This window comes from Rattus norvegicus, chromosome 18 (assembly GCF_036323735.1).
Source record: "Rattus norvegicus strain BN/NHsdMcwi chromosome 18, GRCr8, whole genome shotgun sequence".
Classification (NCBI taxonomy): Eukaryota; Metazoa; Chordata; class Mammalia; order Rodentia; family Muridae; genus Rattus; species Rattus norvegicus.
Genome location: NC_086036.1, coordinates 866,285 through 933,081, shown reverse-complemented (window position 1 = coordinate 933,081; position 66,797 = coordinate 866,285). Strand labels below are relative to the sequence as shown.

Here is a 66,797-nt window from a genome sequence, read left to right as displayed (position 1 = left end):
TTGATCTGCCTGCCCCAAGCTCTCCTTTGCTATTGGAAATATTTGGGTGATAGTTAAAGGAACTGTGAAACTCTGGCAAATTCTCTTTATAAATTACAACCTGGTTTTGTATCTGAAAGGAGTACTTCTTCATTCCCAAGGTTCAGAGGAGAACTCAAGTAGCCCTTGGCTAGACTAAAATCTGTTCCTGAGTTTGCTAAAAGGATTGAAGTTGAGTCGCTGGAGTCAACTTCATAGTCCCATTCAAGATAGCCCTGGGGCTGTAAATGCTTGCTGCTCAGTCATTTTCTTGTAAATAGCTCCACATATTATGAGTACATAGCTTTGTTTCATATTGTTGATTTTGGAATGCATCTATTGTGGTCCAGTATCCTGTCATCCTGATTATTTTTGGAGCATCTCTGGTCTGTGCTTGTAAGAAAGTAAGCAGGCAGACTCTAGGCACTTTACTATCTGTGTTTTTTGCCTTGGGGGACACTGGGATTCACCCAATCTGCTGAGTGCAACTTAAATTTTAAATGACTCTGAAACATTATTTCTCATGCCAGGCAAGTCCATCAGAAATCAAGTCAGTGAGAACAGGCTTCATGGCACCCATGTACTCCGTCTACCTGACTGTAGATATTGTTGTTGATGTCTAATAGTTCTTTCCTCTCTTTTCAGTTCTCAATTATCCATGGTTAGATTTAAACAACCATCTCCTTTCCTCCACTCACAGAATCCACAATTGGTTACCTAAGACATTCCTGAACACACACACACACACACACACACACACACACACACACACACACACGGGAAAAAAAACACAAAGAAACAAACAAAAACACTGGTTGTATCCATTAATTTTCCAAGTGCATATATTGTAGCCTCGTACCAATGCACTGGCATGTGCTATTAACTTGTATATGGAGTTGAAAAGCATGTAATAAATATCATAAGAAAGAATTGAAAAAAAACAAAGGTAGGACCTTGTGACATGACTCAGTGAGTAAAGGTCATGTGAGTTTGATATGTTTGCTATATGAGCTTGATTCCTGCCACCTATAAGAAAGCAGACATACACTATACCTGTATACATGGACTAGTTTTAGGTCAATTTGACACAAGCTAGAGTCACCTGAAAGGAGGCAAGCTCAGTTGAGAAAGTTCCTCCATGAAATCCAGATATAATGCATTTTCTTAGTTATAGATGAGGGAGGGCTCAGCCCTTTGTGGGTGGTGGTTATGAGTTCTATAAGAAAGCAGATTGAGCAAGCCCTGGGTATCAGTCAATAAGCTTTTGGTCTCGGCTTTTGTATCAGCTCCAGTCTCCATGCTCCTGCCCTGTTTGAGTTCCTTCCCTAACTCCTTTCAATAATAGAATACAACGTGGAAATGTAAGTCAAAAAAACCCTTTTCTCCCAAACTTGATTTTTGGTCATAGAACTTCATTGCAGCAATAGAAACACTAAGACACTGTGTAATAAAATCCACGGGCTTCAATCGGACATGCAGACCCAAATCAGCAGGAAGTAGCCTAAGAGACACATCACCCCCGTCCCCCTTTCACCATCAGCTTTCCCTTCCCTTGTTTCCTTCTTTATATGATAAGAAAAAGGGAGGTATGTTGGTATCAGGAATTGCCCCTAGCTGTGACACCTTTTGGCCACTGTTGCCATGGCAACAGCCATACATTCCCAGAAGACATTTTGGCTCAATTTGCACCTCCACCTGAGAATCTTTAAGTCACATTCCAAATAAAAGGCAAATTCCCTGCCCCCTAGGCCTCTTTTTCTCTTCTTTCTCTCTCCCCTTCCCTTTGTCTCCTTCCCTCATTAAAATCTCACCACATGGAACTATGTTGGTGTCCGTTTGGTGTGCTCTCTCCCCACGGGTGTGGCCAATATTCAGATATTATTAACAACACTTGTGGTTATGGAACTGAACCCAATGGGCTGGCCTCTTAGTGAGTGTAAAGCCAAAAACAACTCCTGCAGGACATTTGATCACATTGTAAGTCCCAAGAACGGTGAATTGGAAGACCCTTGTGGTGTGGCTCAGCACCTTTTAATCTGAGAGCTTACTGTTTACTGTAAACAAATGGTTGTGATGTCCTAACCCATACCTTTAACCCAAAAGTTTTTTGTAAACAGGATTAAATAAAATTAACAAAATATGTCAAGAAACAGAACAAGCAACTAATTGAGGGGAGTGAACATAAGAAAACCCAGGAAAGAGAAAGGAGGATCTTTGAGTTGAAGGGTATTTAAGAATGGAGGAGAAGGAGGAGAAGGAAAAGGAAGAGGAAGAATAGGAGTTTTTTCCTTCTTGTACATCAGTGTTCTGAATCTTCATTTGGTAAACTCAAACATTTAGGATTTTGTTTTAAAAACAACAAACACCCAGGACATATGAGTGTGGAAACATCTATTACTCACAGCAGTGAGATTGTCTGGAAAGAAATGCTATCCATAAATAAAGAATGAAGGGGCCTTTTACTGGTGAACCTATACATATCATCCACATAAAACACAACTCTCACCTTAAAGGAAATAAGAATTGATTCTTGAGCAAGATATGGATGATCATGGCACGGATATGAATTTAGATTGCTCTGAATGATATCTTCCAGTGTGGAAATAGTTTCATCAAACTTCTATAGCTCTAAAGTAGAATGAAGTCATTTCTCAAATACAGATGGAAACAGGTAAGGTAGACTGGTTACAAAAAAACAGGAAACTATCTGGGTGTTAGGTTTCAGATGCCCCTTGATGGCACTTTTAGCTTTTAGGTTGGTAGAAGTTAGCTGTCTGTTAATAAACACTAGGAAGTTTTAGATTATGGTCACAGAGATGTTCAGATACAAAGGTGGACAATGATTGGCTATTTCAGGTACAATGCTTCTTAGTTTTGTCAGCTTGGTACAATCTAGAACAGCCTGGGAAGAGAATATCAAGAAAGGGTTGTCTAGATAAGGCTGGCCTGCGTGCATATCTATGGGATATTGTCTAATATAATATTTGAGGTAGAAAGACCTGGCTACTGTGGGCAGCACTATTTCATGGGTGTACATCCTGCACTGGATGAAATCAGAGAAAGCAAGCTGAGCACTAGTTAGCATGCATGTATTCATTCTCTCTTTGATTTTGACTGTGGATAAGACTAGCTGTTTCAAGTTCTTGAAACCTTAACTCCATTGAAATGATGGACTGTAGCCTGAAATAATTGTGAGCTAAAAATCTCTCTTCCAAAACTTGCTTTTTGTCAGGGTGTTTTGTTTTGTTTTTTTCAATCACGCAGCAACAGAAATAAAATGAGAATAGATACATACTAAAGATAGCCCAAGATAATTTGGCCCTGGATCTGCTATATTCTAACTCTACAATCACAAAGGTCCAGTCAGTCAACCAGCTTTGTAGAATCCTTTTGTGGAAGGATTCCACAAAAGTGTGAAAGTGTGGCTTGTTTTTCTAGGAACTTTACTTCATACTGTTCATATAAGAAAGCACATTTCTGGAGCCATGGCTCAGTAGTAAAGAATATTTGTTGCTCTTGCAACTGAGTTCAGCTCCTAGCACCCACATAGTAACTTTATGGGGTGTCTAACTTCTTCCACATGCACCAAGTATGAACATGATATACATACACACACACATATATACATATATACATATATACATATATACATACATACATACATACATACACACATACATACATACAGGCTTTCTCAGTTTAGATGTACTTTTAAATTTTTTTACTTGTTTGTTTCTTTATCAAGACAGGTCTTAAACTCACCTGCCTCTGGCACCTGAGTGCCGGTATTAAAAGTGTGTACCACCACTGGCTGGCAGATGTACATTTTTGAGAATGCTGCACTTAGGTCATTTATCACATAACCAAAAAAAGAAAGCAGCAGAAACTAACACTTCTGGAGATACTACTAGAGATAATTAGATAATACTAAGAGAACTTAGTATTATAGTGAGCAAAGTCACCTAAAAGAATGAGTCAGAGTGATTTGGTGGCCTCAGCAACTTCCTCATAAACTTTTCTAAAGAGTTCTAGTTGGAAAAAAAAAGAACAACTTTGAAGGTGCATTAAAGATTTGAGGGTATGTGTGGTGGTGAAGGTTCTTTTTATGTAGCTCAGGCTCAAACTCCTAATACTCTTCTTTCCTTTGTTTCTAAAATGCTCAGATTATAGGCATTAGCATATTCCAGCCCAACTAAGAGTCTTTTAAAGACTTCCCTATTTTTTCTATATTCATGAGTTTGTCCCTAGAGGCACCAACCTCACTTAGCAGCTAGCAAAGTGCCCTGGATTCAGACAAATGACAGAAATCCTTGTTGAATCTTTCTAGGGGAGTTGCTTACTTACTCTTATGTGAATGGATGATAATCAGGAGCCTATCTTTCTAGTCATCTATGTTTTACTAGTAATCTCAATTTTTGGGGGAAGGCAGCATGATGTAATGAACAATGTTTAAGTGCAGGGTTTAGACAAGGCTAAGGTATGACCTCCAAATACATTTATTGACTATATACTACTAAACGTGCATTACAGGCCTCTTTTATGCTTTGCCTTGTTTTTTTCATCTGTGAGATAAAGAAATGAATGCAAGGTTCAAATAAGGCAAAAGAAGACATAATGTTTCCTTTTCAAGTCAGAGTTAAGACTATGAACATAGAATGTTCATCAAGAGCTGATTTTGAGGGAATTGTTTCTTATGAAGAGAACTTTCGGTGGCCCTTTGTTGTGACTGCTGATTGCACACATCTGGAAACTATGACAACCAGTTTGCTTTGAGTTTAACTTGGCCCCAAATACTGCTCTCTGTATGGCAGCTTTTAGCCTTTAGTTTTCCTCAACACATCATAGCTTGTCTTAAACTTAGCAGAGGAGTGACTGCCAAAGGAAATGCAAGTCTGGGGGATTGGGGATTTAGCTCAGCGGTAGAGCGCTTGCCTAGCCCTGGGTTCGGTCCCCAGCTCCGGAAAAGAAAAGAAAAGAAAAAAAAGGAAATGCAAGTCTGGAAGGACCTGAGGTCTGACCTGCTAGTACCCAATCCTGTATAGTCCCATTAGAAAGTGTCCTTGGGGTTTTTGTGAGTTTTTAAATAAAAAATACATTAGGGAATTTTAGTATGATATTTCAAATGAGAGACAGGGATGTCATGGAGGGGATAAGTTGACTTCCTCAAATCTGTAGAGATAATAAGATGTAAAGTTATAAGATGGATAAATGGAAGATGGAATAAATGCAAGAAACAGGGGAGGGAAGTGACCAAATAAGCTTCTTTTGCTTTAAAAAACCCTATACCCTAAGACCTCTGTCCACTGTCACTGGGAAAGGTAGTAAGATTTGGCCAGCTGAACATGCCAAGAAAAGCTGGCTGGGCTGAAGTTCACTGGAGAGTACTTTTACAGCATGAATGTAATTCTGGATTTGATTCCAGGAAAACCAAATAACTAAACAAAATTTCTAAACACACCATATAATCAGCATTGAATCACAATTTTAAAACAAAACAAAACACAGTTTTAGCATCAATATTAATTATGCATTAAGTCAATGGATAGTGATATCCCTTCAATGTGTCAAGTACTGTTCTGGATGCTTGGGATATGGAAGCTTTGGAACAAAAATCTTCCAGATGTTATCTGTTGTAGAGATCAAATACTGGTAAATATAAATCTTGGGGGCTGGGGAGTCAAAGAATACTAAAAATTAAAAGTCAGCTACCTGCATTTGCTAGGTAGCTTTTCTTCTTCCTTCCTTCCTTCCTTCCTTCCTTCCTTCCTTCCTTCCTTCCTTCCTTCCTTCCTTCCTTTCTCACCTAAAAAGCTTCCACTTTACTCTTGTTTCTTTGGTTCCCATTTAAGGACCCCTTTAACTTCAAAAGACAATTTTAGTTATCCATATATGCTGCATCATCGCCTCAGTCAGAGAGGGACCACAGTAAGTGAATACAAATGGTTCCCCTCTAGATGACTCTGAGACCTACTAGCATCACCAGATGAAAGTGTTCAGAAAGATTTATTACTTGCAGCACCTAAGGAGAACATTGACCTTATCTATGAAACAACAAGCCCATCAAATAAAGTGTGGGAGTTTTATTTCAGAAGCTTACACATACTCGTATATGACCCAGGGTTCCAACTGCATATGTAGCAGAGAATAGCCTTGTTGGGTACCAGTGGAAGGGGAACCCCTTGATCCTGCCAAGGTTGGACCCTCAGTGTGTGGGAATGTTAGGGGGGATGGTAAGGGGGGATGGATGGGGGAACACCCTTATTGGGGAGGGGTGGGGGAGGGGGAGGGGATAGGGGGCTTATGGACAGGAAACCAGGAAAGGGAATAACACTTGAAATGTAAATAAAGAAATACGGGGTTAAGGATTTAGCTCAGTGGTAGAGCGCTTGCCTAGGAAGCGCAAGGCCCTGGGTTCAGTCCCCAGCTCCGAAAAAAAAGAACCAAAAAAAAAAAAAAAAAAAAAAGAAATACATCCAATAAAGAAAAGAAGAAAAAAAAAAGAAAGAAAGAAAATAAAGGAGACACTGGAGGCACTTCTGAGCTAGCTTGGTGTTAGATGTCCACCACTGGGCATGTTCAATTTAGGGTCATGTATCACAGGCTTCAGAGTAAAGATGGCAGGCATGAACTTTTAATACATTTGTATTTAGGATTTTAAGAGAAAAGGTTACTTTTAGGTGACCTTGACTATTTCCTTAAATGTTTCTCCTATAAATTTTCAAGTGTAGCTAAAAAGGAAGATTTCTCTTTTGTAAATATAGTTTGCCCCTAAACATACCTTTCTGCTTAGTGGTTGTTTCTACCTGAATGTGGGGTTCTGTACAACCTGAAGTGAATAATAAGCAGTGAGAGTAAACGCATTGCTAGGATTTTTAAAATACATACCATGATACTTCACCCTCATCTGTTGAAGTCAAAAGCCTACTGAATGAAATTACAACAAATACTTTTTTTTTTTTATTAACTTGAGTATTTCTTATATACATTTCGAGTGTTATTCCCTTTCCCGGTATCCGGGCAAACATCCCCCAACCCCCTCCCCTTCCTTATGGGTGTTCCCCTCCCAACCCTCCCCCCACTGCCGCCCTCCCCCCACCAGTCTAGTTCACTGGGGGTTCAGTCTTAGCAGGACCCAGGGCTTCCCCTTCCACTGGTGCTCTTACTAGGATATTCATTGCTACCTATGAGGTCAGAGTCCAGGGTCAGTCCATGTATAGTCTTTTAGTTAGTGGCTTAGTCCATGGAAGCTCTGGTTGCTTGGCATTGTTGTACATATGGGGTCTCGAGCCCCTTCAAGCTCTTCCAGTTCTTTCTCTGATTCCTTCAACGGGGGTTCTATTCTCAGTTCAGTGGTTTGCTGCTGGTATTCGCCTCTGTATTTGCTGTATTCTGGCTACAACAAATACTTCAAACCCAGATACTAGAAGTGAATTATACTGGATATTACATGTCATATTTGAACCTCCAGGAAATTTTACTATGGTTCAATAGGAGACAAACTTCCTCAAATTTTACACCTAAGTGCTTCTATCTTACCTGTTTTCTAATTATGTCTAGTAGAACACGTGGTGTGCCATTTAATGGTCTTCCTTCTTATTTGAATTTAATACCAAGTGGTCAAACTCAAACTTGATTACCCTACATTTGTCCTTTTAATTAATATGGAAAAGGAGCAGAGGCTTTTCAAATAAATATACACAGGCACTGAAGGTGCAAACCTATGGTTTGGAAAGAACGGCATTTTTCAAAGAATTGTAGAGACAACAATAGCTACAGCAAGTTTCTTGCCAGCAGGTATTAACTCGTGGAGATTGAATGACAAACTGAGCAAACTGGGTTATAATGTAAATAAGATCTCATCAATTGCTTGGAGCTCTGTGGCCCAGGTAGTAGGCACATAGGGGCTGGCGCAGGCGCACTAGCAAGGGCACCTCACACACGTGCTATGTCAGGGCACCGTTGAGGACCCAACTGTGGTGGAAGATGGCGTCCACCTTCAGGAAGTCAAATGTGGCCTCCACCAGCTACAAGAAAAAGGTGGGTCCTAAGCCTGAACTCACCGAAGATCAAAAGCAAGAAGTTCGGGAAGCGTTTGACCTCTTCGATTCTGATGGGAGTGGGACCATCGATGTGAAGGAGCTGAAGGTGGCCATGAGAGCACTCGGCTTTGAACCCAGGAAGGAAGAGATGAAGAAAATGATTTCAGAAGTGGACAAAGAGGCCACAGGAAAGATCAGTTTCAATGACTTCTTGGCTGTGATGACTCAGAAGATGGCCGAGAAAGATACCAAAGAGGAAATCCTGAAGGCTTTCAGGTTGTTTGATGATGATGAAACAGGGAAAATTTCATTCAAAAATCTCAAGCGCGTGGCCAACGAGTTGGGGGAAAGCCTCACAGACGAGGAGCTGCAGGAAATGATCGATGAAGCTGATCGTGATGGTGATGGAGAAGTGAACGAAGAAGAGTTTCTTAAGATCATGAAAAAGACCAACCTTTATTAAGTGACTGGCTGGGGTCCCTGCTTCTGTTTTTGTGAAAGTATAACAGAGCAGCTGTGGTCTGTTCCTTCTTCCTGCCTCCTGTGCTTGATTAGCTTCTAAGCCTCCAGATCAATTATAAATTTTGAAGATACTTACTATGTGAGTTCTGTTGTTTAATTCTCAAGAACAAATCTCAAAGATCTTCGAGGCTGGAGTCCACTCACTGCTTGCCATTCATTAAACTGAACAGAGGACAGCTTTCTGGGTCAAACAAAACTGTGGTTCTCTGGTCACTTTAGTGATTTTAAATAACATGCATATACCAGCGATTCCTTCATTTCAAGTTAGTGTACTAGCATGGTAAATTAGAATTTACCAGAAGGTTCACTGTAGCTTTTCACCTAAGTGAATACTGCTCTGAAGGATAATAATGTGGCTACTTAAGAACTATTTAAATTAAGGAAAGATATTCCTCAATAAAACCTTGCTTGCGCTTCAAAAAGGAGTGTAGGTTTGTTGAGTGTAATGACACAGCTATAATCCCAGCACTTGGGATGCAATGTGCAAAGCTAGCCTAGGCTTACATAGCTCCAGGTCATCTGGAGAGTATAGAGTAAGATCCTGTCTCAAAAACAAAAACAAAAACAATAAAAAAGGGTACTGGGGAGATAGCCCACTTGGGAGAGCTCCTGTTGTGCAAGCTTCAAAATCTGAGTTTGAATTTCCAAACTCTGGTATCCTGGGTATCCTAAACTCAAGGTAAAGTCCAGTAGTATCCCTTGGAGATAGGCAGATCAGATCAGACAGATTTCTAGAGCTCCTAGAGTATCCAGTTTTAGCTTTAGGTTCAGGGAGAGACCTGTCTCAGTATAGTGAACCAAGTGTATTGTCACAACCCTTTAATTCTAGCAATAGGGGGGCAGATGCTAGTGGATCTGTGATTTCGAGGATAGTCTGGTTCCAGTAGTGAGTTTCAGGCTAGCCAGGGTTTGGGGTTAGATCCGTTCTCAAAAGAAAGGTGGTGAGCACATACACACATGTATGCTGGTACACACATCCACACAAACATATATATTACACACACAGAACTGAGACTTTAGCTCAGTACTAGGTTACTTGCCTAGCAACTTTAAGGCCTTTGTACAAGAAAAGGGCTTGCCTTTGCGAGGTGGTTAACTGCAATAATGACTGTTTTCTATCTTGACTGCATGTCAATGTGTCTTTAACGAGTCTAAATTATCTACTGAGGGGTATGGAGAGAGGACATGAAGACATAGCACAGGATAAAAAAGTAATTTAATTGTTGCCTAAGAAAAGTCTAACTTTTTAAAGAAATTAAGCTTAGTAGTTCCTTGGTTGAGACAGGGTTCCTATGTTCTAGACTGGGCACATACTCAATATGTAGCCAAAGATGACCTTGAATTTCTAATCTTCCTGCCTCTCCCAAGTGTTAGGATTGTAGGAGTTCATCACTACCACACACAGTTTATGCAGTGTTAGGCATGGAAGTCAGTCCTCCTTCATGCTAGGCAAACACCCTCCCAATTGAGCCACAAACCCTTGGGCTTGTTGAGACAGTTTCATTTGTATCCTAGGCTAGCCTCAACTCCTGCCTCAGTCATCCTAGTACTAGGAACACATGTTCAACACCATGTTCACCTGGATTTCTTAAATGAATATTTAAAAATGCATAATCTTCATTCAGTTTTGTTCTTCACATATCTGATATATGGTGCTGAGGACATGGCTTAGTGGGTACATTGCTTTTTGCTCAATTATGAGGAATTGTCTGAATGCCTAGAACCCACATACGAAGGAGCAAGTATGCCTCTCTAGCTGTAGTGCTACGCGTTGGGGAAGAGACGGGAAAGGCAGACTTCAAGCTCACTGGCTAACCAATGCCACCAATTAGTAAGTTCCAGATTCAATGAGAGACCCTGTCTCAAGTAAGTATGATAGAAACAGAGATGCTCTAGACACCCTGCCCATCACATGCATGCATACAGACACACCACACACGCACAAGTACATTTAAAGCTACTCATTCTTAGAAAAAGCAATGGCAGTTTTAGTTATTAAACTATGTACACGTGTCATTAGTTTTTAGCTACCAGCTGCTAATTATTAGAGCCATTGGTTTGTTCTCTTGTGATACGTGGTTAATGTTAAAGTGTCTAGGTAATAATGCTCATTTTACAAATCCCAATAAGCTATTTCACTGTGACATGAGTGTGTGTTCATACTACTTGCAACGTTGCATGTGCTCTGAATCCAAAGTGTTAGTGTCTGCAGCCTGGGTGAGTTATTTTCGCAGCTACTTCATCAAAGCCTTTCTGATGGTAATCTTCAGGTAGTACTGTTGCTATGACAAGTCAGTCCCTATTATGAGAATTAAGTCCAGAAAATCAGTTGCCTTCTTGAATGATAGCCACCATCAGCCAGAAAAACAAGTGAGAAAATTTCCAGAATTGAACATTTAATGAGTAACTTTACGTGAAGATTTCATTTTGGTTTACTTATGACCACAACATTTACCTTTCTCTTATTGGTATTTGCCATTAGCTTTCAAAACTTCCATCTCAGCAGAAGCACATTATCTGAATTTTCTGCAATTTGAGATTTGTAACTATCCAAGGCCAGCATCTTCTTTCATTTTAGAACAAGTAAGGTTTAATTTACAACACCCATATACATAAATAAAATACTTTTAAAGAGAGGATAGAAGGAGAAAACAAGCCGAGTACCACCAACATTTCTCTTTCTCTGCTTCCTGACCATGGACAAAAAGTGATGAGTTGCTTTATTCTCCTGCTACCATGCTTTCCCCATCATAGACAGCAACTTCAATGAGTCGAAAACAAATACTTCCTTAAGTTGCTTTTGTTAGGTGTGAGAAAAGTAAAATGAGAACTGAGAATTTTTGTCATGAAAACAGAATGCTCTGGAGGCACACGAACTCCAAAGAATTAAGACCTGTGCCACTGGGTTCCATGAGAAAAAATATAAGGGATGGGGGTTCCAGGAAGATTCCTCAGGTGTCAGAGGGATAGCCCAGTGGTTAAGAGAGCTACTGCAGAGGAAAAGAGTTCAGTACCCAGGACCCATACTGGACAGCTTATTGCCTGAAATCCTTGAAACTCTATGGGGTCTAATATCCTCTTCTGATTTCCCTGGACATCCACACACATATATGGCAAGCATACATACACACAACAAAAACAAATCTTACCAAAGAAGACTTCTCAACAGTTAAACCTTAGTGATAAATGACCATATTGTCTCAAGGATTGTGTTCCTATTATTCAGTCAGGGTATAGCGGCATGGATTAAAGTCTTTTTCCCAGATGCCACAGATGTTTAATCTATTAATGTCTATTAGGTATCTCCACTCCAGGATGTGTTTCCAGGATGTAACGTGAAGTGAAATATTTAGGCAGAGAATCTACAGAGTCACAACTATTATTATTATTAATTACTGTTATTACTTTACTAGTGTATATGTATGCAGGTACACATGTGCTGTGATGTGCATGTGGAAGTCAGAGAAAACTTTCAGGAGTTGATTCTTCCCTTCTACCACAGTATCTGGGATCAAACTCAGGTTTGCTAGACAAGCACATTTACCCATTGAGCCCTTAGCCCAGCATGCTTCACTTTGATATTAATAACTACTACAGATTAATTTTCTTACATAAGAACATTTTATCACTACTGTTGATGACAACAACCTTAGGATTATTTCTGCATCTGTCTTATATTGGACCTTATCTGATATGTTTATAATTAAAGGTAGTATTATTAAGTGATATATGTGATAATAACAACTAAAATTAACTTATTTTGTACCAAAGAACTTAATACAGTACATAAACAATGGAACTTAGCATAGCTCTTGGAACAGCATATATGCTCTATTAGGTAACAACTCAAATCGTCTGCATACTCCAATATATCTATTACCATATCTATTACCAAAAAAAGAAATGAAGTCGATGGAAAGATTAAGCACCTTGTTCAAAATTATGTAGCTAGTAAATGCTAAAGGAAGGACTGTAACCCCATTTACTCTAGCTCTAGACTTTTCATTTTACTCATTTGCTAGCCTGTGTAGGCAGAAAATGCCTTGCCTCTTAAGTCACAGACTTAATAATGCTGTTGAATTTAGAACAGTTTTTGAACTCCCTATGTGGATACAACCTAAAAAGTTCCACAAATTTATTCTGAACATTATGAGAAGACAAATCTTTTTCTATTCAAACTAGGCTTAATTAAAAAAGAAAAAACAAACTCAAGTTGTTTGTGGTCAACTCAGATGAAGAGCTTGAGAAGTGAGATATTGTTACTTGTGGTATGATACACTAAGTGTCTTTGAACTGGTGAGTCTAATTTCTTTCAATAGTCTGTAAACTACCTATGAAAGTATTTCTAATTTATTTTATGTATGTGAGTACACTGTTGCTGTCTTCAGACACCCCGGAAGAGGGCATTGGATCCCATTACAGATGGTTGCGAGCCACCTTGTGGTTACTGGGAATTGAACTCAGGACCTCTGGAAGAGCACTCTGTGTTCTCAACTGCTGAGCCATCTTTCCAGCCCTGAAGGTACTTTTAAAAGAGCAGCTCCAGAAAGGTAGTACTGACCACAGCATCTTTAGGATAAGTTTTTGTTCACCAAGGCAACCTAGTGTTTTGAAGGAATGAACGTTCACTTAATGTTCATAATTGGTGATGCTCTCCTTCTGTCTATCTATATTTTGGAGAGGGCAGTTTGGGATTTTGGTTTTGAGAGAGGATTTCATCTAACTCAGGCTAGCCTCTAATTCAGGAGTGGCTTTGAATTCCTCATTGTTTTGTACCATACTCCAAAGTGCTGCGCGTGAAAATGTATACCACCATGCTCAGTGCTAATGTCATTTTCCAAGTTCCTTACAAATGTAGCATTTGCTGTGTAGAAGAACTGCAACTGCATTTGTAAAGAAGTTGCAAGGGCAAACAGAAGCCAAGCCAGTAAGAGATTACCCTGAATTAAATGCTCAGTATAAACACTTGATTAGAAAAGCAGCAGACTTTGCCATCACAGGCACAACATTGAACTACTGTGTAGTGAGGAAGACCTATGCTGAATTACCCACTCTCATTTTTCTGCCTAATATGTTTTTTATTACTCATTTTATTTGTTTACATTTCAAATGTTATCCCCCTTCCCACTCTCGACTCCACAAACCTCCCTTCCCCCTCCCCTTTGCTTCTGACTGGGTGCTCATCCACCCACTCCTGCATCACCTCTCTAGCATCCCCCCTTTTATGGTGCATCTAGACTCCACAGGACCAAGCATATCCCCTCCTACTGATGCCAGATGAGGCAGTCCTCAGCGATATATGTAGCCATGGACTGGCCCAAGTATACTCTTTGGATGGTAGTTTAGTCCCTGGGAGCTCTAATGGGTCCAGTGGTTGATACTGTTGTCCTTCCTATGGGCTTGTAATCCCCTTCAGCTCCTTCCCCTTACTCTTCCACTGGGGTCCAGGGGCTCAGTCCAGTGGTTGGCTGTGAGTATCTGTATCTGTCTTAGTCAGATGTTGGCAGAACCTCTGAGAGGACAGCCATACCAGGCTCCTGTCTACAAGCATATCTTGGCATCAGCAATAGTGTCAGGATTAGGTGTTTGCAGATGGAATGGTTCACACACAGTGGGGCAGTCTCTGGATAGTGTTTCCTTCAGTATCTGCTCCAATCTTTGCCTCTGCATTTCCTTTAGACAGGTACAATTCTGGGTTAAACATTTTTAAGATGAGTGGGTGGCCCCATCACTCCACTGGGGACCATGTATATCTACTGGATGTGGTCTCTTCAGGTTCTATCTCCGTGCTGTTGGATATTTCAGCAAATGTTAGCTCCATTGGGTCCAGAGAATCTTCCATCTCTGGCATCTGGGACTTTCTAGTGGTTCCCAAAGTTTCCACCTCCCACTGCTACTTATTTTTATTTGTTCTCCTGGCCCTCTGAACTTCTCTCCTGTCTCTTATCATTCCTGGTCCTGCACCCCCTTTTCCCCTCCCCCATACTTTTCTACTCAGGTCCCTTCCTCCTTCTGCCTCCTGTGATTATTTTGTTCCCCCTTCTAAGAAGGACTGAAGCATCCACACATTGGCCTTCCTTCTTATTAAGCTTCATGTCAGTGATTTGTATCATGGGTATTCTGAGTTTTTGGCTAATATTTACTTATCAGTGAGTACAAACCATTTTGTTATTGGTTTACCTCACTCAGAATGATATTTTCTAGTTCCATCCATTTGCCTGTGAATTTCATGAAGTCATTGTTTTTAATAGCTGAGTAAGTAAGTACTCCATAAGTGCACCACATTTTCTTAATTCATACCTCTGTTGAAAGACACCTGGGATCTTTCAAGTTTCTGGATATTATAAATAAGGCTGCTATGAACATAGTGGAGCATGTGTCCTTGTTAAATGATAGAGCATCTTTTAGGTCTATGCCTAAGAGTGATATAGCTGGGTCTTCAAGGTAGAACTATTTCCAATCTTTAGAGGAACTACCAGATTGATTTCAAAAGTGGTTGTACCAGTTTGTAATCCCACCAGCAAAGAAGGAATGTTTCTCTTTCCACACATCCTTGCCAGCATCTGCTGTCACCTGAGTTTTTGATCTTAGCCATTCTGATTGGTATGAGGTGGAATCTCAGGGTTATTTTGATTTTCATTTCTCTGATGACTAAGGATGTTGAACATTTCTTTAGATACTTGGCAGTCATTTGATATTCCTCAGTTGAGAATTCTTTGTTTAGCTCTGTACCCCATTTTTAATAGGATCATTTAGTTCTCTGGAATCTAACTTCTTCCGTTCCTTGTATATATTAGATAATAGCTCTCTATCAGGTGTAGGATTGGTAAAGATCTTTCCCAATGGTTGCCATTTTGTCCCATTGTCAGTGTCCTTTGCCTTACAGAAGCTTTGCAATTTTATGAGGTCCCATTTGTCAATTCTTTTTTTTTTTTTTTTTTTGGTTCTTTTTTTCGGAGCTGGGGATCGAACCCAGGGCCTTGCGCTTCCTAGGTAAGCGCTCTACCACTGACCTAAATCCCCAGCCCCCCATTTGTCAATTCTTGATCTTAAAGCATAAGCAATTGGTGTTGTGTTCAGGAAATTTATTCTGAACTTATGCATTTGAGGCTCTTCCCCATTTTTTCTTCTATTAGTTTCAGTGTATCTGGTTTTATGTGGAGGTCTTTGATTCCATGGGACTTGAGCTTTGTTCAAGGAGATAAGAATGGGTCAATTTTCTTTCTTCTACATGCTGACCACCTGTTGAACCAGCACCATTTGTTGAAAATGCTGTCTTTTTTCCATTGGATGGTTTTAGCTCTTTTATCAAAGATCAAGTGACCATAGGTGTGTGGGGTCATTTCTGTGTCTTCAATTCTATTTTATTGATCTGCCTGCTTGTCTCTGTACCAATACCATACATTTTTTTTAATCATGATTACTCTGTAATACAGCTTGAGGTAAGGGATGGTGATTCCCCCCAAAATTCTTTTATTGTTGAGAATAGTTTTTCTATCTTGTTTTTGTTTCATTCCAAATGAATTTGCAAATTGCTTTTTCTAACTCTATGAAGAATTGAGGAATTTCGATGGGGATTGTATTGAATCTGTAGATTACTTTTGGCAAGATGGCCATTTGTACTGTATTAATCCTGCCAATCCATGACTGACCTTTCCAGCTTCTGAGATCTTCTTCAATTTCTTTCTCCAGAGGCTTGAAGTTCTTGTTATATAGATCACTTGCTTGGTTAGAGTCACTCTGAGGTATTTTATATTATTTGTGAAGGCTGTCATTTTCCTAATTTCTTTCTCAGCCTGTTTATCCTTTGAGTAGAGGAAGGTCACTGATTTGTTTGAGTTAATTTTATATCCAGCTTCTTTGCTGAAGTTGTTTATCAGGTTTAGGAGTTCTGTGGTGGAATTTTTGGAGTCACTTAAGTACACTATCATATCATCTGCAAATAGTGATATTTTAACTTCCCCATTTCCAATTTGTATCCTTTGACCTCCTTTTGTTGCCTAATTGTTCTAGCTAGAATTTTGAGTACTATGTTGAATGAATAGGGAGAGAATGGACAGCCCTGTCTTGTTCCTGATTTTAGTGGGATTTCTTCAAGTTTCTCTCCATTTAGTTTGATGTTGGCTACTGGCTATTGATTTTTTCTATGTTTATGTATAGGCCTTTAATTCTTGATCTTTCCTAGACTTTTATCATGAAGGTGTGTTGAATATTTTCAAGTGCTTTCTCAGCCTCTAATGAGATGATCATGTGGTTTTTTTTCTCTAAGTTTGTTTATGTAGTAGATTATGTTGATGTATTTCCATATATGGTACCATCCTTGCATTCCTGGGATGAAGCCTACTTGATCATGATGAATGATCACATTTATGTGTTCTTGGATTTGATTTGTGAGAATTTTATTTAGTCCTTTTTCATTGATTTTCATGTTGGAAATTGGTCTAATTCTCTCTCTTTTTAGGGCCGTTGTGTGGTTTAGATATAAGCATAATTGTGGCTTCAACGATCAAATTGGGTAGTGTTCCTTCTGTTTCTATTTTGTGGAATAGTTTGAAGAGTATTGGTATTAGGTATTCCTTGAGGGGCTGATAGAATTCTGCACTAAACCTACTGGTCCTGGGTATTTTGGTTGGGAGACTTTTAATGATTGCTTCTATTTCTTTAGGGATTATGGGACTGTTTAGATGGTTTATCTGATCCTGATTTAACTTTGGTTCCTGGTATATGTCTAGAAAATTGTCCATTTCTTTCAGATTTTCTAGTTTTGTTGAATTGGGACTTTGTAGTAGGATGTGATAATTTTTTGAATTTCCTCAGTTTCTGCTTTTATGTCTCCCTTTTCATTTCTAAATTTGTTAATTTGGATACTTTCTCTGTGTCCTTCTATTTTGTTGATTTTCTCAAAGAACCAGCTCCTGGTTTTGTTGATTCTTTGTATAGTTCTTTTTGTTTCTATTTGGTTGATTTTGATGAAAATGAAGGCACAACACATCCAAAGTTATGGGACACAGTGGAAGCAGTGCTAGGAGGAAAACTCATAGCTCTAAATGCCTCCAAAAAGAAATTGGACTAGCTGGGGCCTGAACCTCTCTGATCCTGGCCCACAGCTCCCTGTTCCCAAATCCCGTGGGAGAGAGAGTTGAACACCCAGAAGTGTGGGCAGTCCTGAAACTGCAGGGCAGGACAGACTGCCACTTCTGCCCTCCTTTGCCCACATCCCTGGCCCAAGAGGAACCTGCATAGTGCCTCCGGACAAAGGAATATAGGAGCAGTCAAGCTGCAGGAGTCCTGCAGTCCAGATCTGCACCCGGATCTGAACGGAACTGGTAAAACAGCTCCCTGCATCCAAATCCCCTGGAGGAGGGGGGGAAGCTAGACCATAAGAGGGGCAGACACTCCTGAAAACTCTGCTCACATTCTCGACTCAAGAGTAAAACGCCTAGTGCCATCTGGGTCCCCTGCGCACAGGGATCTAGGAGCAGTAGGGGCAGGACCCTTCTGGTTCCTGCCCACATGGAGTGCTAAAAGCCAGCTGACAGGAATTACTACATGCCTGAGAGCAGAACACTCTGTCCAATAACTGGCTGAAAGAAAAGAGGAAAAAAGGCCTACAGCAGTGCTGACACACAGGCCCACAGGAAGGTCAGGCCATCATCAGAAACAGCAAGACAAGCTAACACCAGAGACAACCTGATAACAAAAGGCAAGTGCAGGAACCCAAGCAACAGAAACCAAGACTACTTGGCATCATCAGAGTCCAATTCTCCCACCAGAACAAACACTGGATATGCAAACACACCAAAAGCAAGATCTAGATTTATAAATCCCATTCTATTATGATGATGGAGGACTTTAAGAAGGTTATAAATAACTTCCTTAAGGAAATACAAGACAACGCAAATAAACAACTAGACGCCCTTAAGGAGGAACACACAAAAATCCCTTAAAGAACTACTAGAAAAAACCAAACAGGAGAAGGAAATGAACAAAATCATCCAGGAGTTAAAAATGGAAATAAAAACAATAAAGAAAGCACAAAGGGAGACAACCTTGGAGATAGAATACCTAGGGAAGAGATCAGGAGTCATAGATGTGAGCATCACCAACAGAACAAGAGATAGAAGAGAGAATCTCAGGAACAGAAGATTACATAGAAATCATCGACACAACTGTTAAAGATAATGGAAAATGGAAAAAGTTACTGGTCCAAAACATACAGGAAATCCAGGACACAATGAGAAGGTCAAACTTAAGGATAATAGGTATAGAAGAGAGTGAAGACTCCCAAATTAAAGGGCCAGTAAATATCTTCAACAAAATCATAGAAGAAAACTTCCCTAACCTAAAGAAAGAGATGCCCATAAACATAGAAGAAGCCTATATAACTCCAAATAGATTGGAACAGAAAGGAAATTCCTTCTGTTACATAATAGTCAAGACACCAAATGCACAAAACAAAGAAAGAATATTAAAAGCAGTAAGGGAAAAAGGTCAAGTAACATATAAAGGCAGACATATCAGAATTACACCAGACTTCTCACCAGAAACTATGAAAGCCAGAAGATCCTGGACAGATGTCATAAAGGCCCTAAGAGAACACAAATGCCAGCCTAGGCTAATATATGCAGCAAAACTCTCAATTGCCATAGATGGAGAAACCAAGATATTCCATGACAAAATCAAATTTAAACAATATCTTTCTACAAATCCAGCCCTACAAAGGATAATAAATGGCAAAGCCAAATACAAGGAGGCAAGCTGCACCCTAGAAAAAGCAAGAAACAAATCGTTTTGCAATAAAACCAAAGAGAAGCACACAAGCATAATCTCACCTACAAATATGAAAATAATAGGAAGCAACAGTCAATATTCCTTAATATCTCTCAACAGCAATGGACTCAACTCCTCAATAAACAGATTAACATACTGGATACATAATGAGGACCCAGCATTTTGCTGCTTACAGGAAACAAGAGACACCTCAGAGACAAGGACAGACACTACCTCAGAGTAAAAGGCTGGAAAACAACTTTCCAAGCAAATGGTCTGAAGAAGAAGGCTGAAGTAGCCATTCTAATATAGAATAAAATCGATTTTCAACTAAAAGTCATCAAAAAAGATAAGGAAGGACACTTCATATTCATCAAAGGAAAAATCGACCAAGACGTACCCTCAATCCTAAATATCTATGCTCCAAATACAAGGGCACCTACATAAGTGAAAGAAACCTTACTAAAGCTCAAAACACACATTGCACCTCACACAATAATAGTAGGAGATTTCAACATCCCACTCTCATCAATGGACAGATCATGGAAACAGAAATTAAACAGAGACATAGACAGACTAAGAGAAGTCATGAACCAAATGGACTTAACAGATATTTATAGAACATTCTATCCTAAAAGAAAAGGATATACCTTCTTCTTACCACCTCATGGTACTTTCTCCAAAACTGACCATATAATCGGTCATAAAACAGGCCTCAAGAGATACGGAAAGATAGAAATAATCCCATGCATCCTATCCAACCGCCACTGGCTAAAGCTGGTCTTCAATAACAATAAGGGAAGAATGCCCACATATACGTGGAAGGTGAACAGTGCTCTACTCAATGATAACCTGGTCAAGGAGGAAATGAAGAAAGAAATTAAAGACTTCTTAGAATTTAATGAAAATGAAGGTACAACATACCTAAACCTATGGGACACAATGAAAGTTGTGCTAAGAGGAAATCTCAAAGCTCTGAGTGCCTGCAGAAAGAAACAGGAGAGAGCATATATCAGCAACTTGAGAGCACACTTAAAAGCTCTAGAACCAAAAGAAGCAAATACACCCAGGAGGAGTAGAAGGCAGGAAATAATCAAACTCAGAGCTGAAATCAACCAAGTAGAAACAAAAAGGACCATACAAAGAATCAACAGAACCAAAAGTTGGTTCTTTGAGAAAATCAACAAGATAGATAAACCCTTAGCCAGACTAACGAGAGGAAACAGAGAGTTTGTCCAAATTAACAAAATCAGAAATGAAAAGGGAGACATAACTACAGAATCAGAGGAAATTCAAAAAATCATCAGATCCTACTTACAAAAGCCTATATTCAACAAAACTTGAAAATCTGCAGGAAATGGACAATTCCCTAGACAGATACCAGGTACCAAAGTTAAATCAGGAACAGATAAACCATTTAAACAATCCCATAACTCCTAAAGAAGTAGAAGCAGTCATTAAAGGTCTCCCAACCAAAAAGAGCCCAGGGCTAGATGGGTTCAGTGCAGAATCTATCAGACCTTCATAGAAGACTTCATACCAATACTATCCAAACTATTCCACAAAATTGAAACAGACGGAGCGCTACCAAATTCCTTCTATGAAGCCACAATTACTCTTATACCTAAACCACACAAAGACCCAACAAAGAAAGAGAACTTCAGACCAATTTCCCTTACGAATATCGATGCAAAAATAAAATAAAATTCTGGCAAACCGAATCCAAGAGCACATCAAAACAATCATCCACCATGATCAAGTAGGCTTCATCCCAGGCATGCTGGGATGGTTTAACATACGGAAAACTATCAACGTAATCCACTATTTAAACAAATTGAAAGATAAAACCACATGACCATTTCATTAGATTCTGAGAAAGCATTTGACAAAATTTAACACCCCTTCATGATAAAAGTCCTGGAAAGAATAGGAATTCAAGGCCCATACCTAAACATAGTAAACACAATATACAGCAAACCAGTAGCTAATATTAAACTAAATGGAGAGAAACTTGAAGCAATCCCACTAAAATCAGGGATGAGACAAGGCCGCCCACTCTCTCCCACCTTATTAAATATAGTTCTTGAATTTCTAGCCAGAGCAATCAGAAAACAAAAGGAGATCAAAGGGATACAGATTGGAAAGGAAGAAGTAAAAATATCACTATTTGCAGATAATATGACAGTATATTTATTTAAGTGATCCCAAAAGTTCCACCAGAGAACTACTAAAGCTGATAAGCACCTTCAGCAAACTGGCTGGGTATAAAATTAACTCAAATAAATCAGTAGCCTTCTTCTACACAAAAGAGAAACAAGCTGAGAAAGAAATTAGGGAAACGACACCCTTCATAATAGTCCCAAACAATATAAAATACCTCGGTGTGACTTTAACCAAGCAAGTAAAAGATCTGTATGATAAGAACTTTAAGCCTCTGAAGAAAGAAATTGAAGAAGACCTCAGAAGATGGAAAGATCTCCCATGCTCATGGATTGGCAGGATTAATATAGTAAAAATGGCCATTTTACCAAAAGCGATCTACAGATTCAATGCAATCCCCATCAAAATACCAATCTAATTCTTCAGAGAGTTAGACAGAACAATTTGCAAATTCATTTGGAATAACAAAAAACCCAGGATAGCTAAAACTATCCTCAACAATAAAAGAACTTCTGGGGGAATCACTATCCCTGAACTCAAGCAGTATTACAACGCAATAGTGATAAAAAACTGCATGGTATTGGTACAGAGACAGACAGATAGACCAGTGGAATAGAATTGAAGACCCAGAAATGAACCCACACACCTATGGTCACTTGATTTTTGACAAAGGAGCCAAAACCATCAAATGGAAAAAAGATAGCATTTTCAGCAAATTGTTCTTGTTCAACTGGAGCATGTAGAAGAAAAAAACTGGTCAGCATATAGAAGAATGCATATCGATCCATGCTTATCACCCTGTAGAAAGCTTAAATCCAAGTGGATCAAGGACCTGCACATCAAACCAGACACACTCAAACTAATACTAGAAAAATTGCGGAAGCATCTCGAACACATGGGCACTGGAGAAAATTTCCTGAAGAAAACACCAATGGCTTATGCTCTAAGATCAATAATCGACAAATGGGATCTCATAAAACTGCAAAGCTTCTGTAAGGCAAAGGACACTGTTGTTAGGACAAAACAGCAACCAACAGATCAGGAAAAGATCTTTCCAATCCTACAATAGATAGAGGGTGTATATCCAAAATATACAAAGAACTTAAGAAGTTAGACCTCAGAGAGACAAATAACTGCATTAAAAATGGGGTTCAGAGCTAAACAAAGAATTCACAGCTGAGGAATGCCGAATGGCTGAGAAACACCTAAAGAAATGTTCAGCATCTTTAATCATAAGGGAAATGTGTAGTGAGCCATATTGGCTTTGGGCCTAGCCGCTTTTTGAACTGCCTGGCTCAAAGTGACTAGGTAACTCTGGGCTGTTTGGCCACAGATATTCACCCCTAAGATGACTGCCATAAGTCTTAAGATTGTTAGACAAAGCCTCTCCCATGAATTTACGGCACAGGAAGATAACATTCAAGGGATGCCTCAGCTCAAGCAGATACCAGTTATCTCCTCAGTCAACACCCAGTGTCTCCACCACCTGACCTCATCGCCTGACTTCTTTGCCTCCAGCTATCACTGCCTATACCCTCATCTCCCACTCCTTCATGTTTCATAAAGGTCACTCCCCCTACCTGAAAGCCTTAAAAGCTGTAACGTTCATCCCAATAAACGAGACCTTGACAACAGAATCTTGCTTGGTCTCCTTCTCTCACCCCCCATTTAGGCCCAAGGGTAGCGCCCCTTCGGGACCCTGAATAACTGGGTCCCCGCTGACGGGGACAAGTGGCGCCCAAACAGGGACCCCGAAGTACGGCCAACTACCGGACGACGGAGACAGGAGATCCGCGGAGAGATTGAGGACTCTTCAGGCTGCATCGCTCGTGCATCGCTGGAGAGGGAGGTAAGACCGGTCGAATGAGTGTCGTCCCATCGCCATGGGGAAGGTATGGATTTAGGAGGCTTATTTCATAGGAGAGATCAAGCGCTCACTCAGGGAGAGAGGATTAAGAGTTAAGAAAAAGGATTTAATCAAGTTTTTTTGTTTTATTGATGAAAGGTGTCCCTGGTTAATTTTAAGCAGTGTGGGGCTAGCTTAAGTAAAACTTGTAATAAAAAAGGGACAAGGTAATGGTAAAGTTTTTTTGCATATGCATTCTTTTAGAGTTATATTTTAGTCTTTGGACCCTGATTAGAGATAGTTTATACCCTAGACATGAGAGAGGATGGGTTTGGGAAAAACAGTCCTCCCGGACTCTCCACGGATGCTTTGGAGAAAGAGAAAAACTTTCAGAGCTCTGCTAGGAACAAAAGAAAGGCAGGAGACGTCCTGCCTCTCTGCTGGCTCCTATTGGAGAAATGCTTATTTCTGGTTCTGGGTTCCATAGGTAGGATATATAGGTCCCTTCAGTGGGACACCATCTAGTTTTTCCCTCTTTGTCTAGTGTCTGTCCTTGGTGCACCAAGCTGTCCATGTCTGTCAGTTTATGTCTGTGGTTTTTGTTTCTCGTTGTTTAAATGTTTTATGTTTCATGTTCAAAAGAAAAATGGTAACTTGATTTGGTTTTAATTCATTTCAAAAGAAAGGGAACAAATGAATAAAAAAGAGTTTCAATCGGCCTTTGGAGCCCTGTACCTGTAGCTAGGAGCCTAAGTCAGCTGGAGAAGCTGCCCGGGAGCTGAGCGTCTGCAGGAGCTGATCTTAAAGGCGCCAACAGCTAGCTCCTCAGCTTCTATGGTATGGGAGCTGATAGCTGTTTCTCTTAGAAAAATCCCTGACTTATTATTAGACTTAGCAGGTGACAAGGTGCTTCTCTTAAAATCACTGCTAGAAAAGTAAAAATGGTGCTTGGTATAAATATTAAAGACATGTGTAGACACTTCAATTTTGTTTCTGACTGGTTCTAAATGTATAAATATGCTCTACATGCCTTGGTTATGGACTATTGGCTTTTAAGTTATTGGATATGGTTTAAAAAATATAACATTGGCAACAGAAAGTTGACATAAAACTGGTAATTTGGATAAAGTCATTCTAGACAACATGTGGCATGAGCCAACCTAGGGAAACAAGTCTAAATTGAGATAATATTTTTATGGAACTCTTATTCTAGAAACCAGGCTTCTAAAAGATTTTAGGGCAATGTCTCTTTGTTGAGGTATTAGAGACTGCATCATTGTGCGTTCATATGTAGGAATTGGCAGTCAAACTTAGTAGCATGAAGGACAGACTCGGTGTCTTGGAGATTGGATTTTGGAGACTAGTTTGTTGGAGGTTGAGTTTTGCTTTCCAAAGTTGTGGTTTGCCCTGGAGTTACCTGTATTTTGATGCTAATTCCACTGCCCCAAGGGCAGCTGCCTAGTCACATACTCAGAACTCAGGTGACCTCCCAAAGTTGTGGCTGTGCTCTGGTGTTAAGGAGAACTTAAAGATTGTGATTAAGGATTGCCAGTGTTACATTGACTAACTCAAACTTATTTGTAATTAAGAAAAAATCAAACAGGTAGAGATTGTTACAGGATTTACAAAGGATTGATGAGGTTTTGGAACTTGTGAGAGCATTACAGCCAGTTTGCTTACTCCAACTGCCATTTCAAGATAGATTTAGAGGATCGTTTTTATGCAATTTATTTACGTCCTGGCAATTGTGAGTTTTCATTTCGTGAGCTTGCTTATAATTTTAGAGAGCCCATAAAGTGATATCATTAAAAATTTTACAAAAGAATGGCTAATAGCCTTATATTATGTAATTTTGTCGCTTCTTCAATGTAAGAAGTTAGAACCTTAAATCTTTCAGTGTATATGGAAATTTTTACTACAAACCTTTGCTCTCAAAATGAGCTTTTATATTTGGGGAGTGGCTATTGCTCCAGAAAAGATTCAATATTAATTTTTAACATTTAAAACTAATTTTAAGCTTCTAAAGATGTGTTAATTGTCAAAGTACCTCACCTTAGCAGAAGACTTAACTTTGCTATCCTCATTGGAGATAAAGCTTTTGTCGTATTAGTACAGAATTGTAGGCTAGAGTCATGGAAGTATTTTTAAAAAGAAACCTGGTAAAACATATCTTATTCCAAATAACAGTTAATTGGTTATTACAAAATACTGATATTTGGCCTATTACATATACAAATTTCAGGCAAAATTGATAATTTTATTCTTTGCATGCTTTTGTACTTCCTATAAATTTGTGCATGCAACCCATAGAAAATGCGCTTACTGTATTTATAGGTGGTTCATCTAATGAAAAGGCTACATGTATGATTGGATCACTTGTTTATTCTCTTGAGTTTCCCCTGCTTCAGCACAGATTATTAATTAACTGTAGCCAGTTTTTAAAATGTTAAAAAAAAATCAAGCTTTCAATTCATATACTGATAGCCAATGTGTGGCTTATGGTTTACAGTTGATTAAAAAGTTTCCTTTTTTAGATACTACTAGCCCTCAAATTATACAATTACTTTTTTTTTCTTTTTTATTATTTACCTGTTAAAAAACCGAATTGTGAAATTTCAGGACAAACATATAGAATTGGAAATAATCATTCTGAGTGTGGTAATAGAGCCCTAAAGACAAACATCTGACCCAGAAAGACAAACATTGCATGCTTTTTCTCATTGTAACTCATTTGACTCTTTAGATATGTGTGTTTCGTTTGGAATATCCACAGAGGTCTGAGGGTATGTGTGTGTGTGTGTATGTGTGTGTGTGTGTGTGTGTGTTTTAGGAGATAGGAGATAGAATGTAATGATATAAAAGAGGAAGTGTATGTGTGTCTGTGTGTGTGAGTGTGTGTGTGTCTGTGTGTGTGTGTGTGTGTGTGTGTGTGTCTATCTTTTAAGAGATAGGAGATAGAATGTAGTGATATAAAAGGGGAAGTGTGTGTGTGTGTGTGTGTGTGTGTGTGTGTGTGTGTGTGTGTGTATCTTTTAAGAGATAGGAGATAGAATGTAGTGATATAAAAGGGGAAAGGTGACTAATAGTCTAGGAAGGGGTTAACAGGCTGGGAGATGGGAGGCTATCCAGGAGGGATAAATACCACTAAAGGCCTTCGAAAAGTGTCATGTGGAAATCTGCCACTGTGAGAACTTCTGAATGCATGTGCACACATATATAAAAAGATATAATGGGGTTCCTCCGTGACAATGTCCTACTTTATTTCATCCTTTAGCTTGCCTTTCTAATTGTTGTTGTTGTTGTTGTTGTTGTTGACCCAAGTGTATATTTCTGTCTGGAAATTGTAGTCATATACATATAAAAGTGATTTTTTTAATAAAAAGGTTGCTGGTTTATTTTTAACTATACTCCATAGCTATAAATACAAGCCTTCACCTTTGGGAAGAAATAGAACCACATCGGGTTCTTTTCTTCTAAGAGTCCATCCTATGCATTATGCATGTATGTGTGCACTACTTACTTACTTGTGTGTTGTGTGCATATGTGTAAGTCCAGGGGTATGGGAGCCATGGCGTGAATGTGATGGTTAGAGGACAACTTTTTGGGGTTCCTCAGTTCAATCCCCACAGTGAGCTCCAGGAATTGAACTCGGGTCTTCAGGCTTGCAAGGTTGAGCACTTTCCTCAGTCTAACCACCATACTGGTCCCAGATTAGACTTCATTTACCTCATTTTTATTGACAATATTTTGAAGAGGAACAGATTGGGATTAGAGTTATTGAATGTTTGTGTAAAATAATTGAGAGATAGTATATTTTGCCGTCTGTAAGATTTTCGTAAGGAATCTAATACAACTCAACTCCTTTTTTTTTTTAATGCCTAAGTATTTTTATTTATTTATTTTTTTATTAACTTGAGTATTTCTTTTTTTTTGCATTTCTTTTTTTTTCTTTTTCTTTTTCTTTTTTTTTATTAACTTGAGTATTTCTTATATACATTTCGAGTGTTATTCCCTTTCCCGGTTTCCGAGCAAACATCCCCCTCCCCCTCCCCTTCCTTATGGGTGTTCCCCTCCCAACCCTCCCCCCATTGCCGCCCTCCCCCCATAGTCTAGTTCACTGGGGTTCAGTCTTAGCAGGACCCAGGGCTTCCCCTTCCACTGGTGCTCTTACTAGGATATTCATTGCTACCTATGAGGTCAGAGTCCAGGGTCAGTCCATGTATAGTCTTTAGGTAGTGGCTTAGTCCCTGGAAGCTCTGGTTGCTTGGCATTGTTGTACATATGGGGTCTTGAGCCCCTTCAAGCTCTTCCAGTTCTTTCTCTGATTCCTTCAACGGGGGTCCTATTCTCAGTTCAGTGGTTTGCTGCTGGCATTCGCCTCTGTATTTGCTGTATTCTGGCTGTGTCTCTCAGGAGCGATCTACATCCAGCTCCTGTCGGTCTGCACTTCTTTGCTTCATCCATCTTGTCTAATTGGGTGGCTGTATATGTATGGGCCACATGTGGGGCAGGCTCTGAATGGGTGTTCCTTCAGTCTCTGTTTTAATCTTTGCCTCTCTCTTCCCTGCCAAGGGTATTCTTTTTCCTCATTTAAAGAAGGAGTGAAGCATTCACATTTTGATCATCCGTCTTGAGTTTCATTTGTTCTAGGCATCTAGGGTAATTCAAGCATTTGGGCTAATAGCCACTTATCAATGAGTGCATACCATGTATGTCTTTCTGTGATTGGGTTAGCTCACTCAGTATGATATTTTCCAGTTCCAACCATTTGCCTACGAATTTCATAAACTCGTTGTTTTTGATAGCTGAATAATATTCCATTGTGTAGATGTACCACATTTTCTGTATCCATACCTCTGTTGAAGGGCATCTGGGTTCTTTCCAGCTTCTGGCTATTATAAATAAGGCTGCGATGAACATAGTGGAGCACGTGTCTTTTTTATATGTTGGGGCATCTTTTGGGTATATGCCCAAGAGAGGTATAGCTGGATCCTCAGGCAGTTCAATGTCCAATTTTCTGAGGATCCTCCAGAATGATTTCCAGAATGGTTTTACCAGTATGCAATCCCACCAACAATGGAGAAGTGTTCCTCTTTCTCCACATCCTCGCCAGCATCTGCTGTCCCCTGAGTTTTTGAACTTAGCCATTCTCACTGGTGTGAGGTGAAATCTCAGGGTTGTTTTGATTTGCATTTCCCTTATGACTAAAGATGTTGAACATTTCTTTAGGTGTTTCTCAGCCATTCGGCATTCCTCAGCTGTGAATTCTTTGTTTAGCTCTGAACCCCATTTTTTAATAGGGTTATTTGTTTCCCTGCGGTCTAACTTCTTGAGTTCTTTGTATATTTTGGATATAAGGCCTCTATCTGTTGTAGGATTGGTAAAGATCTTTTCCCAATCTGTTGGTTGCCGTTTTGTCCTAACCACAGTGTCCTTTGCCTTACAGAAGCTTTGCAGTTTTATGAGATCCCATTTGTCGATTCTTGATCTTAGAGCATAAGCCATTGGTGTTTTGTTCAGGAAATTTTTTCCAGTGCCCATGTGTTCCAGATGCTTCCCTAGTTTTTCTTCTATTAGTTTGAGTGTGTCTGGTTTGATGTGGAGGTCCTTGATCCACTTGGACTTAAGCTTTGTACAGGGTGATAAGGATGGATCGATCTGCATTCTTCTACATGTTGACCTCCAGTTGAACCAGCACCATTTGCTGAAAATGCTATCTTTTTTCCATTGGATGGTTTTGGCTCCTTTGTCAAAAATCAAGTGACCATAGGTGTGTGGGTTCATTTCTGGGTCTTCAATTCTATTCCATTGGTCTATCTGTCTGTCTCTGTACCAATACCATGCAGTTTTTATCACTATTGCTCTGTAATACTGCTTGAGTTCAGGGATAGTGATTCCCCCTGAAGTCCTTTTATTGTTGAGGATAGCTTTAGCTATCCTGGGTTTTTTGTTATTCCAGATGAATTTGCAAATTGTTCTGTCTAACTCTTTGAAGAATTGGATTGGTATTTTGATGGGGATTGCATTGAATCTGTAGATTGCTTTTGGTAAAATGGCCATTTTTACTATATTAATCCTGCCAATCCATGAGCATGGGAGATCTTTCCAACTTCTGAGGTCTTCTTCAATTTCTTTCCTCAGTGTCTTGAAGTTCTTATTGTACAGATCTTTTACTTGCTTGGTTAAAGTCACACCGAGGTACTTTATTTTATTTGGGTCTATTATGAAGGGTGTCGTTTCCCTAATTTCTTTGTCAGCTTGTTTCTCTTTTGTATAGAGGAAGGCAACTGATTTATTTGAGTTAATTTTATACCCAGCCACTTTGCTGAAGTTGTTTATCAGCTTTAGTAGTTCTCTGGTGGAACTTTTGGGATCACTTAAATATACCATCATGTCATCTGCAAATAGTGATATTTTGACCTCTTCTTTTCCGATCTGTATCCCCTTGATCTCCTTTTGTTGTCTGATTGCTCTGGCTAGAACTTCAAGAACTATATTGAATAAGTAGGGAGAGAGTGGGCAGCCTTGTCTAGTCCCTGATTTTAGTGGGATTGCTTCAAGTTTCTCTCCATTTAGTTTAATGTTAGCAACTGGTTTGCTGTATATGGCTTTTACTATGTTTAGGTATGGGCCTTGAATTCCTATTCTTTCCAGGACTTTTATCATGAAGGGGTGTTGAATTTTGTCAAATGCTTTCTCAGCATCTAATGAAATGATCATGTGGTTCTGTTCTTTCAGTTTGTTTATATAATGGATCACGTTGATGGTTTTCCGTATATTAAACCATCCCTGCATGGCTGGGATGAAGCCTACTTGGTCGTGGTGGATGATTGTTTTGTTGTGCTCTTGGATTCGGTTTGCCAGAATTTTGTTGAGTATTTTTGCGTCGATATTCATAAGGGAAATTGGTCTGAAGTTCTCTTTCTTTGTTGTGTCTTTGTGTGGTTTAGGTATAAGAGTAATTGTGGCTTCGTAGAAGGTATTCGGTAGTGATCCATCTGTTTCAATTTTGTGGAATAGTTTGGATAATATTGGTATGACGTCTTCTATGAAGATTTGATAGAATTCTGCACTAAAGCCGTCTGGACCTGGGCTCTTTTTGGTTGGGAGACCTTTAATGACTGCTTCTATTTCCTTAGGAGTTATGGGGTTGTTTAACTGGTTTATCTGTTCCTGATTTAACTTTGGTACCTGGTATGTGTTTAGGAAATTGTCCATTTCCTGAAGATTTTCAAGTTTTGTTGAATATAGGTTTTTATAGTAAGATCTGATTATTTTTTGAATTTCCTCTGAATCTGTTGTTATGTCTCCCTTTTCATTTCTGATTTTGTTAATTTGGACGCACTCTCTGTGTCCTCTCGTTAGTCTGGCTAAGGGTTTATCTATCTTCTTGATTTTCTCAAAGAACCAACTTTTGGTTCTGTTGTTTCTTTGTATGGTCCTTTTTGTTTCTACTTGGTTGATTTCAGCTCTGAGTTTGATTATTTCCTGCCTTCTACTCCTCCTGGGTGTATTTGCTTCTTTTTGTTCTAGAGCTTTTAGGTGTGTTGTCAAGCTGCTGACATATGCTCTTTCCTGTTTCTTTCTGCAGGCACTCAGCGCTATGAGTTTTCCTCTTAGCACAGCTTTCATTGTGTCCCATAAGTTTGTGTATGTTGTACCTTCATTTTCATTAAATTCTAAAAAGTTTTTAATTTCTTTCTTTATTTCTTCCTTGACCAGGTTATCATTGAGTAGAGCATTGTTCAATTTCCACGTATATGTGGGCATTCTTCCTTGATTGTTATTGAAGACCAGTTTTAGGCCGTGGTGGTCCGATAGCACGCATGGGATTATTTCTATCGTTCAGTAGCTGTTGAGGCCCGTTTCTTGACCAATTATTATGGTCAATTTTGGAGAAAGTACCATGAGGAGCTGAGAAGAAGGTATATCCTTTTGCTTTAGGATAGAATGTTCTGTAAATATCTGTTAAGTCCATTTGGCTCATGACTTCTCTTAGTCTGTCTACATCTCTGTTTAATTTCTGTTTCCATGATCTGTCCATTGATGAGAGTGGGGTGTTGAAATCTCCCACTATTATTGTTTGAGGTGCAATTTGTGTTTTGAGCTTTAGTAAGGTTTCTTTTACATATGTAGGTGCCCTTGTATTTGGGGCATAGATATTTAGATTTGAGAGTTCATCTTGGTGGATTTTTCCTTTGATGAATATGAAGTGTCCTTCCTTATCTTTTTTGATGACTTTTAGTTGAAAATTGATTTTATTTGATATTAGAATGGCTACTCTAGCTTGCTTCTTCTGACCATTTGCTTGGAAAATTTTTTTCCAGCCTTTCACTCTGAGGTAATGTCTGTCTTTGTCTCTGAGGTGTGTTTCCTGTAGGCAGCAGAATGCAGGGTCCTCGTTGCATATCCAGTTTGTTAATCTATGTCTTTTTATTGGGGAGTTGAGGCCATTGATGTTGAGAGATATTAAGGAATAGTGATTATTGCTTCCCGTTATATTCATATTTGGATGTGAGGTTATGTTTGTGTGCTTTCATTCTCTTTGTTTTGTTGCCAAGACGATTAGTTTCTTGCTTCTTCTAGGGTATAGCTTGCCTCCTTATGTTGGGCTTTACCATTTATTATCCTTTGTAGTGCTGGATTTGTAGAAAGATATTATGTAAATTTGGTTTTGTCATGGAATATCTTGGTTTCTCCATCTATGTTAATTGAGAGTTTTGCAGGATACAGTAACCTGGGCTGGCTTTTGTGTTCTCTTAGGGTCTGTATGACATCAGTCCAGGATCTTCTGGCCTTCATAGTTTCTGGCGAATAGTCTGGTGTGATTCTGATAGGCCTCCCTTTATATGTTACTTGACCTTTTTCCCTTACTGCTTTTAATATTCTTTCTTTATTTTGTGCATTTGGTGTTTTGACTATTATGTGACGGGAGGTGTTTCTTTTCTGTTCCAATCTATTTGGAGTTCTGTAGGCTTCTTGTATGCCTATGGGTATCTCTTTTTTTAGGTTAGGGAAGTTTTCTTCTATGATTTTGTTGAAGATATTTACTGGTCCTTTGAGCTGGGAGTCTTCACTCTCTTCTATACCTATTATCCTTAGGTTTGATCTTCTCATTGAGTCCTGGATTTCCTGTATGTTTTGGACCAGTAGCTTTTTCCGCTTTACATTATCTTTGACAGTTGAGTCAATGATTTCTATGGAATCTTCTGCTCCTGAGATTCTCTTTTCCATCTCCTGTATTCTGTTGGTGAGGCTTGTATCTACAGCTTCTTGTCTCTTCTTTTGGTTTTCTATATCCAGGGTTGTTTCCATGTGTTCTTTCTTGATTGCTTCCATTTTCATTTTTAGTTCCTTCAACTGTTTGATTGTGTTTTCCTGGAATTCTTTCAGGGATTTTTGCGATTCCTCTCTGTAGGCTTCTACTTGTTTATTAATGTTTTCCTGTGTTTCCCTAAGGGAGTTCTTCATGTCTTTCTTGAAGTCCTCCAGCATCATGATCAAATATGATTTTGTAACTATATCTTGCTTTTCTGGTGTGTTTGGATATTCCATGTTTGTTTTGGTAGGAGAATTGGGCTCCAATGATGCCATGTAGTCTTGGTTTCTGTTGCTTGGGTTCCTGTGCTTGCCTCTCGCCATCAGACTATCTCTAGTGTTACTTTGTTCTGCTATTTCTGACAGTGGCTAGCCTGTCCTATAAGCCTGTGTTTCAGGAGTGCTGTAGACCTGTTTTCCTCTCTTTCAGTCAGTTATGGGGACAGAGTGTTCTGCTTTCGGGCGTGTAGTTTTTCCTCCCTATAGGTCTTCAGCTGTTCCTGTGGGCCTGTGTCTTGAGTTCACCAGGCAGCTTTCTTGCAGCAGAAAGGTTGGTCTTACCTGTGGTCCCGAGGCTCCAGTTCGCTCGTGGGGTGCTGCCCATGGGCTCTCTGCGGTGGCAGCAACCAGGAAGATATGCGCCGCCCCTTCTGGTAGCTTCAGTGCACCAAGGTTCCAGATGGCCTTTGGTGTTTTCCTCTGGCGTCCGAGATGTGTATGCAGAGTGCAGTCTCTTCTGGTTTCCCAGGCGTGTCTGCCTCCCTGAGGGTTTAGCTCTCCCTCCCACGGGATTTGGGTGCAGAGAACTGTTTATCCGGTCTGTTTCCTTCAGGTTCCGGCGGTGTCTCAGGCAGGGGTCCTGCCGCTCCTAGGCCCTCCCCCACGGGAGCCCAGAGGCCTTATACAGTTTCCTCTTGGGCCAGGGATGTGGGCAGGGGTGGGCAGAGTTGGTGGTCTCTTCTGCTCTGCAGCCTTAGGAGTGCCCACTTGACCAGGCGGTGAGGTCTCTTTCCCACAGGGTCTGGGAGCAGAGAGCTGCTGCAGGCCGGGATCCGCGGGTGTGGGACTTCCGGTAAACACAGGACGTGCCCGGTCCTAGAGGAATTCTGCCTCTGTGTCCCAATTTCACCAGGCAGCTTTCTTGCAGCAGACAAGTTGGTCTTACCTGTGGTCCCGAGGCTCAAGTTTGCTCACGGGGTGCTGCCCACGGGCTCTCTGCGGCGGCAGCAACCAGGAAGGATACAATTACTTAATGCTATATTAGAGGCAGGTTTTCTACTTGAAATCAGTGAGTGATGATTTCAGTGTGAATGTCTGACAACTCACTGTCCTTTCAGTGCTCTGACTCAGACAACTAAACAAAACCATAGACCCAGCTCTTTGAAAATGGTAATGGAGTTGATGACACACCCTCTTGAAAAGAGGAAGACTCCATTTGCTTATTTTCAACTCCCAGCCTCACCCTCCCGGCTCAGGGATTTCTAGTGTGACTGAATCTAGACAATATTTATAGGATTTAGCATCTCTAATTAATGCTTATGTTTAGGTAAATAAAGCTGGTGAGGGGCTGGAGAGATGGCTTAGTGGTTAAGAGCACCAAGTACTGTTCCTTTATAGGCCATTTAAGAACTCAAACTGGATTGCCTGGACACCTTACTTAGCAAGGGAGGACAATGATACCAGGCAGATTATAGGCCTTACATAGGAACAGTTAGTCAAAAAATCTCATTCTTTATATATTCAAACAATTATGCTGGAGACATAATTTGGTATAAAAGTCAATTTATAAATACAAGTGCTCAGTGTCCTCAATTTAATCCTCAAGGACTTATCTTAATAAATAATATCTTAACAATATCTTAATAAATAAAAAGGGGGAGTTATCCCTGTATGCTAAATAAAACTCTTTTTATTTCAACTTTAAAGTTTGGATGCCAAGGAACTCTGAGTGTTTATGGCACCCTACAACTAGGCATACTTCTGCCTAGATGAAATAGAAAGATCCACATGTTGGCTTGATCCTGTCCAGATATTTTTATGGGGTGAAGGGAATCTTTGTGTTTTTTCTACAGGATGCTATAGGAATGTGCCAGCTGCCCGAGTGGCTGGTGAGCCATGCTGATCCTGGGAGCATGAAGATTCAGCTCTTGTGGTTCAGGTCCCTGGAGTCATTGCTGTGCCCTTGGAGGAAGATGGAAGATTCCCCCCTCATCTTTTGTCATCACAGAGATTTTGGCGTTGCTGCAGTCATTGTGTCCCGTCCCACCGCGGCCTGCGCTCCGACCCTCTGTGCACTGCTGCTTTCTGGAGAAGACTGGACTCCAGCTGTTACCCCTGCCCCCCTCATTCCCCTGGTGACTCTTGCTGCCTTGACTCGTGTTGTCATTTTGCAGTCTGTAGCTTCACAGGAATGCTATCTGTGTGAAGCTGCTGTGGACTGGGGAATTCTGCCCTGGTTCTGCAGATCTCAGACATGGTTCCATTGCCTGCTGCTTGTTCCAGAGAAGAATGACCGATCCTGAACTGTCCTGGGAAAGACCTTGGCACTTTCGCTGCTATTGTAGCAGCCATTACTGCTGCAGCCATTGTGTCTGCAGTGTCTGGAGTTACCCTCCCCCAATCTATTGTTAGGCAAGCACAGTGGGTGAACTTTCTGGAGTAGTTGCTAACAATTGGGAATTCTAAATTTTATTACAGGAGAGGCTTGACTAGGCCCTTGGTGGTATGGCCATAGCAGCTGAGGAGAACCAGATGAGGTGCCCACTACTTACTGGGAGAGGCTCAATTTTCACAATCTCTTATATTAATGCCATCTGGCCCCTACTCTTTCGCCCCTGGGCTCAAGTAAGAGGAATGAGAAGATGATCCAATGTAGTTATCCTCAGGGACGGGCAACTTCCTCTGACCCTTGACCAATCTAAGACAGGAACCTTGGGGGCGACAAGGTGATCCTATGACGGATAAGGCTGGGGTTTGAGAGGTCGATCCTAAGACAGAGGTGGCTACACCCCGTTTAAATGTACGGGCCTGTCAAATGCTCCTCTGCCCAGTTTCTCCCCCAATAAACACACACGTATGGCCCAGAACAGTGTGTTACAGCATGAGTTCATTCCTAGCCATTGGGGTGCAGTCCTAACTGCAAGAGTGGCTTGCCATGGCCGAGCTGGGCACTCTGTGAGGCATGTCTGATCTCTCTCAGACCACTACTTCCACCTAATGGTCTTTTAAAAAATAAAAGAATAACGGGGGAAATGTAGTGAGCCATATTGGATTTGGGCCTAGCTGCTTTTTGAACTGCCTGGCTCAAAGTGACTAGGTAACTCTGGGCTGTTTGGCCACAGATATTCACCCCTAAGATGACTGCCATAAGTCTTAAGATTGTTAGACAAAGCCTCTCCCATGAATTTATGGCACAGGAAGATAACATTCAAGGGATGCCTCAGCTCAAGCAGATACCAGTTATCTCCTCAGTCAACACCCAGTGTCTCCACCACCTGACCTCATCGCCTGACTTCTTTGCCTCCAGCTATCACTGCCTATACCCTCATCTCCCACTCCTTCATGTTTCACAAAGGTCACTCCCCCTACCTGAAAGCCTTAAAAGCTGTAACGTTCATCCCAATAAACGAGACCTTGACAACAGAATCTTGCTTGGTCTCCTTCTTCTCTCACCCCCCATTTAGGCCCAAGGGTAGCGCCCCTTCGGGACCCTGAATAACTGGGTCTCCACTGGCGGGGACAGAAATGCAAATCAAAACAACCCTGAGATTTCACCTCACACCAGTGAGAATGGATAAGATCAAAAACTCAGTTGACAGCAAATGCTGGTGAGGATGTGGAGAAAGAGGAACACTCCTCCATTGTTGGTGAGATGGCAGACTGGTACAAGTATTTTGGAAATCAGTCTGGAGGTTCCTCAGAAAATTGGACATTGAACTACCTGAGGACCCAGCTATACCTCTCTTGGGGATATACCCAAAAGATGTCCAAACATATAACAAAGACACGTGCTCCACTATGTTCATAGCAGCCTTATTTATAATAGCCAGAAGCTGGAAAGAACTCAGATGCCCTTCAACAGAGGAATGGATACAGAAAATGTGGAACATCTACACAATGGAATATTACTCAGCTATCAAAAACAATGACTTTATGAAATTCATATGCAAATGGATGGAACTGGAAAATATCCTGAGTGAGGTAACCCAATCACAGAAAAACACACATGGTATGCATTCATTGATAAGTGGCTATTAGCCCAAGTGCTTGAATTACCCTAGATGCACAGAACACATGAAACTCAAGAAGGATGATCAAAATGCGAATGCTTCACTCCTTCTTTAAAAGGGGAACAAGAATATCCTTGGGAAGGAATATGGAGTCAAAATTTAGAACGGAGGCAGAAGGAACACCCATTCAGAGCCTGCCCCACATGTGGCCCATACATATACAGCCTCCCAATTAGATAAGATGGATGAAGCAAAGAAGTGCAGGCCGACAGGAACCGGATGTAGATCTCTCCTGAGAGACACAGCCAGAATACAGCAAATACATAGGCGAATGCCAGCAGCAAACCACTGAACTGTGAACGGGACCCCCATTGAAGGAATATTAGAAAGGACTGAAAGAGCTTGAAGGGGCTTGAGATCCCATATGAACAACAATGACAACCAACCAGTGCTTCCAGGACTAAGCCACTACCCAAAGACTATACATGGACTGACCGTGGGCTCCAACCTCATACGTATCAATGAATAGACTAGTAAGAGCACCAGTGGAAGGGGAAGCTCTTAGCCCTGCCAAGACTGAACTCCCAGTGAATGTGATTGTTGTGGGGATGGTGGTAATGCAGGGAGGATGGGGAGGGGAATACCCATACAGAAGTGGAGGGGGAGGGGTTAGGGGGATGTTGCCCCAGAAACTGGGAAGGGAAATAACAAGTGAAATGTAAATAAGAAATACTCAAGTTAATAAAGATAAAAATATGAAAATTATGTATAAATGGAAAAAAAAAAGGGAAGAAGAATACCCTTGGGAATGGATAGGGAGGCAAAGTTTAGAACAGAGACTGAAGGAACACCCATTCAGAGCCTGCCCCATATGTGGCCCATACATATACAGCCACCAAACTAGATAAGATGGATGAAGGAAAGAAGTGCAGGCTGACAGGAATTGGATGTAGATCTCTCCTGAGAGCCACAGCCAGAATATGTCAAATATATTGGCGAATGCCAGCAGCCCACCACGGAACTGAGAACGGGATCCCCTTTGAAGGATTCAGAGAATGGACTGAAAGAGCTTGAAGGGGGCTTCATACCCCACATGAACAACAATGCCAACCAACCAGAGCTTCCAGGGACTAAGCCACTACCCAAAGACTATACATGGACTGACCCTGAGCTCCAACTTATAGGTAGCAATGAATAGCCTAGCAAGGGTACCAGTGGAAGGGGAAGCCCTTGGTCCTGCCCAGACTGAACCCCCCTAGTGAACGTGATTGTTGGGCAGAGGGCAGTAATGGGCGGAGGATGGGGAAAGGAACACCCATATAGAAGTGGGGTTGGAGGGGTTAGGGGGATCTTGACCTAGAAACCAGGAAAGGGAATAACAATTGAAATGTAAATAAGAAATACCCAATTTAATAAAGAAGTGGAAAATACAGAAAAATAAGTCGTCTTCTCCTCCTCCTCTTCTTATTCTTCTTCTTCTGTTAATCTATAGAAGATTATGAATTCAGATGAGAAAGAAACATGAGATCTTCAGCATCTTTGATAAAACTCAGGACAAGCTAAGAGAGGTCTTAGGGTTTTAGTGCTGTGAACAGACACAATGACCAAGGAAAATCTTATAAAGGACAACATTTACGTGAGGCTGGCGTACAAGTTCAGAGATTTAGTCCAGTATCATCAAGTAGGGTACATGGCAGCATCCAGGCAGGCATCGTACAGGAGGAGCTGAGAGTTCAACATCTTTATCTGAAGGTTGCTAGCAGAATACCGGTTTCCAGGCAGCTAGGATAAGTGTCTTAAAGCCCACACCACAGTGACACACTTGCTCCAACCAGGCTACACCTTTTAATAGTGCTACTCCCTGGGCTGAGCATATACAAACCATCACAACAGAGTCCATGGTCTCAACTGTTAGGAGACTGAAGCAGAAAGATGACAAATTCAATGTCCAAAAGTTTTGAGGCTGCAGGATGGAATGAAGCAAAGTTGGCCTGGACTTTTCCAGATTACAGAATATGAATATTATGTATTATTTTCTTCTAATATTTCAAAGTTATCCATACAACATCTACCAATGCACATCACTGAACCAGGTACCAAGGAAAATCCCAGACAAGTAATAACATATAGCAATACTATAGGATTCCTCACAACTCATATGCTGAAAGCAAACATCATGCTCTGACCCTATGCTTTTAAGAAGTGGAACAGATTGTATTGGAAGCCTCACCTTTCTACATAGTTAAACTGTTCATTTCCTAGAGTAATTTTTTGGTAAATCACATAAAATACATCAATTTTATAATGTGATATCTAACAGATGACTAGAGTGTAAAGTAATATACTTCATATTCGCTTTAAATGTTTAGGGCTAGAGACAAGAATCTCAGAATAGAAAAGTATTCTAAAAGACTTTCAGGACTTTAAGAAATCTTTGAAGTCATGATGAACAGTCACCCTGCAAAAGATTTCCTTATAAAGCCCTTTTCCATTTCTTTTTTTCAGAATAGACTTTCAGAATAGTTTGCAAAGCAAATAGAATTAAGAAAAATAGGGGGCATCCTAACTGGGGCAGACAAGGTAGTCCTCTGCTACATATGTGCCAGGGGCCGGGGACCAGCCCATGTATGCTCTTTGGTAGTGAGCTTAGTCTCTGGAATCTCTGAGGGGTCCAGGTTAGTTGATACTATCGTACTTTGTATGGAGTTACCATCCCCTTCAGGTTTCAAACATTCCCACAACTTTTCCATAGGAGTTCCCAACTTTGGTACTATGTTTGGCTGGTCATATCTGCATCTGTCTCAGTCAGCTGGTACTAGAGCTTCCAAGAGGACAGCCATCCTAAGCTCTTGTCTGCAAGCACATCATGGCACCAATAATAGTGTCAGGGTTTGGTGCCTGCTCAAGCGATGGTTTCCAAGTTGGGCCAGTCACCGGATGGCATTTCTTTCAATCTGCTCCATTTTTGTCCCTGCATTTCTTTTAGACAGAAATAATTCTGGGTCAAAAAACGTGAGGGTGTATGGGTAGCTTCATCCCTCCACTGGGGGTCCTGTCTACTAGAGGTGATCTCTTTAGGTCTCTTCTTTCCACTGTTGGGAATTTCAGCTAAAGTCACCCCCTTTGAGTTCTGGGAGCCTCTCACATCCCTGGTCTCTGGGACTTTCTAGAGCCCCATGCCTCCAACTCCCATTAACTGCAGCTGCATATTATCATTCATTCTCCTGGACCTTGGAGCTTCTCTCCTGTCTCCCTTCATACATGACCCTGCCCCCCTTCCCCTCCCCAACCCCTCTCCCACTGAAGTCCCTCCTTCCCTCTTCCTCCAGTGATTATTTTCTCCCCACTTCTAAGTGGGATTGAAGCATTCTTCCTTGGGCTGCCCTCCTTGTTAAATTAAACTTTATACAGCCTCTGAGCTGTATCATGGTTATTCTGTAATTTTTGGCTAATACCTACTTATTAGTGAGTATATATCATGCATGTCCCTTTGGGTCTGCTTTACCTCACTCAGTGTGATATTTTCAAGTTTGATCCATTTGCCTGCAAAATTCATAATGTTCTTATTTTTAATAGCTGAATACTAGTCTATTATTTAATTGAACCACAATTTCTGTTTACATTTTTCTTCTGAGAACATCTAGATGATGTCCAGTATCTGGGTATTACTAAGAAGGCTGCTATGTACATAATGGAGCATGCATCTTTGTGGTATGGTAGATCATTTTTGGGTATATGTCTAGGAGCAGTATAGTTTCAAGTAGAACCATTTCCAATTTTCTGAGGCAATGTTAGATTGACTTCCAGAGTGATTGTACCCATTTGTAATCTTACCAGCAATGGATGAATGTTCCTCTTTCTCCACATCCTAACCAACATGTGCTGTCACCTGAGTTTTTGATCTTAGCCATTCTGAGTGGTGTAAGGTGGAATCTCAGGGTTGTTTTGATTTGCATTTCACTGATGACTAAAGCTGTCAAACATTTCTTTAGAGGAGTCTCAGCCATTTGAGATTCCCCTGTTGAAAATTCTCTATTTAGATCTGTACCCCATTTTTAAATTTGGTTATTTGGTATTTTGGAGTGTTCCTTCTTAAATTCTTTATATATCTTGGATATTAGCCCTCTATCTGATGAAGATTAGGGAAGAAATATTTTTCAAATCTGTAGGTTGCTGTTTGGTCCTACTGACAATGCTCTTTGTTTTAAAGAGACTTTTCAGCTTCATAAGGCCCCATTTTTCAATTCATTACTGCAATCTGTTACATTTGATGTGACCAAAGGCTTGGTACTGGTGATCTCTGGCCAGAGTATACTTAAACCAGTGGGATGCATCTTTTGGTAAGAGAAGTGAAGAGAAAATTATGATAAAAAGCTGTAACAAATAGGATAAACTATATTTCTACAAATGCAAACATTCAGAGGATCTTAGAAGGAAAATTCCAAATCAAGGAAGGCAACTACACCCAAGAAAACACAAGAAATTAATCATCTTAAAACAAACCCAAAGGAAGAGAATCACTCAAACATAATACAACCTCTAACAGCAAAAATAACAGAAAACAACAATCTGGCCTTTAATATCTCAACATCAATGGATAAATTCCCCAATAAAAAGACACTGAATACAAGAAACATACCTCAGCAACAAAGACAGAATACCCCAGAGTAAAGCGTGCACGCATGCGCGCACACACACACACACACACACACACACACACACACGAAAAAACCAAGAATAACTACAACAAAAAAACTTTCCAAGCAAAAAAGTCCAGAGAAACAAGATGAAGTTGACATTCTAATACCCAATATATTAGACTTTCAACCAAAATTAATCAAAAGAGATGGGAAAGGACATTTCATACTCATCAATGGAAAAATCTACCAGGATGAAGTTCCAGTTCTGAATATCTTTGCCACAAATAAAAGTAACCCCAAATTTATAAATGAAATTCTCCTAAAGCTCAATAAACACACTAAACTTTTCACACAACAACAGTGGGAGACTTAAATACTACACTTTCCCCTTATGGATATGTCATTGAAACAGAAACTAAACAGAGATAGGAATAGAGCATTAATTAGTAGGATCCCACCACATAAGGAATTTTCACCAGCATTTTGGCAATAATGACTCTGACAAAAGGAAAAATTTGAAAAACAGTAAAGTTGTCTCTTTATGCTTATTTTGCAGATAAGTTGTCAATATACATACAAACATTATACACACACATATCTACATATATATGTATATATAATCTGTGTGTATGCATATATACTGTTGAAAATAGTTAAACTATAAAATGTGCACAGGATTCTTATTTGGAGACAATATTAAAAGTCAAAAATAGAACTCCTGTGGTATGATAAACCAGAGTGGCTATGCCTCACCTACACTTCCCAGGGTGGCCCTCATGTTGCTACTCTGATGCTCAAAGGTATCCAGTGATTTGAAGAATATTGATGCAGCAGTTAATCTAAAGCTGAGCCATGTGACTAAACAGTAGGAAATTTTAGAAGAAACTAGAAAAAAAGCTGGTCCAAGTTTAGGCTTTTATAGGAAACTACATATATGTGCATTGCCATCATGGACTGGTTCCAACAGGTTAAGCTGGTCTGCAGCAAGAAGCTGTAGCTGGCTGGGATCACAGCTCTGCTTCTGGTTTCCAAATGTAATGTTTTCTCTGAGTATTGAAGACTTTGTTTATATCACAGACGGAGAAACAGAGACTCTGATTTTGAAAAAGTTGAATTTGGAGATGGGGCTGGCCTTTGCCCACCTACTTAAGATGAGCTTCAAATGCCGGGGAGGTCGATGTTGAACAACACACTTTAGCCAAGTATCTGATGGAGCTGATACTCATCAACTATGACATCACTTTTCTCAGGCTGCAGCTGCTGTTTCCTGCCTGTCTCGGAGAGTGCTGAGCCAAGGAAAATCGAATTTAAAGCAGCAGTATTACACAGGATACATGGAGAATGAAACACTGGAAGTCATGCAGCCCATGGCCAAGAACATTGTGAAAGTCAATGAAAACCTCACCAAGTTCATCACTGTCAAGTATGCCAGCAGCAGACTCCTGAAGATCAGAATCCCTCACTTGAACTCCAAAAACCATCAAAGATCTGGCTTCCCCTTGAATTGGCAGGCTCTAGGTAGCAGGGCTTCTATCCTGCACTTCTTAGATTTTGTACGTACTTTATCTAGTTTACATCACAAAACCTCTTCTCAGACCAATTTTCTAACTCTGTATTTGAGACAAAATAGTTATTGACTTTTTAAGGTAAAAAAAGTGAAAAAATAATTAAATCTACTTGAAAAGTCATTTGTTCTGAATTTACATACAATCCATGACAAGAGCCTCGTAGGAAAATCCAGACTGTTAATTGCCTTTTGTGTGAGTACCTAGCTTGCGTGAGTGGAAGTCAGAGGACAACATCAGGCATCCTCTTCTACTGCCTCTGCATCTTTGCTTGTGACATGGTCTTGAACTAATCTTGGAGCTTGTTTTTCACTTAGATTGACTGGCCAGCAAGTCCCAGCAAGTACTAGTAATCTTCCAGCACTGTCCCCACTTTCAGCAATGATGTTACAGGTATGTTTTGGCTACATGTAGCTTTACATATGGGTACTGGAGATATGGCCTCATTTCTGATGCTTTTCCATTGAGCCACTTTCCCATTTTTATAGGTACATTAGACACAATTATTTTAAAAATACGTAAAAATGAAGACTGTTCACATATTAGAAAGACATTTCAATTCAATGTTTAAATTAAAAGCAGGAAAAGTTATTAACTGACTTTACTAATAGTGAAACTACAGATTAAGCACATGCAAGGTTAAGTAAACCTTATTAAATAATTTCACTAAAACATTTATTTTCAAGAATAATGTGAGGAACACATTGTATTATTCAGATGCACCTATGAATGTGCCACTGACAAACCCTCCTCTGGACTGTGCAGTTTCTAAAGCATTCTACACAGACTATTTTATACCAGGCTCTTCATGTCAGTTGTGTACAACAGTATTCTGCTGTATCAGACTTTGACATTGTATGCTACAAAGGACAATTCTATCTACATTTATAAGGTTTTGACTGTGTGTTTTGATATATTGGCCAATGTAGACTACAGGTTTCTTCTAATCAAGGTTCTTGATGTGGTGTGTTCTTTTATGTGTGTGATGTGCTTGACTGTGTGAATGAGTGTTCATGTGTGGGTACATATTTGTACTTGCACATAGAGGTTGATAACAAGAGCCTAGTAGGAAAATCCAGACTATTGCCCTTTGCATGTTGGGTGTCTTCCTTAACATTCTCCACTTTATTTTTTGAGAACTCTCTTATTGAGCCTGAACTGACTCAAGTAGCCTAGCTAACCAGCAACCCTCAGGAATTCTTTTGTCTTTAACTGCCTAGCACTGAGATTATAAGCATGTGCCATCATGTGCTTTTACATGTGTGCTGAGGATTTAAACCCAGGATCTCATGCTTCTGTGGCAGGGACTATACAAACTAAGCCATCTTTTCATTCCCATAGTGGTTTCTCAGAACTGAACTGAGACAAGTATAGATAATTCCATATGTTTTACATTGATACAAGTTAAATTCATTATGCCCTCATGTTTGCTAAAAAGATCTAGAGCTTTCCTTTAGTCTATATTTAGAGATAAGTTTCTACTGTGTCTCTATTTCTTTACGAGAACCAGAACATGGTAAAGCTTACTTACAACCATATTTTTTTAGTTAATGAAATTAAAACTTATTCAAAAAGGAGAAGGTCTTCTGACGTAGTTTACACACAGTGCACCCTTTCATGGTATCTAAGAGAACCCTGAGTACTGTAGGATTTTCCACATTGTTTACATACATATGGTTTCTCTCCAGTGTGAATTCTTTCATGGCATCGTAGGGAACTATGATCAGTGAAGGCTTTAGCACAGAATTTACATACATATGGTTTCTCTCCCCTGTGGATTCTTTCATGGCGTTGAAGAGAACTGTGATAAGTGAAGGCTGTCCCACACAGCTTACACACATAGGGTTTCTCTGCAGTGTGAATATTTTCATGGCAACGAAGAGAACTGTGATACATAAAGGCTTTCCCACACTGTTTACATACATAGGGTTTCTCCCCAGTGTGAGTCCTTTCATGGCAATGGAGGGAACTATGAAATGTGAAGGCTTTCCCACATACTTTGCATAGACAAGGTTTTAATCCACTATGGATTCGCTCATGTTTTTTCAGTGCGCTGCTCAACACAAAGGCTTTCCCACATTGCTTACAGCCATAGGCCTTCTCTCCCCTGTGAATCTGTTCATGGTATCGAAGAGCATTGTGATGCATGAAGGCTTTCCCACACTGCTTACATGCATAGGGCTTTTCTCCACTATGGATTCTTTCATGACATTTCAAAGAGCCTTGACGACTGAATGCTTTCCCGCACAGCTTACATACATAAGGTTTCTCTCCATTATGAATCCTTTCATGACACTGAAGAGAACTGCAATCAATGAAGGCTTTCTTGCATACCTTGCATTCATAGGGTTTCACTCCAGTATGAATTCGCTCATGTCTTCGCAAGGCACTAGAACAAGTGAATGTCTTCCCACATTGCTTGTATACATAGGGTTTCCCTAAACTATGAATTGTCTCATGGCACTGAAGGGAACTGTGCTCACTGAGGGATATCCCACATTGATTACATATGTATTTTATTCCATTGTGAGTTTGTTCATGACTTTCAACCTTCCTCAAAGAAGGAAAGACTTTCAGAAATTGCTTGCATTCATAGGGTTTCTCTCCACTATGGGTCCTTTCATGGCGGCGAAGGCCACTAGAATAAGTGAAGGTTTTGCCACATTGCTTACATATATAAAGCTGTTCTCCAGTGTGAGCTCTTTTATGTGTCAAGAAAGAACTGGAAGAGTGAAAGACTTTACCACATACTTTACATATATATGGCCCATCTCCATTATGTGTTATTATGTGCTGTTGAATACCAGCAAGAGTCAAAGAGTCTTTCCCACTCTGCTTTAACACATAGGGCTTTTCTGTAGCATGCATTCTTTCATGCCCTTGAACAAAATTGTGTCTGCTAAAACCATCTTCAGTTTGTTTATATTTATAAGTTTTCTCTTCAGTGTGAGTCTTCACATGTTTCAGAAAACTTTGGGGAGAACTAAAGAATTTCCCACACTCCTTACATGTGCCTGGTTTCTCTGCATATTCTTGACTCTCACATAGTTTGTATTCAGTCTGAATTGAAATGGGAAAATTTTTCCATAAATTTTCAGAGTCATCTTCAAGGATACAGTCTTCTTGCTTTTTTGCTAGAATGTAGATTAGAAAAATCACTTTGAGTTATTACAATAGAAAAATATTAGATGCTAAGGTTTCTGGTATAACATGATCATGGCTGGTTTATTCATAAAAATTTCTGTTATTATATAAATCAAGGAGCTTCATTCATCAGCAAAAATACTGTTTTCTCATGGACTACCCTTACCTATGGCAGCCAGGTTCCTGCAGGTTTCCTGCATCACATCTCTGTACAGTCTTTTTTGGGAAGAATTTAGCAAAGCCCACTCCTCTGCGGTGAAGTTCACAGCTACATCCTTAAAGGATATAGAGTCCTAAAAAATAACACAGTATTTTCAGGAGGAAGAGTGAGACTCACCAATGGAAAGCTAGACTCAATGCATATGATGTTTACAGAATGCTGCGTTGTTTAAATGTTCAATCCAGTTAATGTTCATCAGAGTTCTGGTTAATACTCTTTAACAATGTAATTCTAATGCTAGGCTTCAACTTCATTATAAAGCAAAAGCAGATGCCTGTTATACTGTGGGACAATTCCAGTAAAGTTTGTACTGGTTTTGTTGCACCTGTCAAAAAAAAATCCTACTAGGCTAGGCATAGCAGCCTGCGCCTTTTCCTGTGCCTTTTATCCCAGCATTAGGGAGGCAGAGGCAGGCAAATTTGCTTGAGTTTAAGGCCAGTCTTACATAGTAAGTTCCTGGCCAAATAAGAATGCATAGTGAGGCTCTGTCTTTAAAAACAAAACAAAGCAAAACAAAATAAAACAAAACAAAACAGCCCTTACTAGTCAGTATCCATAACAGAGTTAGCACCAGCTATCTGGAGATTAATCTTAAAAATGCTTGGAAAAGTGCTTGACTATTAATCAAGAGATCCTGAGTTATACATCCCCCCATATAAAATTGCTGGGCATGATGGCACACACTTATAATCCCAGTACTGGGGAGATGAAGACAGGTGGATTCTTGGTGCATAGTTGTTAGCCAGTCTAGGACAATTAGTAAGCCTCAGGCAAAAAGCCTGATGGACAAGATTCCCAAGGGAAGGCACTCAAGGTATCATTCTGATTTTCACATGTATGCATGCATATGTACAAATGTGTAGTTATACTTGTTCAAACATATGCAAGCATGTTCATGCATAAAACAAACAAACAAACAAAAACCCTTCCCCTGGGGTCTGGAATCTGGAAATTAGATGGATTTCACCAGCATGCTTGTGGAGAGTTGCTCTAGTTTATAATAGCAATACAGTACTTGTTTAACTCACATTGTCTCTCTAAATGTCTGCAAGCTTCTGACATGCTTATCAGAAGGATCCTACTTGATCAGAATGAAAATATGATCTAGAAGATTAGTCTCCAATAACCTGGTCTGATAGATAATATAGAACAAAGACTTCATCTCCCAACTTCTTAGAAAACAGTGCACATCATTCATAGAAAACTTCAGAAAGCTTGTACTTGGTATCTTACAGGCAATCTTAAATATTTTCAAAGACCTATGAAGGATAGACTACTATGATAATGCAAAAAGATTTTACTTTTCCCTCAAAAATGCTAAGGGAAATATAAGGGGAATGACATTGTTAAAAGGGGATTGGATATATTGAGGTAATATAATTATTTAATATATCTTTATCCAGTTGACTTCTAACCCAAAAGATCTCTACATATAAATAAAGAGGCTACCCCATAAAGAATGTCTCACATAAATATAAATGAGCTGAACATTTTTCAAACAAAGAGTACTAGGTAAAAAATGTTTAAACAAAATAGCAGTATGTGACTTCATTACCCCACTATCACAAATACCCAGAAAAAGACAGACAGACAGACAGACAGACAGACAGACAGACAGATCAACTGAGATCTTCAGAGTTAAACTGCACCATAGATCAAATGCACCTAACAGACATTTACAGGAACTCTATCAAACAAGTGCAGAACACACACTCTTCTCAGCATCAGATGAAAGTTTCTTCCAAATACATCACCTATTAGGCATTAGCAAATCAAAAAACACACAAAAAAGGCAACTAACAAACCAATCGAACAACCTTTCCAAAAAAACAAACAAACAAAAGACTCTGAAATGCTTTCTGGCATTATACAAGAGCAAAAATAGTCAACTTGAAAAATAATTAATTTGGAAAAATTCTTAAGAAATCCAAGTCCAGGTAGACAGCTTAGTTGGTAACCTGCTTGTCACCTAAATATAAAGAACTAATTTCTGATCCCTAGTACTCACATAAAAAGTTGGCCATTGTGGCACACACCAGTGCTGGGTACTTATAAGACCTGTACTGTGAAACCATTAGAGGAAAGCAAAAATGAAGCCAAACTACTTTGTAGAATGAACATACAATAGTAAAAATAAATGAAAGGAAATCTTTACTTGGAAACATGCATAGTTGTTTTTCCCTTCCCATGAATAGAAATCAAATTATATACTGAAATGGAAAAGATAAAATTCGAGCACTTTTACAAGTCATAGTCAAGTATGTGTAAGGTTTCCTTAAAATGCAGATTCATAAGTACAATGCCACACAGACAAAATCAAGAATTAAAAATCCCATAACTTGCCTTAGATACAAGACAGTTTTTGATAATATTAAACACCATGTCATCATAAAAGCTCAGAGTTTAGTAGGCACACGAGAATCATACATTAACATAGTAAAGGCTTGTTTGACAGACACATACTAGTAATAACATTCTAAGTGTGGGGGGAAACTGAATACATTTTTGGGGGAGAGAAAAAGTGTAATCAGAATATATTGTGTGAAAAAATGTTTTCAATAAAAAAGGAAAAATAAGAAAGACATTAAACGAGACACTAGAAGAGGAAAGAAAAGACTACCATGATTATGGATTAGGAGAATCAATATCGCTAAAACAATTCAGTCATAATTCAGATTCAATGAAATTTCCATTAAATCATCACATTTTACACGCAACTAGAAATAATTCTTAAAATTGCCATGAAAGCTCAAGAGACCCAGGGGAATCCAAGATATCCTCAGAGCACTGCATGTTTCATTTTACCTGATTTCAAAACACACTGCAGGTCTATAATGAAAATAAACAAAACAGAACAGAATGAAGCAAAACCCGACAGAGTAGAATCATAAATACAGATGTACAGTCCAATGAAAAAGAGAAAATAAAAATAAACTGACAGGTTTGGCCAACTGATTTTTAGCAAAGGTGCCAAAAATACACACCAGAGAAAGAACAGAATAACCAATAAATTACAGTGTTAATCCTGGATTTCTACATGGAGATGTCTGAAACTAGACTCTGACCCTAGAGAAAAATCAACTCACAAATTGTTCACTGTTGCCTGAAAATGATTGGCTGAACAGAAGACAAATCACTCTTAAGCACTATTAAGCTTGTACCTTAATACTGTTGACTTACCATTCCAAGAAAAGCCTTTCTCTTCTAGCTACCGTTTGACATGTTTCACACTTTTCATCCTGGGCCTCCTCCCTATTTGTAATAATTTTTTCATATAAAGTCATACCTCAGCATTAAAAAAGTTGAATCCTTACAAACAGTCCAACTACATCACAGAAGGTCATACTCCTTGCACTCCGAAGTTTCTCACAGGGACTGGTGGATCACCTAGTTCAGTGAGTTTGGCTAAGTGGTGGAGGACCTGGGAACCAAGGGATTTCAAGTGACAATCAACTGCAACAACAACAAAGGCATTTGGATGGAGAACAAATTCCTGGATTTCAGAAGCTGTTTCTAATGGACCAGAGACAGGAAAATCAGGTTCTACTAGGCAAAACAAAAACAAAAAAACAAAAAACAAAAACAAAACAAAAAAACAAAGCTACTATGTACCGCCCCCGCGCTGTCCTCTGCCGCTATCTAGGAGTCCTCCGCGCAGCTGCAGTCTTCGCTGCGGTTCCCAGGACTGAGGGACCCGCCTGCGTACCCCGCGTCCCCGATGCTCACCATGGCTGAGCTCCGGACTTCAAGCATCCTTACACGCGGCTCCAGGGTGGAGCAGTTCTACAGCCTCTTATAATCCAGCGACTCCAAGCTCCCTCAGCAGACAGAGAGAGCAGTGACAAGAGCGTTGCCCAAAAGAAAGATGGCGAGTGAGGAACTTCCGCTCCGTTCCTCTGGCCTCCGGAGACCTGAATTCTGCTACTGAGTTTGTCGGTCATGAGAAAACTGAAGCTGAAGTTAGGGACTCCATTACCTGATAGAACAGAGTCGCAACTGTGGCGGCACCAGAAAGAAAGATGGTGGTAAAGCTCTTCCGCATTGCCTGACCCGTTTTGATTTGATCACTCATCTTATGACTATTGGGGGTCGCGCCGGGGGTGGGGTGGGGGTGTCAGTTTCACACTGCAGGGTAGAATAATCCTGCACTCCCTGAGCTGACCATACAGTTTAGGACTATGGCACCAGAAAGAAAAATGGTGAGGAACATCCTACTGGTGCTCTTGACCCATACACAGAGCCCTTTGTGACATGATAAAGAATCCCTACCTAACTAGTTGGAACCAAACAAGCACTCCAGACTTAGGCATTCCCAGTACTGTCTAGTTTAAAACAAACAGACAAACAAATAAATTACAAGTTTTCTTTTCCTAGCCCCAGCTCCTAAAAATGACTGAGACCATTTTTATTATTTTTTATTACCTTATTTATTTGCATTTCAAATGTCCCACTTCTCGGTCTCCCTCCACGAACCCCGTCCCCCACATCATCCCCTCTCCCCTTCACCTCTAAGAGTGTGATTCCCCACCTACCCATCTGTGTCTCAGCCCCCTAGCATTCCTCTTCTCTGGGTCATCAAGCTACCACAGGACCAAGTCCATCTCTTCCCAGACAAGGCAGTCTTCTGTTACTTTTTTTTTTGGGGGGGGGGCGGATGGGGGTGGCGTTGGACCAGTCCTTTGGTTGGTGGCTTAGTCCCTGGAAGCTCTGAGGGCTCTGATTATGTTTTTCCTATGGGGTTACAATCCCCTTTCAGCTCCTTCAGTCCTCCCCCTCACTCTTCCTTGGGGTCCCTGGGATCAGTCCAAAGATTGGCGTAAATAATTGCAACTGTCTCAGTCAGCTGCTAGTATGTAGGGCAGCCATGCTAGGGTCTTGTCTGCAAGCACATCTTGGCATCAGCAATAACGTCTGGGTTTGGTGTCTGGATCCCAAGTTTGGATGGTCTCTGGATGGCCTTTCCTTCAGTCTCTGCTCCATTTCCCCCCTGCATTTCCTTTACACAGGAACAATTCTGGGTTAAAACTTTTGAGATGGGTGGGTGGCCCCATCTCACCTATGGAGGTTTCTTAGGGCTTGTATTTCTGCACAAAGCAACATGACAAGATGCAAGTTGCTGTTCATCATCAAAGAAAGTCAAGACAGGAACTCACACAGGATAGGAACTTAGAGGCAACAGCTGATGCAAAGGCCATGGAAGAGTGCTGCTTACTGGCTTGCTTCTCCTGACTTGCTCAGTTTGCTTTCTAATAGAATCAAGGACTCTTAGATCAGGGATGGCACCACCCACAATCAGCTGGGCCCTCCCCTCTTGATTACTAATTGAGAAAATGCCTTACAGCTGAATCTCATAGGGGCACTTCCTCAAGGGAGACTCCTTTCTCTGTGATAACTCCAGCTTGTCAAAAACCACAAAACCAGTCAGTATAGAAGTTAAGAGTATCTGATACTAAAGTCAGACATATATACAACAGTAAAACCATAGACCAATTTCCCAGATTAACACAGATGATAATCTTTAACAAAACCCAAATTCAACAGTATATTAAATAGACCATGAATGACCAAATTACTTTGATATTTAATTCTATAATGGAAGGATCTTTCAGCATACAGAATTCAATAAGTGTTAAAAAGTTAAACAGAATCAAGAGAAAAAAGGATGAAATCATTAAGTACAGAAAATTCTTTGAATAATTCAACATCTAATCATGATAAAAGTCCAGAAGAAATGTGACACATGCAGAAGCAGATGGACCTCTGTGAGTTACAGGCCAGACAGGGCTACAGAGTGAGACTAGATCACAAAAACCAAGAGTCTTGAGGAAACAATGACTTCAAAGATCGGATATTGACATAAAAAAGCTTACATATGAAAAACCTACAGAATCTACCCGGAGAGAGCAGGTCTCCCAGGAGTGCTGAAACACCTAAGGTCATAAGTGAGACTGTCTCTACTGCCACAATACCGGGCCCAAGTGGGACCCACCCGAGGCCCACAGGACCAAGGAACTGCAGAGTAGCCTGGGACATGATCCTTCTGGTTTCCATCCGTGCCATAAACTATCCATACCCCAATCCTGCCTGTAGGGAGCTGGTCTCTAAGGAGTGTTGACTCACAAAAGACCATGGACACACAAAAGACTACAGGCTCACAGCCTCATAGTAGGGACAAGCACAAGTCAGAGACAGCAAGAGCAGCTAACACTAGAGATAAACAGATGGCAAGAGGCAAGCACCAGAACATAAGCAACAGAAATCAAGGCTGTATGGAATCAAAAATATTCAGTTCACCCACCACAGCAAGCCCTGCATACCCCAACAAACCTGAAAAGCAAGATTCTGATTTAAAATCACATCTCATGATGATGATGGAAGACTTTAAGAAGGACATAAATAACTCCCTTAAAGAAATACAGGACAACACAGGTAGAGAGGTAGAGGTATTTAAAGAGGAAACATATAAGTTCCTTAAAGAGATACAGTAAAACACAACTAAGCAGGTGAAGGAATTGAACAAAACCATCCAGGATCTAAAAATAGAAATAGAAACAATAAAGAAATCACAAAGGGAGAAAATGCTGGAGATAGAAAACCTCAGAAAGAGACCAGGAATCATAGATGCAAGCTCACCAACAGAATACTAGAGACAGAAGAGAGAAGATACCATAGAAAACATTGACACAGCAGTCAAAGAAAATGCAAACACAAAAAGCTCCTAACCCAAAACATCCAGAAAATCCAGGACACAATGAGAAGACCAAACCTAAGAATAATAAGTCTAGAAGAGAGCTAAGATTCCCAACTCAAAGGGACTGTAATCATCTTCAACAAAATTATAGAAGAAAACTTCCCTAACATAAAGAAAAAGATGACTATAAACATACAAGAAACTTACAGAACACCATATAGATTGGACCAGAAAAGAAATTCCTCCTGTCACATAATAATCAAAGTAAAACAATAAACGCACAGAACAAAGAACATTAAAAGCTGTAGGAGAAAAAGGCCAAGTAACACACAATGCAGACCTATCAGAATTATACCAGACTTCTCAATAGAAACTATAAAAGCCAGAAGATCCTGGGCAGATGTCATACAGACCCCAAGAGAACACAAATGCCAGCGGAGGCTACTATATTGAGCAAAAACTTTCAATTATTATGGATAGTGAAACCAAGATATCCCATGACAAAAACAAATTTACACAATATCTTCCTACAAATCCAACCCTATAAATAATAGATAATGATAATAGATAATAGATGGAAAACTCCAACACAAGAAGGAAAACTATACCTTAGAAAAAGCAGAAATTAATCTTCTTTCAACAAATCCAAAAGAAGATAGCCAAATAAATGTAGTTTCACCTCTAACAATAAAAATGACAGGAAGCAACAATCACTTTTCCTTAATATTTCTTAACATCAATGTACTCAATTCCCCAATACAAAGACATAAATGAACAGACTGAATATATACACAGGTCCCAGCATTTTACTGCATACAGGAAACACACCTCAGTGAAAACGACAAACACTACCTCAGAGTGAAAGGCTAGAAAAAAAAATTCCAAGCAAATGGTACCAAGAAACAAGCTGGAGTAGTCATTTGAATATTGAATAAAATCGACTTTCAACCAAAAATTTTAAAAAAGATGACAAAGGACACTTCATACTCACCAAAGGAAAAATCTAGCAAAATGAACTCTCAATTCTGAACATATATGCCCAAAATGCTAGGGCACCCACATTCATAAAAGAAACTGTGCTAAAACTCAAAGCACACATTGAACCTCATACAATAATAGTGGGAGACTTTAACACCCACTCTCCTCAATGAACAGATCATGGAAACAGAAACTAAACAGAGACAGAGTGAAATGAAGTAAGTTATGAACCAAATGGATTTAACAGATATCTACAGAACATTTCACCCTAAGACTAAGGAATACACCACCTTCTCAGCACCTCATGGTATCTTCTCCAAAATTGACCATATAATAGATCACAAAACAAGCCTCAAATGGTACAAGAGGATTGAAATAATCCTATGCATCCTATCAGGTCACCATGGACTAAGGCTGATATTCAATAACAACGAAAACAACAGAAAGTCCACATACACATGGAAGCTGAACAACTCTACTCAATAACTTGGTCAGGGAAGAAATAATGAAAGACTTTTTAGAATTTAACAAAATCAAATGCACAACATACCCAAATGTATGGGTCACAATGAAAGCAGTGCTAAGAAGAAAATAATCGCTCTGAGTACCTCCACAAAAAAATTGGAGCATAGAATAGCAGCTTAAAACATCTGAAAGCTCTAGAACAAAAAGAAGTATATACACCCATGAGGAGTAGACAGCAGGAAATAATCAAACTCAGAACTGAAATCAACCAAGTAGAAACAAAGAGAACTATACAGAGAATTAACAAAACCAGGAGCTGGTTCTTTTAGAAAAATCAACAAGATAGATAAACCCTTAGCCAGATTAACCAGAGGGCACAGAGACCATATTCAAATTAACAAAATCAGAAATGAAGAGAGAGACATAATAACAGAAATTGAAGAAAGTAAAAAAAAATTATCAGATCCTACTATGAAAGGCTACACTCAATGGAACTGGAAAATCAGGGTGAAATTGATACTTTCTAGACAGATACAAGGTACTAAAATTAAATCATGATTGGATAAACCATTTAAACAGTCCCAATACCTCTAACAAAATAGAAGCAGTCATTAGAAGTCTCCCAACCAAAAAAAGCTCAGGGTCACATAGTTTTAGTGCAAAATTCTATCAGACCTTCAAAGAAGACATAATACCAATACTTCTCAAGTTATTCCAAAATAGAAACAGAAAGAACAGTATCCAATACTTTCTGTGAAGCCCCAGTTACACTGATACCTAACCAAAAAAAAGACCCAACGAAGAAAAAAAAAACCTTCAGACCAATTTCCCTTATAAATATCAGTGCAAAAATACTCAATAAAATTCTTGCAAATGAAATCAAAGAACTCATCAAAGCAATCATTCACCATGATCAAGTAGGCTCATCCCAGGAATTCAGAGATGGTTCAATATACAGAAATCCACCAATGTAATCCACTATATGAACACTCTCAAAGAAAAAGAAACACATGATCATCTCATTTGATGCTGAAAAAGCCTTTGAAAAAAATACAACACCCTTCCATGTTAAAAGTATTGGAGAAAGATCAGGAATTCAAGGTCCATACCTAAATATAGTAAAAGCAATATACAACAAAACAATAGCCAACATCAAACTAAGTTGAGAGAAACTCAAAGCAATCCCATTAAAATCAAAGACAAGACAAGGCTGTCCACTCTCTGCCTACCTATTCAATATAGTACTTTAAGTTCTAGCCAGAGCAATTAGACAACAAAAGAAGATCAAAGGGATATAAATTGGGAAGGAGGAAGTCAAGGTATCACTCTTTTCAGATGATATGATAGTATATATAAGTAACCACAAAAATTCTACCAGGGAGCTCCTTCAGCACAGTGGCTGGATATAAAATTAAATCAAACAAATCAGTAGCCTTCTTCTACTCAAATGATAAAAGGGCTGAGAAAGAAATTAGGAAATGACACCATTCACAATAGTCACTAATAATATAAAATATTTTTTGTGACTCTAACTAAGCAAGTAAAAGATCTGTATGACAAGAACTTCAAGTGTGTGAAGAAAGAAATCGAAGATCTCAGAAGATAGAAAGATCACCCATGTTCATAGATCAGCAGGATTAACATAGTAAAAATGGCCATCTTGCCGAAAGCAATCTACGGACTCAATGCAATGCCCCAGCAAAATTTCAACTCAATTCTTCAGAGATAGAGAGAGCAATTCTCAAATTCATTCAGAACAACAAAAAACCCAGGATACCAAAAACTATTCTCAACAATAAAAGAACTTTGAGTGGAATCACCATCCCCGACTCAAGCTCTACTACAAATCAATAGTGATAAAAAACTGCATGGTATTGGTACAGAGATAGACAGGTAGATCAATGGAATAAAATTGAAATCCCAGAAATGAATCCACACACCTATGGTCATTTGATCTTTGGCAAAGAAGCTAAAAACCATCCCATGGGAAAAAGACACCATTTTCAATAAATGATGCTGGTGTAAGTGGTGGTCAGCATGTAGAAGGAAGCAAATTGATCCATTTTTATCTTCTTGTACAAAGCTCAACTTCAAGTGGATTAAAGACCTCTACATAGAACCAGATACACTGATCTATTAGAAGAAAAATTGGGAAAGAGCCTCCAACACATTTGCACAGGGGAAAATTTCCTGAACAGAACTCCAATAGCCCAGGTTCCAAGATGAACTATTGCCAAATGGAATCTAATAAAATTGAAATGCTTCTGTAAGGTAAAGGACACTGTCATCAGGAAAAAAACGGCAATCTACAGATTGGGGGAAATAGAGTACAGAGCTAAACAAAGAATTCTCAACTGAGGAATACTGAATGGCTGAGAAGCACTTAAAGAAATGCTCAACATCCTACATCCAGTAGAAAGCTAATATAAAATATATACAAAGAACTCAAGAAGTTAGACTGCAGAGAATCAAATAATCCTATTAAAATGGGGTATAGAGCTAAACAAAGAATTCTCAACTGAGAAATATCGAATGGCCATGAAGCAACTAAAGAAATGTTCAATGTTCTTAGTCATCAGGGAAATGAAATAAAAACAACTCTGAGATTCCACCTCACAGCAGTCAGAATGGCTAAGATCAAAAACTCAGGTGACAGCAGGTGTTGGTGAGGATGTGGAATTCCTCCATTGTTGGTGGAATTAAGATTGTACAACCACTGTGGAAATCAGTCTGAAGGTTTCTCAGAAAATTGGACATAGTATTACCTGAGGACCCAGCTATACCACTCCTGTGCATATACCCAAAAGATGCTCCAACATACAACAAGGACACATACTCCATTATGTTCATACCAGCCTTATTTATAATTTCCAGAAGTTAGAAAGAACCCAGATGTCCTTCAACAGAGGAATGGATACAGAAAATGCAATACATTTATACAATGGAGTACTACTCATCTATTAAAAACAATGACTTCATGAAATTCTTTAGGCAAATAGATGGAACTAGAAAATATCCTGAGTGAGGTAACCCAGTCACAAAAGAACACATATGGTATGCACTCACTGATAAGTGGATATTAGCCCAAAACATAGGAGTACCAAAGATGGAATTCATACACCACAGGAAGCTCATAAAGAAAGAAGACCAAAGTGTGGATACTTCAGACATTCTTAGAAGAGGGAACAAAAATTCTCACAGGAGCAAAATACAAAGTGTGGAACAGAGACTGAAGGAAAGGCTATCCAGAGACTGCCCACCTGGGAGATTCATCTCATATACAGACCCCAAACCCAGACTATATTGTTGATGCCAAGAAATGCATGCTGACAGGAGCCTGATATAGCTGTTTCCTCAGAGGCCCTGCCAGAGCCTGACAAATCCTGAGGTGTATGTTTGCAGCCAACCATTGATCTGAGAATGGCATCCCCAGTGGTGGAGTTAGAGAGGACTGAAGGAGCTGAAGTGTTTTGCAACCTCATAAGAAGACCAACAATATCAACCAACCAGACCTTCTAGAGCTCCCAGGGACTAAATTACCATTCAAAAAGAACACAGGGATGAACCTATGGCTCAACTACATATGTAGCAGACAATGGCCTTATTGGACATCAATGGGAGGAGAGGCCCTTGGTCCTGTAAAGGATTGATGCCCGAGTATAGGGAAATGTCAGGGAGTCAAAATGGGAGTGAGTGGGTGGGAGGGGCTGCATCCTCATAGAAGCAAGGGTAGGGAGACTTGGAAAGGGAGGAACTGTGAAGGGGGATAACATTTGAAATGTAAATACATAAACTATCCAATAAAAATAATAAAAGTTAAAATAAATAAAAACAAAAAACTGAGTCTAGATACATAAAAAAAATCCTGTCTTCTTCATGAAATGAACAGAGGCTGAAGGAATGCCCATTCAGAGCCTGCCCCACATGTGGCCCATACATATACAGCCACCAAACTAGATAAGATGGATGAAGCAAAGAAGTGCAGTCTGATAGGAACCGGATATAGATCCCTCCTGAGAGACACAGCCAGAATATGGCAAATACATAGGCGAATGCCAGCAGCAAACCACTGAACTGAGAACGGGACACCTGTTGAAGGAATCAGAGAAAGGACTGAAAGAGCTTGAAGGGACTCCATACCCCATATGAACAACAATGCCAACCAACCAGAGCTTCCAGGGACTAAGCCACTACCCAAAGACTATACATGGACTGACCCTGGGCTCCAACAGCATACGTAGCAATGAATAGCCTAGTAAGGGCACCAGTGGAAGGGGAAGCCCTTGGTCCTGCCAAGACTGAACCCCCAGTGAACAGGATTGTTGGGGGGAGGGCAGTAATGGGAGGAGGATGGGGAGGGGAACACCCATATAGAAGGGAAGGGGGAGGGGCTAGGGGGATGTTTGCTAGGAAACCGGGAAAGGTAATAACAATTGAAATGTAAATAAGAAATAACAAACTTAATAAAGATGGAGAAAAGGAAAAAAAAAGAAAATTTAGATCTGAATATTGCTTTATAGGTGCGTTGTGTTATCCAGAACTTGCTGTGGTGGGAGAACTGGGTTCTTATGTTGCCAAATTGTTTTCTCTTGCTTATGTTCTTATGCTTGCCTCTCACCATCTGTTATCTCTGGTGTTATCTGGCCTCCCTGTTTCTGACTGGAGTATGTTCTTCCTGTGATTCTGTAATCCTGTGGTCCTGGATGTGTCAGAATACCTGGGGAGTTGAGTTGCAACTGGTGTGTGGGCTGTGTGGGTTTGGATCCAGAACCGAAGCTCTTTTCCTGGCACAGGTGGAAACTGGAAGGCCTTATTATTATTTTTTTACTTTTTTACTTTACACACTGCTCACTGTCTCTTCCCTGTCAGTCTCTCAAACAATCCTTCTCTTGTGCCACCCTCCTTTCTCCTCTGAGCGAATGGAGGCCACCTAGTTATCTTCACATGTCTCTGTGATACTAGGCACTTTCTCTCCCACTGAGTCCGGGCAAGGCAGTCCAACTAGAAGAACATATTCCACATGCAGGCATCAGCTTTTGAGCTAGCCACTGCTCCAGTTGTTTGGGGCCCACACAAAGACCATGCTGCCCATCTGCTACCTATGTACATGGAGGTTTAGGGCCAGCCTGTGTATGTTCTTTGTTTGGTGTTTCAGTCTCTGAGAGCCCAAAAGTTCATGTTAGTTGATTCTGTTGTTCTTCATGTGAAGTTCCTACCCCTTAGGGATTGCCATCCTTCTTCTTCCATAAGAGTCTCCAAGCTCCATCCAATGTTTAACTGTGAGTGTCTATATCTATCTAAGTCGGATGCTGGGTAGATCCTCTCATAGCCTGTGCTAGACTCATGTTTATAAGCATAACAGAGTATCATTAATAGTGTCAGGGATTGTTGCTTGTTCATGGGATGGGTCTCAAATTTGGCGGTTATTGGATGGCCATTCCCCCAGTCTCCATTCTGTCCCCTGTTCCTTCATTTTTTTGTAGATGGGAAAAATTTTGGGTTGGATGTTTTGTGGTTGGGTTGATATCCTTATTGCTCCACTGGGCTTCCTGTCTAGCCAGAATAGGCACCCTCTCCAGGCTCCATAACCTCAATGCTGTGAGTCACAGGTAAGGACACCCCTCTTGATTCTTGTGTGCCTCCCCGATACCAGGTCTCTGTCCCTTCCTGAAGTTTCCCCCTTCCTTACCAACTCTATCAGTTGATATTTCCATTTATTATCATGGCCCATGCCCCTCCCTATACCAGACCCTGAAGCATCCTTTTCCTTCCTATCTCTTTTCCCACCTGGTTCCTTCCATCCATCTGCCTTCCATAGACTCAAACATCCTTTCTTGTGCCCTTCCTGCCTAGCCTTCTTGGGTTTGTGGAATGTAGCACAGAGATCCTGTATTTTATAGGCTGCATCTGAGAGGGGAGAGGTCATGTTTAGGCTTTTTTCCACTGAGCCTTTCTGGATTTTAGAACTGTTTTAGAATCCTAGGCATATGAGACCCATATACCTTAAGACACCAACTCCTAGGTCTTCTATAAGGAAAGTAAAACAAAACATCAGTAAGTTTATAGATACTTTTCCGTTGTCTCTTTTAGAGCACTGTATTGGATACTTTAATGTGATTTAGTTAAAGAAATTACATACATTTTATTTCTTTGTATATGCTTAAATTTTGTAGATTTATATATGGGAGTGTTTTGCGGCTTTGTATTTTCTATGTACCATGTGTTAGAATCAAGTGCTGAATCTCCTGGAATTGGAGTTATAGACATTGTGAGCTGCCATCTGTGTGCTAGCAATCAAAACTGAGTCCTCAACAAAAAAAGGTAGAGCTCTTAGCTGTCAAGCCATTTCTCCATAATATTTATGTTATTTATGTTAAATATGACAAAATTTTATAAGATATTTTATAAGAAATTTTATAAGATATATTGTCAACTTTAATGCAAAAAATCATTAAGAAATATTAGACCAATATGACCTGTGCTTACTAATGGATCAAACAAAGTAATTTTGAACTGGAACTAAGACCCTGCTCTCCCATACTCACCTTGCACATATGTTGTGTGTGCATTGATACACATGTGAAGGACAGAGACTGACATTGTCTTCCTCTCACTTTCCTGGTCCCACGCATGTGGGGGTGGGTCAGAGGACAATGTCACTTGATAGTTCTGCCACATTGTGGGTTCTGGGGACTGAACTCAGGCCATCAGGCCTCCCTGTGAGTTTCACCCCATGGTCCCTCAGTTTTGGAGACATGTTCACTCACCCAAATCTCTGGTGTGTTTGATTTATTCTCTTGGAGCACACTGATTCTCAAACTTTCAGGCAAGTAAGCTTTGGGGATCCCCTTATCCCCACATCAGCAGTCAGGTTTTCAGGGCAAGTGTTTTACCAACCACCCAGTCCCTTATTCTTATTTCCTATCTTTAAGCCCCACTAGGTTATGAATGGGAATCAATGACACAGCAGTAGATTTTCTGTAGTCCACATATTACTTGATCATTTTGTAGTTCTAAAGGGTATTAGTATTTAAATTGTAGCTTCATATAAATAATAGAAGAATAAATTATAAATTATAGTTTCAAAATATTCTTTTGTTTATTGAATGTTTTTTTAAAAACACTGAATGTCCAATTGTAGTTATTCATTCTGCCATTCCATTTATTCTCCACAGATAACTTAGATATATATCTACTGTGTTGAATACACATTCTACTATCTCTCCAGATCTTCCATTCTTAAACCTTTATGTTTCTCTGCCCAGTCAAGCATCCTTACATTCTATAAATTAAATAGTAAATGAAATGAACCATGCTCTTTGGAACCCTAGTTTCATTTTCTTAATGATTTTTGAATATCAAGCAAGGGAGCTATGATGCCATAGGTTATCACTTTGTAGGGCTATTTATTTAATTTTGGTGTAAGTTCAGGGGCACATTGACCATTATATGGCAAAGTATGAAGTCCTGTTTTGCTTCCATTTAGCCCCTGGATTACCATGGATACTTTAGAAACATTACTCATGGGCATAAAAAATGGAATGTGAAAATGAAAAAAATCAAAGTATTGATGACTGAGGGTTTACATTTTTCATTTGTTGTTTAAAATCTCTAGATCTGCATCTATAGGTCATGCCTACATTGTGTCAATCATCCAATGTAAGACCCTTAGTCTATCAGTCATCTACAAGACACACACAGCTTATCAAAAATCTGTCCAAAAACCCCTCACAGCCTGCTAATTATCCATAGGAAAAGCCCACAGCCTGGCAATCATCCATAAGAAATGCCCGAGTCCTGTCAGTCATCCACTGCCCAATCATCTACAAGCAACTCACAATGCCTGTGAGTCATCCAGAAGAAATTATCACAGCCTGTCAATCATCAACCAGAACCTCCCTCAACTTGCCATTTATTAACAAGATATGCCCACCAACTGTCCGTCATCCACAGAAAATGTCTACAACTTGTCAGTCATGCATAAAAATTGACCACAGTCTATTAATCATTCACAGGACATGCCCACAAACTGTCAGTCTTACATACAAAGCCCTCAAAGCCTGTCAATCATGCATTGAAAACTCCCATAGCACATCAATCATCCAATGGAAACACCTGCAGCCTGTCAGTCGTTCATAGGATATCTCAAAGTCTGTCAATCATTCATAGGTAATGCCAACAGCCTGTCAATCAACCACAGGACATGGTCACAGCCTGTCAATCGTCCATAGGAAAACACATACCAACCCTGTCACTCATCCAAAGGACAAGCCCACACTCTGTCAATCATTCATAGAAAATGCCTACATTCTGTCAATCATTCATAGGAAACATCTAAATCCTGTCAACCATACATAGTACACATCTACAACTTTCTAATATGCATAGTAAACATGCACAGCCTTCCAGTCATTCACAGAACATGCCCACAGTTTGTCAGTCATCCATATTAAATGATCACTACCTGCAAATCATCCATAGAAAAAGTGACCATCACCTGCAAATCGTTCACAGGAAAAGTCCACAGCCTGTTAATCATGCATAGAAAATGTCCAAAGCAGGTCATTCAACCACAAGACCTGCCCACATCTTGTTAATCACCCACAGGAAATGCCCACAGCCTTTCAATCATGATAGGATATACCAATATTGTGTCAATCATCCTGAGGACATTTCCACAGTCTGTCAGGCATAGGTAACACCTACAGCTTGTCAATTATAGTACCCACAACCTGTCAGTCATTAATAGGAAATGCCCACAACATGTCAATAACCCATAGGAAATAGATACAGCCTGTTAGTCATCCACATGGCATACCCCCAGCCTGGCAATCATCTAGAGGAAAAACCTACAGCCTATCTATCATCCATAGGAATTGCCCACAGCCTGAGAATCATCCATAAAAATGCACATAGCCTGTCAATCATCCACAGGAAATGTCAACACCCTTTCAGTCATCTATAGGAAACACAGTCTGTCAATCATCCACAGGACACACACATTGCTTGTCAGTCATCCATAGGAAAAGATAAGTGCCTGTCATGCATGCATAGGAAATGACCACAGCCTGTTAATCATGCATAGGAATCTCCCACAGACTGTCAGTTATCAAGAGAAAATTCACACAGTCAATTATCCAAAGTTATTAACACTAACAGTATTAAGTAAAAATTAAATATACAAAAATTACAAAAAACCACAACCCCCATATACTCACAAAATAAATAGGGACATGATAAAGTTGGAAGACAGCACATAATAAATCATGCTGATAGCACTGATTTGTCTCTGCCTCAGACTCCTGCTTCTACATCATTTAAATCAGGTTCCCCATGCAGAGCTGATCCTGTTACCAGTCCTATGTGAAATCAAATGGTAAGATGTTTTTGATGATGAGTATAATGAATTTTTTCTAATAGTTTTATAAGAAAGCAATATAGGGAATGGAAGCATAAGGTTTTGTTTCTGCTGACAGCACATTTTTGGAAGGATTTAGTCCACTGTTTTTCTGTATACAGACAGCTAATTCTTCAGAGCTCTTGTTAAAGCAGAAGATTGTGTAATGTGGAAACAAAGGCTGCAAGCATGTGTCCATCAAAGAGTTGGTCCTCACATTATTTTGATTATATTAACAATAGCAACAAGAAACTTCAGGAAAAATATAGGAAAACCTTCATTGTGAATATGATCACAGGTGACCATGGACCCAAACACTGATGTTTTGAGCAGTGTGAGTGTAGAATTAATATTTAATAAATAAATAAATATTTAATAAGTAAATCCCAGTGACTATTGCAACCTGCCTCACTGGATTACGTTCCTGAATGAAAGACACACACTAAAGCTTTATATTTTGATATGCCTTAATCAGAACAATAGCTGATTAAGCTAAACTCCATACTGACTGTTGATCCACCTCCAGACAATAATCCCAAGTTTTTACTTACTAAACTCTATATTCTATCTTGGCTGCTCTGATCCAGAGGGCTGCCCAACTGAGCCACTCTGGGCTGTGCCCTCTTGGCTCCTTCATGTAATGGGTATGATTCTCTGTTCTGCACTATTCTCAGGTATGGCACCTCTCCCCTCCTCCATACTCTCCTGGCATGGTGGATCTCCTACTTCCCCTTCCCAGTCTCAAGCCTGGGAAATCTAAAGTGCCCCCTCTGTCTGCCCTGCCCAGCTATTGATTGGCATCTTTATTTACCATTCGGAACCAACTGAGAGCAGGTTCCCAGAAGCTCCATGTAGACATTCTCTATGAACAGCTTTGGGGGGAACATAATTAGTATTTATAATACAAGCAGCTACATGTGAGTGTCTGCACCTCTGTCCACATACCTGAACTTGAATCATACATGGTATTCTTTGGACAGATGTTTAAATCCATGAACTAGGAGAGGCTGCCAGGTTCTGTATGACATGAAGTCAGAAAATGAAATTCAGTAGACTAAGGAACTATAAAAGTGAGACCCAGAGATGAATATAGGAGACAGGAACTGTAATTGCCTAGAACAAAAAGAGGTCATGAGAGGCAGTTGGGGAATCAATGAAGGCTTGTGGTTTATGTGTGTGTGTGTGTGTGTGTGTGTGTGTGTGTGTGTGTGTGTGTACTATGTATCCCTCTTGTCATTCACTTATTTTGGCCTTCCTTTTCTTCTTAGACATTGTCAGTTACCAGCTTGAGCAGACAAAGGGAGTAGAGGCAGAGAGCAGGGTTCAGACTTCTATGGGATGACAGAATGACCTTCACAGATTGCTGCAGCAAGAAGACTACTTTTTGTTCAGGAGAGGGTATGTTAAGGGTTTATAGGGGTATGTGTGGAAAGGGCTAGTTGGTCATGGCATGAAGTGAGCAAGAAGGGGCAATTGTTTATAATATAGCATCTACTTATCATGTGGGCAGGAGACAAGAGCTGGACATGTGTGCTAAGTTATATAGTCTTGCAGAGACAAAGACAAAGACAGACAGAGACAGGGAAGACTTGTTGAGAAAGAGAATCCCCCATTTTGCTAGGAGCTTAGAAAGCCATATAGTCATGGGTGACTCGTACCTTAATAACAGAGTTCTCCAACAACAAATGGTGTTTTTGTTGGGCTACACAATTAAGGACGACTATCAGGTTATCTTAAATTCATGAAATGACTTTGTGGTCATATAAAGATTAAGGTAGAGTTGTCTCCCTGAGAAAATATTTGTCTCTGAGTCATAGCAATTCACAGCACCAGTGACAGGAAATTGTTTCAATATTTTATCCATTTACTTATCAGGCCTAGGAGGTTTGAAGTGGGGGAAGGATTGTGGAAGGGGGTGACTGGGAGGGGCAGTGAGTAGGATGTAAAGTGAATAAGTAAAAATAAATAAAGTAAAATAATTGATTCATTGAAAAAATGTCCCTGAAAGACAGTTGAAGCCTGAGTTTCATGGCCTCATGGACCATTCACTAACTAAGTATGTTTTGAAATAACTGGCAAGGTCTAGATGAGCCCACATAACTTATATGGATAATGATAATTTGCCTACTCGTTTTTTCAATCATAATATAAGCTCATTCTCTAGCATAGTTTATATTCCTAGAAATATCAGATCAGTGAAACATAAAAGGTTTTATGTGCAGATACTTCAGACTGAGAGTCACAGAGACTAGGTCCAACAATAACTCTTTATTACAATGGATGTAACTTGAATATGGCTTCACAAAGTGATTCAGGGGAAAAACAAGATTGCACTAGGAGATAGTGTTCTTACTGCAGCTTTTCAGTGGCTTTTTGTCAGACAGACCTTTCTCTTCAGATTAACTTGAATGGACTACATTCATTTTCCTACCCAAGGCGTTGATGTTCTTTGCCCAGAATACTTGTAGGATGATATCATTATACAGATGAAGGCAGGTAGAGGATAGAATGAAGCTTTGGACGAGAAGGAAGGATTGGTGGGAGAAAAGTTTTAGGGAGGAGGAGTAGACTGGAGTGGAAGGGGAAGCAGCCGAGAGAACATGGAGGCAGATGTTTAGATTCCTCTCTGCACATTTACAGGTTGCTATGAATATTCTTAAGGGATGGATGTGTACAGGATTTTGGGTATCTAGATGAGCAAACTATGTCTTATCTAAGTGGGCAATTATATCTTATCAATTGGATCAGAGGTTATTGTTTGTGTGTTCTTTCATGTGGGAATTTAACTGAATTCA

The 66,797-nt window shown here is 39.9% G+C and overlaps 2 protein-coding genes and 1 pseudogene across 4 annotated transcripts; 2 read left to right on the top strand and 1 right to left on the bottom strand.

Moving 5' to 3' along the window:
- The first annotated feature begins 7,951 nt into the window (after positions 1-7,951).
- Positions 7,952-8,654, top strand: Cetn1 (centrin 1). The gene has a single exon (NM_053461.1). It carries the CDS (start codon positions 8,002-8,004, stop codon positions 8,518-8,520), a length of 519 nt encoding a protein of 172 aa, NP_445913.1. The 5' UTR covers positions 7,952-8,001; the 3' UTR covers positions 8,521-8,654.
- Positions 8,655-23,392: 14,738 nt separating this feature from the next.
- On the top strand, positions 23,393-43,060 carry Ccnb2-ps1 (cyclin B2, pseudogene 1; annotated as a pseudogene).
- Zfp136 (zinc finger protein 136) lies at positions 42,053-50,665 on the bottom strand. Of its 3 annotated transcripts, XM_006254395.5 has the most exons (4): positions 50,198-50,665; positions 49,758-49,892; positions 46,418-46,544; positions 42,053-46,241 (listed from the first exon to the last, which is right to left on the bottom strand). In XM_006254395.5, exons 3-4 carry the CDS (start codon positions 46,449-46,451, stop codon positions 44,704-44,706), a joined length of 1,572 nt encoding a protein of 523 aa, XP_006254457.1. In that variant the 5' UTR covers positions 46,452-46,544; positions 49,758-49,892; positions 50,198-50,665; the 3' UTR covers positions 42,053-44,703. The 3 variants fall into 3 exon arrangements, with proteins under 3 accessions (XP_006254457.1, XP_063133345.1, NP_001395782.1); NM_001408853.1 differs by lacking the exon at positions 49,758-49,892 and having other exon boundaries at positions 42,057-46,241; positions 50,198-50,335; XM_063277275.1 differs by lacking the exons at positions 46,418-46,544; positions 49,758-49,892 and having other exon boundaries at positions 50,198-50,663.
- Between the last annotated feature and the right edge of the window lie 16,132 nt (positions 50,666-66,797).

What these genes read in the sequence shown, in the direction of transcription:
- Cetn1 (NM_053461.1), top strand. Translation starts at nt 8,002, where the DNA reads ATGGCGTCCACCTTCAGGAAGTCAAATGTGGCCTCCACCAGCTACAAG.
- Zfp136 (NM_001408853.1), bottom strand. Translation starts at nt 50,224, where the DNA reads ATGCTTGAAGTCCGGAGCTCAGCCATG. An exon ending in AAGTCCGGAGCTCAGCCATG is followed by an intron (nt 46,545 to 50,197) that starts GTGAGCATCGGG and finishes GTTATTTTTTAG; the next exon opens with GACTCTATATCCTTTAAGGA. An exon ending in CAGGAACCTGGCTGCCATAG is followed by an intron (nt 46,242 to 46,417) that starts GTAAGGGTAGTC and finishes TCTACATTCTAG; the next exon opens with CAAAAAAGCAAGAAGACTGT.